Below are 72,089 nucleotides of genomic sequence, written 5' to 3'. Positions count from 1 at the left end.
TGGTCTTCCCTAAGATACAATGATCCACTATCCCTCCAACCATGCACTTTGATGAGGAAGTCCACATATTGTGCGTGGTAGTTGCCCTAGGAAGTAGAAAGATGATGCTATATTGTGTGAAAAGCCTTCTCTAATAATCTGACAACAGGGAGAGTTGATAAATATAAAACCAACAATAATGTCCCAATACTCACTCCCCATTGGATCAAGAGGTCAGTACGGCATGTTAGACTAAGTGTAAAAATCTCCATGGGATAAACGACTGGGTCAAGATAAGTCAACATAATAAAAAAGAAATTTTAAAACACTAAAACTTGCTTAAAAAGAAATGAATGAAATTATAAAACATTGTATATTGAAGAAAATGGTGATTGAGTGAGTTCTTGGTGAAGCAAAATGGCGGATAGATTTTTGAAAGTGCAAGGTGTTGCTTCACAACTTTTGACAAAGTCACTAATTTTGCAGCCCATATTTCACATGACATATAGGCCTTTCTGATCAGTTTGTAGTACCCCGCAAACCATCAGTTAGATGATTTCAAGCCATATAAAATATCCATTAGATGGTATAGTCTTTCACTTTGAACTTCACATGACATATAAGTTTACTGATAACTTTGTAGTACCTTGCACAACCATCAGTTAGATAATTTTAACCCATATAAAATATGAATCAGATGGTACAGTTTTTCACTTTGAACTCATAGCTTCTAATTTGGTGCCTTAGACAAACACATCCCTGTAACAAGCATTGTTGTCTTTACTCTCAATCTACATGATTTCCAAGTCAAGGGGCTGTTCAGAGGGTAGGTCTACCTACCAAGTGGCCTTCTAGGTTCCATGGAAAAATCTATTGCACGAGCTTAATCTCAAACAATTTGAGTCGTTTGAGCCACCAAGTGCCTTTGAGGTTCCATGGCAAACCCCTTCTCTGGGGAACTTGGTACAATCAACGCCAGATGCCAACTCCAACACCAGTCTCCTCACTGGAGCCTTTATCCACATGTTGTCCCAAATTACTTGTGTCATAATTGTGTCCAACAATTAGGAGGTAATTGTACTGCCCCATGGTAATCAAGGGATTTTAGTCAGTTTCATTCAGTTATTTTCATCAATATCTTCCTTATCAATGGTAAGGACATGACAGCATCTTCACACTAAACTTTTCATACAGTAATACTTTACAGTGCTTGTGTTGGTTTATGTCTAGAATGCATTTTAAATTAAGAAAAAGACTCAGATGTCATAGAAAAACAAAAATCTATTGAGTATGGATTTCAGTCAGAGGATAAGAAAAGTTCCAAAATGTGCAAGATTGAGTATGAATCTATCCAGTTAGCCTGACGTTGTTGCTATCGGTCATTCAATTGACAAGATTTTTTCAATGCAAACAAGCGCGTAAAAATGAGCAAGAATAGTTATCCGACAAACAATTCCAGCATCAATAGTGGATGAGAGAGAAAGGAGACAGATATAAAGGAAACAGAGAGAAGGAAACCGAGAGGAGGATTGCTTGGGAACTGTCGGAGGTCTCCGAATATTGCTCTCATCCACGCATCATCACCACCGCGTTGGGTTTCAAAGATTCATTAAAACTTATTTATATAATCAGATTCTTGCTTATAGAGGCGCAAAATTTGACATATAAAGATTCAATAACCCCGCAAAGAAGATAATGCATTCAAAGAAATAGATAAATCAAGAAACTTCATTTGACTCGGATTAAAGAAGAAGAAGAAGAAGGGCTTGCACCTCCAACTGATGCTGCGGAGCTCGATAGTGTCGCTTTCCGATGCGACGCGCTCGGCCAGCTCCCTCATCTCCTCGCAATAGAAGAGGATAACGTTCTTCAGCGACCTCTTCCGAGGCAACGCAACGGAGGAAGCCACCGCCGCCGAGGCCGCCATTAGAGATGAAGGAGAGCTCCGGGAGACATGGACGGTCCCTCCGCTTCTCCCAGGCGAGATATCGGGGCTCGTGAGTTCCGATCGGAACCCGCTACTGCTCCGCTTCGGAAGGGCCAAGGATCGAGCGCCGACGAATTTGGGCTTGTGGAATGTAGGGTTAGGGCTAGCATTAGGTTTTGGGTTCCCCCAAGAGGGAGCTGGAGCCGCCGCCGCCATCCGTCTCCGCCTACGACGGCGAAATAGTCTTCCTTTTTGGAAAGGAGACAGCGAAATGGTATTCTACAAAACGAGGAGCCTTTAACACCTAACGCAGTTTCAATCTCAAAAACTTAGCAAAGCGCGTATTGGACAATTTTATCTAAATAATATTAATTTAAAAAATTATAAAAATAATATTTTTTTATAAAATATTTATATTAATATTATCTAAAATAAAATTATGTTATCATAGGATGATTTTATGTACTGATTTATTACAACTGAGTCAGCAGCGTAGAATCGTCCTATAAAAAAGCGACTCTATAAGTCATCTTATGCCTTGACGATTCTATGATAAAGCAACTTTAACTCCAGACTTGTATCGAGAAATCACTAGACTCTCCAACCACTAAGAGAGAGATTGAGGGGCATGAAGAGGGGCGGTGGGGGCTGAGAGGGAGAGGGGCAGGGTGTTTAGTTTTTTTTTCCTAATAAGTGACGGAAAGATGGGAGAGAGAAGCTTAATCTCCCCTCTCTCCCGACTAAATCCCTCACTCCCATCTCTTCGTCATTTAAGGCAAAAAAAAAAAAACACCCCACCCTTCTCGGCCTTCTCGATCCCCGCCGCTCCATGCCCCCTCAACCTCCCTCTCGGTAGTTAGAGAGTCTAGTGATCTCTCAGTACAGGACCAGTGGTTACTCAAAATTGCCCTATCATAGGGCGACTTATAGAGTTATAGGGCGACTCTACGTTGCTGACTTCACCATCCACATGGTGAGTCAGCACATAAAGCCGCCATATGACAGAGCCATTTTATTTTTGATAGTATTTTAGTAAATATTTTATAAAAAATATTATTTTTCTTAATTTTTTTTAAAATAGTATTATTTAGATAAAATTATATATATATATATATATATATATATATATATATATATATAATATTGTTTTGATAAGGAAAATATTGATCCTGGTATAAGTGGGACTAGAGCCATGGGGGAGAAATAGGAGAAGAATACCTAAATAAATTTTAAGTAAAGACTACTATTTTAAGTGATCCTGCATGACCTTAAGTCGCATAGCCGTTATGCTAGTGTATATCGTTGCAAAGGCTGTTTTGACTTAGGCATAAATCGTTGACAGTCCAGAGATCATCTAAAATAGCTGTCAAAATAAATTTTTTATCTAGGACTTCTTCAACTAGTTCTTTCTCTACAGATGATGTTATTGGCTCAGAAGGGGACATTGCTGAATTATCAGGAAAACAAATAGAAAAATAGATAGTTCCAAAGATTCCAAGAAGCTCGGTTTATAGGACTAATTAGATTATTTCAGACAATATAGAATCAAAATAGTTGAAAAGATAATATTAATCTCAAATGATCATGAAATAATCCCAATTATAACTCAAGAAATTCTAAAAAGCCACAAGTCAAAATATGAATTCCTACATATAGGGTTAATCCAAGTAGCAGTAAAACCCCTCATTAGGAGAGTTTTAAATTCAGCTATTCTGTTATATTTAAAAGATGAAAGATTCACAGATTATCAAGATGCGTTATTAGGAATGGTTGAGTCAAGTTTATTTGAAGATCTAATTTATTTTAATTATAATATTGATCTAACTATAAAAGCAAAAGATAAAAATATTTTAAAAGCCCTTGAATTAGAAATTAAGCTTCATAATTTAAAAATGCTCTGAGGATTTTATCCTGCTGCTATTTTAATTAGAATGTATTACAAGATATTAAATACATAGGATTATACAGGGGCAATTAATAGACGAACATTCAGACAAACCAAATACTTCCAAACAGATCCCAGCAAAGATAATGTGTTTGTTCTCAAAACATTGATTTAGGACCAAATTACACTTCCAGATGATTGGGTCTTCAAAAGATCTGTTCCCACAATCAGACAAGAACAAAGCCATGTAGAGACTATGACTACCTATCCGAAAGGAGATGTCTCTATTAGGTTCAATAGGTCAAAATTAACCAAATGCCATAGTTTTAGACATGAGTCTACAACTGTACAATCTAGTTTACAGTAAAAATAAAGCTGCTCAGCAACAACAAGTCCTAAATTAAACCAAGTAAATTTTGAACTCAAAGTCCCCCAGCTAGTTATAAGGAAGGAACTTCCTCACCAAGAATGTCTCCAATCTATTCTCAAATTGCAGACCTAGAAATCTGCACTATTACCCAAGAGTTTGAAATAAATAAAAAATCATTAAAAGAGGAATTTTATTTAGAAAAAAATAAAAAAAAAAGATAAAGATTCTTTAAAAGCTACAGAAAGGATCAAAGGGATAAATTACAAGAAAAATATTACTCTTTTTTAAACACAATAAAATCTCAAATTTATTTCTTTGATTGGTCTAAAATATAAGAAAACCAAAATAAAAAAAATAATATGATCAAAAATAAAATAATAGTTTTATGGCAAGATGAAAAAAGAAGAGTCATAAAAGAAATCTATCTCCTATTAAAAGAAATAAAATTGACAGTTAGAGATACTCAAATAACAGTATCACCATTTAAAATTAAGACAGATCCTCCTAAGTCAGTAAATCTAAGAGATATTAAAAATATTCTAGAATAAAATAATTTGATAAATCAAAATTTAAAAACTATTGGAGATCAATTGATCTAGATAGAAGAAAGAGTAAGAGAAGATAAGCTAGAGACAAAACCCAACAAATAATCGATTCCATTATTTAAGCCTCATAAGATTCCAAAACCCCAAAGCAAGTCTCTACAGGAGAAAGATTTACTCAGTAAAATCAATAAGAGATTAAATACATTAGAATTAATGCATTCTGTTTTAGATACTCCAGAGCAATCAGATAAAAGAAGATCAATTACAATCCTAGCTTAAGAACTTTTAGATAGCAAAAGTGAAATCTTGACTGAGTTATCAAATGACCAGTCAATCCAATGTCCTTCTAGCCCAACAATGCTTAGCCCCAACCAATACCTTGAAATAAATAAAATCCAAGGATGGGCCAATCCAACAAGACCCTATTATCCTTGTTATAGCCCAAAAAAAAACCTAGCCCAAACAAAGCCCAGCCCAGCAGACCTAGCTCAAAAAAAAAAAAAAAAAAAAAAAAAAAAAAAAAAAAAAAACAGAGGAATTCAAAATCGGGAAGAAGACTCCCGATAGGAGTCTTCTTCTCCGGCGAGATCCGGGCTAGATCAGGACTCCTAGGACCCCTCGGAGTCCTAGGGCCCCCTATAAGAATACCCTTCTCCCTTGAGACCGGACATCGGCCTCTTCCCTCTCTCCTTCTCTCCGATTTTCCTGAAATAGAGCCGTGGACACCACCTTGTCTTCACCGTGACTGCTCTCCGACGAGGTCACCGGAGGTCAAGGTAAGCTTCCCTCTTTTTCCTCTCTTCCTTCCCCTTCTTTCCGTGCTCTTGTGCGCGGCTGCCGGCGACGAGAGTCGCTGATTTCCGGTCGGGGAAAGAGACCTCTGTTTTGGCCTCTTTTCCGTGGATTTTTCCGGCACCGACGATCGAAATCGATCGCCGGCCACGCTCCTCCGTGACCGGGGGAGTGGCCCCCGTCGGCCGCCGGCCTCCGCTGCGGCGGCCGTGGCCTGAACGGCCGGTCAAGGCCGGAGGATGCCGGTCCCCTGTTCCGGCACGGGAAGAACCAAGAAAAAGAAAAGAAAAAGAAAAGAAAAGAAGAAAAAGAAGAAAAAGAAAAGAAAAGAAAAAGAAAAGAAAAGAAAAAGAAGAAAAAGAAAAAAAAAAAGAAGAGAAAAAGAAAAGAAAAGAAAAGAAAAGAAAAAAAAAAATAATAATAATAATAATAATAATAATAATATATATATATATATATATTTATATATATATATATATGAACAAATAAATAAATAAATAAGAAAAAAAATGATGAGAGAGTTTCTCTCTCTTCTCTCTCTTCTTTCAGTCTGAACCTTGACTTTCTCTCTTTGGAATTGGACTTTCTCTCTCTACTTTCTCTCTCTAGAATTTTCTCTCTCTAGGTTGTTTCTCTCTCTTGATGGATTTTCTCTCTCTCTAAAGTTATTCCTCTAGGATTAGCGAAGTGGAAGGCTTCATCTGATGATTTTGATCGAGTTTAGGAAGGAGTCGATTTTAAGTGAGGTTTTGAATTGGGATTTGTTTAGATTTAATTTTGAATTAAAATTAATATAAAAATATAATTTTGGATAATAGGCACAGAAGAATCTCCTAGAAGTTAGTCGATCTGTTCATTCAGTGCTCCGTGAAAGGTAAGTAATGAATCATCTTCTCGAGATATTCCATATTTATTCTGAAAATAAATAATTATTCTCTGAAATTATGCATGATTTATGAAATTATGTTTTGAAAGAAAAGTGTGTTTGAAATATTATGGTACGTAGATTATGTACACGTTCAGTGAGAAAAATTATGATATATTATGATACAAAGTATTTTGATACAGATCGGATTTATGCTCTCAGCCTAACTATATTTCAGTGGGCCCCGCCAATGGGGATTATACGTTGGTACTCAGTGGACCCTGCCAGTGGGGGTTGTGCGCTGGTGTTTGTGGACCCTGCCAGTGGGGGTTGTGCGCTGGTGTTTGTAGACCCTGCCAGTGGGGGTTGTGCGCTGGTATTCTGTGGACCCCGCCAATGGGGGTTAAACGTTGGTCATAGTCAAGGCTGTTGAGTTACGAGTGTTTTGAATCGAATCGGATTTATGATTATATTATATGTGAATATTTGAAAATATTTGATTTGTATTAAATCAGCATGAAATATACTCTTATGTTTATTTGCAGCATTATTCTTGAAAATTATATAATATCTGAATTATCTAGTTGAGATATTTGTTATTTACTGAGTTGTCTAGCTCATTACCTTTCTTTCTATTTTTCAGATTCAGATAATTAATATCGAGCGTGGGACGAAATATTGGGACAGAGCTTTTAGAAGCGAGATTAGCATTGTCAACTTCATTGAACTTAGATCTATTGTTTTTATTTTTTTAGCAAAAATTTTATTGGATGTAAGACATTTGATTTAATTACTTGAATTACAGTTGAATAATAATTATTTGAATTTATTCCGCTGTGATGCATTGATATCGTGATGAGATGCCTTGCATGCTTATGGAGAGAGTTCTTCATGAGTATGCGGCGGTTGCCGCGACCCTCGATTCACGATCTCGGGTCGGAGGCGTGACAATCCTAGACCAAGTTTACTAAATATGGGCCTAGAGGAAAAGCCTTTTATTCATCAAAATCAGTACTCGACTATTGCCATCTATGAGTGGAACGTAGATGGGCTTACTGAGTATAACATACTGAATATACTCCAAGACATGACCATGGTCTCCATGGTCTACAAAATCAAAAATAATATCCCAGACCATGCTATAGCCCAAGCCTTAGTAGCAGGCTTTACAAGTCAACTCAAAAGATGGTGGGATTATTATCTTGATAACTTGGATCGCCATCAAATACTATCTGCAGTCAAAAAATCTGCAGATGGCCAACCCATTAAAGACAATGATGGCTCTTATATTCAGGATGCCATCTCTACTCTAATATTTGTAATAGCCAAACACTTTATAGGGGATCCATCCAAATTTAGAGATAGGACATCAGAAATTCTAACAAATTTAAGATATAAAAAATTTCAAGATTTCAAATGGTATAAAGATATTTTTCTGTCAAAAGTAATGACTAAAGATGACTGCAACCAATCATTTTGGAAAAAAAAATTCCTAACCGGCTTACTAACCGTATTTTTAGAAAAAATTAAAACAAAACTAAGAAACCAGAATAATGGAAGAATATCATATGATAAATTAACATATGGAGCTTTGGTAAATATAATCAATGAAGAAGGACTATCTATTTGTGATGAACTTAAGTTGAAACAATATCTAAAAAGAGAACAACCAACCAGCAAAAAAGAACTGGGATCATTCTGTGAATAATTTGGTCTTCAACCTATCAAGCAAAATAAAAAATCTAAGAAATAATTTAAATCTTACACAATGTGTAAGACTTGTCAAAAGAAGAAACCAAAACCAAGTCGGTTCTCACAAATTAAAAAGAAAAAATAATATATATATATAATAAATCAGAAAAAAGAAAGTCTAACACACTACAAAAAAAAAAAGATTATTAGTGATGGCAATATCACTACAAAAAAAAAAAAGACTATTAGCGATAACTAATTGCCGTTGCTAATAATCATTTTACCGTCGCTAATGCTAGTAGCGACAGCATACCGTCGCTAAAAATTCGATGAAAATAACTTCATCACTAATTATCATTATTAATGATGGCAAATTCATCATTGCTAATAATGATAATTGACGATGGTATTAATGATAAAAAATCATCGATAATAATTTTAATTTTTTATTAAAATATTAAAAAATTATTAACGATGGTCATTATTGTCGCTACTACCATCACTAATAATTTTTTAATTTTTTAATAAAAAATTAAAAAAATTATTAGTAAATATAGATGTCGTTGCTAATGCCATCATTAATAGTTTTTAATTTTTTTTAAAGAATTATAATTAAATATTTTAAAATCTATTTTAATCACATTAACAAGCAATAATATTTTTTAAAATCTATTATAAATAAAATAATTATTATTTAATATAATCATAAATATAAAATTAATTATATTATATTAAAAATATAAATTATATAAATTTATAAATTTATACTGCTTTACAACTATCAAAATTACATACATATTTAGAAAAAAAAATCATGTAAGATCCTCCTTATTATCCTCCTCATCCTCCTCCTGTACGTCTTCTCTAGCAGCTAGTAGATAAGAGCCGGATATCTCAGTATTCCGTAACAAAAAAAATAAAATATTATTAATAAATTTCGATATGAAAATATATATATCGATACAAAAATATATATTTTGATATACTACTTCGATTCTCAAACAGATTGCTCTTACACATTCTATTCGATGATATTGAGCTATAAACACCTCCGATCTCTTGTTTGGATGGTTAGATTAAATTTTGCCCTCTATATCTCCTTTTCGGACTCTAGCCTAAACATGTGAAGTTTCTAAATATAAAAATTTAAAATAAATAAAAAAAATTATTAATAGACTTATCTGTTATGATGGCTGTAACAACGAGCCCAGCTGATCATGCGATGCGGATTTTAGAGAATCTTAACGACCGTATTATGGATGGCATCTCAGAAGCTCTAAGGTTGCTGGCCCCAAAGCCTCTACACGACCTCCTCCACATGTGTATCAGCACACGTCTGGATCATCGAGCCCTGAAAGAAGTATCGAGCTGCTGGAGGATCAAAGCCATGGCCGAATCCTATGACTCGGCTCCTACTCCCCCCTCCGATGGTCCTGAGCCATCCCTCGAGGTCAAGGAGGGGCTGAGAGGATGGATCTTCACCATGCCGCGATATGAGATACTCCATATAATCCACTTATATAGTTTAGAAATTTATTAGTGCATATATATCAGTATATATAAAACTTAATAAATAATATTTTAACTTGTTATCGTGATCTGTCAAGATCGAGGATCTAAATAATCACTAGTCCTCTTAGACTGGTATGTGGCCTCCCATATCTACAGCTGTCCTAGTGCACGATCCAGCTGCTGTGTCTATAATTAATAAATAATAAAATTAAATTAATTAAAATATATATATGATTAATTTAAAATAAAATTAATTTAAGTATAAAATTTTTATCAATCTATTGGCCACAATACGTGTGCCAATAGAGCCACCAATGTGCTTGATCGGATGCTATTGGATGGATCGATTCTATCAAGCCCTCTACCGCCTACTAGAGTACTCCTCAGTACTCCACTGATCGCAAAGGGCCTCCCATATATCTACTCGCATCCAATGATCTATGTAAGACTTCTAATCTGATGATGACTCGAAATTGGAGTGCTCTATGGCAGACTGCTGAAGGCTGTGCAGCCCATCCCAAAATCTCCGTGTGGCCACCTCCTCGAAGGTCTGACAGCTATCCTCCTCATCCTGAGGAGTCTTGAATCGATAGTACCTCTACAAGTAAAAGCAATCATGCATTAATAAATAGAATACAAATCTATCGTGAATTTAAAAATTAAACATCTTTGACTTACCAGGAACATCTTTCAGACTGCATCATGAGCCCTCGATGGCCAACTAGAGAACTCATTCACTGGCCCCGGCATCAATCGTCGAATGACCCAATAACCACACAAGGCACTCTAGACTTTGTAAATATGCTGTAAAATTAATTTTGAATAATAAATATTAGTATCTAAAATAATTAAATTTTAAAAATATTCAGTAAAAATATAGTACTTACGAGTGGTTTTGAATGTGGATGAACTCTCTATCCTCTGATCGAGTCAGATGTATCATGAGCTGGGCAGATCCTTTATCACACCGCTGACTCTGAGAACTGAATGCTACTTCGTGTGAGTGTGGTGTCATCGGTGACCCCACGTCATCCGAATCTGAGAGTATCAAGATATCATAAAGAATGTTATATTAGATAATAAAAGATAAAATAATATAAAAATATATATATAAAGTATTAAAGTTTGCCGCATGGAATGTCTGATGCAGAACTATGCGAGCTGGCTGTATGAGAGCTCTCTCTTTGGCTGGACAGCTCTGACCTCTGAAAGATATGATCTATAATCTTTGAAAATAAAAATAAATAGATTCACAAATTAATTATACAATTATGAATGCCAATAATCCAATGATATGTAACTAAGTTAATTAAAACTGAAAAACTATTGTAATTGATATGTCTCAAGCCTAAACAAACACAGAAGGATATATTTTAATGTACTATTTTGATTCTCGAATGGATTGTTCCTATATGTTTTATTTGATAATACGGAGCTATAGATACTGTTGGAATTCGAGGTTCGGAGCATGCATGTGTGTTTTAAAACTTTATTTTCTAAACACCATAGTGAAATATAAGATTAAAATACTTTTAAGTTGAATCATGCATGTATAAAAATATAAAATCACAAGGATTTAGTTCATATGCTGAAATTGATATATGCTAAAATTCAGATTGTGATCAATTTACATACCTATTTCGTAATCCTTTTCTTCGAATCTGGATCTGAAAGAAAAAAAAATTTCTTTTAGCTGCACAAATATCCGATTTCTATGGGTATCCACTCGAGATCAGTTTAGAACAGCTCTTTAGAATTTGAATTTTCTTCTCTAAGAAAATTCAGCTTGCTGAATCTGAACGAAGCCTGGATTACGATCAGCACTTGATCTTTTTCTTTGATTCTCTTCTACTCCTCTTCTCTAGACTTTCTTTTTTTTTATTAGCTGCGACCAACAAATGGAAACCAGCAAACAAGAGGGCCCACAACAGCCCTTGGCATGATGAAGAGGGGAGCCCAAGGTGGGGCATGTGGGACGCCCAAGGGAGGAGAAGAGAGAGAGAGGAAGAGAGGGCGTGGGGAGGTCTCTTAGGCATGAGGAGCTGCTAGTTTGGATGCTATAGGGATCTTAGGGGAGGTCCCTTTAAATAAGTATGAGGATTGAATCCCATTCAATCTCATAATACAAGTTCTACTTGCATTAGGTTTCCTAATAACTTAAGTTATTTAATTTACATTAGGAATCCTATTAGGCGCCAACTCTTGGAGCCCTTACACCTATTATTTCACACCTTCTTTTGCACCCAAGGGACACTCCATATCAGATTAATAAGCCCTCTAATCAAAGGACATGCCTAACTTGATCAAATCAAGGTAGCGCCCTATAATAACTATCAAAAAAAAATAATTAGGAACTTGCACCCTAATTTAATTGATCCATAACCTTAGACACCTAACAATTAGAGTCTCATAAATCTAATTCATGTAGGTTATTAGCAGGTAATTAAGTTTGAATTATCTTATCAAATAAAAAATTTCAACAGAAAGAGGAATTGGGTCCAACCATGTGCTAGTAAGGTTATCTTGAACCTAATCGAATTTTTCTAAACCCAATTGACACTTAATAAGCTCAATTGCTAATTTCAAACCTAATCTCTTTGTTGTGTGATCCCATAGGTTCAATTCTATCTGATAGTGAGATATACAATGATCTCTATTAAAGTATCATTGAAACTCTTTTCAATAGGTCGGAACAATTCCATTCTAACTCATTAAGGATTGTCGATCCAGAATAATCCTAGTGAGCTCTCACAATTCACCAGTGACACCTAGCAGTATATAGTGACAATCCAGTAGAATTAAAATGAACCTCTAGATGTAGTTAACGTGTGATTCAGTCTCTCTATTGTGAGTCCCGACTAGATGACAGATCATGGATAAATCGTCAAACTTCAATATCAGTCATATGATAGATTCGATTAGCTCCAGCCCAGTTGTGATTTCTATAAAAAATTTTTTCTATCAATCACACTACTGTGGTCACAGATTCTCGAACTTAGCTTCTCAAATCCTATAGAACTACTCTTTTCTACTAAGATTGATAGATCTCATCTTGATATGCACCCTACCCCTATAGTGGACCAACTGTCATCAATATTCACTATAAGGGCTCATTGAGACCTATATTTATATGTCAGTCAAACTCCAGCAGTCTCATTGCAAGCAATAGTACAATCTCAGATCAAAAGATCATTCATACAACTACAGCATCAAGATGATCACTAACGATCGAGTAGAAATCCAAGTGATCTCTCGTATGGTCACGCTCAGTACTAGTTGTTCTCTAACAACTACTCGCACTCGTCGTCCAGTGTTTCTACACTGTAGCTCAGAGACTCATCTATCCCGAAGGAAGCGATCTGTACACTAGTCTATCCGGATTGATCATCATTCTCATGATGATCCTATGACTAGGAGCATTTAGAAATTAAATACATGTCTCTAATTCTCAACACCTTAAGAATATGTATCAAAACTAATTTCATGGACGATTCAAGGATACATCACACTTGAATGAAAAATAAATTTATCTTTTTATTGATTAAATCAATGTATTAAGTATAAAATTATGTCATAGGGTTATTACAATGTATCAGCCATATTGGCTTCTAGGACATACATCTAACAATCTTTCATTTGGACTAAAGTCAATTGACCACAAATCTAAGCCCCATCTTCTCAAGGTGGACTTCTATTTTTAGTTGGCTCAATTGCTTAGTCAACGAGTCTGCCACGTTGTCCGTGGAGTCTACTATTCGCACCTCAATATGTTTCTTTTCGAGGTAGTCACGGATGATGTGATATTACCGCTCGATGTGCTTCGATTTCTAATAAGACCTCGACTCTTTAGCAAGTGCTATAGCTCCATTATTGTCGTAGTAAAGCGATATGGCATCCGATGTCATAATCCCAAATTTCATGATAAATATTTTAAACCAGAAGTCTTCTTTTATAACATCCGAAGCAGCGATATACTCAACCTCCGTGGTTGAATCGTTATGATGGGTTGCTTGAAACTCTTCCAGCTAACTGTGCTACCATTGCAAACGAATACATATCCTGACGTAAACTTTCTATCATCAGGATCAGATATGAAGTCTGAGTCAGTATACCCCTCAATTCGTAACTCAGATCTTCTCCAAAGATCAAGAACAGATCCTTAGTCCTTCTTAAGTACTTAAGGATGTTCTTTACAGCTATCCAGTGCTCCTCATCTGGATTCGACTGATATCTGCTCGTGACACTCACAGCAAGAGCAATATCAGGTTGAGTACATAACATGACATACATGAGGCTCCCTATGGCTAAGGTGTCAGGAATCCTACTCATGCGCTACACCTCTTCAGATGTAGTCGGACACATCATCTTGGAGAGATTAATACCATACCTAAGAGATAAAAGTCTTCTTTTGAAGTTGTCCATGATGAACCTCTTCAGCACTTTCTCTATGTACAGCTTTTGTGATAGGCCTAGCATTCGTTCAGGTCTATTCCTATAGACTTTTATTCCGAGAATATAGGATGCTTCTCCTAGGTCTTTCATGGAGAATTTCTTGGACAACCATCTTTTGACTGTGGTCAATATGGGAATATCATTCTTAATGAGGAGAATATCATCTACGACAATACAAAGAATGTTATCGCACTCTCACTGACCCTTTTATATACATATGATTTCTCTTCATTTTTGATGAAATCAAACGATTTGATTGCCTCATCAAAATGATGGTTCCAACTCCAAGAAGCTTGCTTTAATCCGTATATGGACCTTTGCAGTTTACAGACTCTATGATCATCATCACCAGAATTGAAATCTATAGGCTGCTCCATATAGATATCTTCCTCAAGATATCCATTCAGAAAAGTAGTTTTCACATCTATCTGTCAGATTTTATAATCATAGTAAGCTGTAACAGCAAGTAAAGTATGAATGGATTTCATCATTACTACGGATGAAAAAATTTTCTGATAGTCAATGCCCTTGCACTGACTATAACCTTTAGTTACAAGCCTAGCTTTATAGGTCTCTACCTTACCATCAGCACCTATCTTCTTTTTGTAGATTCATTTACACCCCAATGGGTATAATATCCTTAGGTGGATCCACTAAGGTCCAGACTTGGTTCAAGTGTATCGAGTCAATTTCTGACTTTATAGTATCTAATTATTTTTCAAAATCAATGTCAGACATTATCTCGTCAAAAGTATTAGGATCATCACTATGACCCCTATCTCCAATAAGGAATATTTTCTTTACTTTCTCCGTAAGCATACCCATGTACCTTTTAGGAGGTCGGAAGATCCTGCTAGATCTACGAGGTGGTTGAGGAACATCTACTACTGGCTCATGGATAATGAGTTTCTGAGGATTTATAGCTCTTGACTCTTCAGAGACCTTTTCGAGCTCAACTAGCTTCTCACTGCCATAATCCTGGATAAACTATTTTTCTAGGAATACAGCGTTTCAACTCACAATCACATTGTGGTCTTGTGAAAAGTAGAAGTAGTATCTCATGGATTCTTTAGGATACCCTATAAAGTGAGCTATAATAGATCTATCTTTCAACTTATCCGCCATCTATCGCTTGACATAGATCGGACATCCTCAAGTCTTAAGATAATCTAGACTCGACTTCTTACCGAACCATATCTCATACGGTGTGGTAGGAACAGACTTTGATGGAACCCTATTCAACAGGTGAATTACGGTTAATAAAGTATGTCCCCAAAGATATAAGGGTAGGTCAGTGAAGCTCATCATGGATCTGATCATATTCAATAGGATCCTATTCCTCCTTTCAAATATCCCATTGAGCTGAGGTGTTTCAGGAGGCATCCATTGAGAGACTATACTGTTATCCTTAAGATATCCTAGAAATTTTTGACTAAGATATTCACCTCTTCGATCAGATCGAAGAACCTTAATAGGTTTGCCTATTTATTTTTTTACTTCATGTCTGAATTTCTTGAATCTTTCAAAGACCTCAAACTTGTGTTTCATAAGATATATATATATCCGTACCTAGACAGATCATCGATAAAGATAATGAAGTAGGTATAACCTCTCTAGCCTGCACATTAAATGACCCACACACATCAGTATGTACCAGGGTAAGTAACTTAGTGGCGCTCTCCCCATGTCCTACAAAGAGTAACTTAGCCATTTTTTCTCGAAGGTAAGATTTGCAGGCTGGATACGACTCTGGGTTAAGAAAGCCAAGGATCCCATCTTTTTTCAATCTATTTATCCTGTCCTCTCCAATATGGTCCAGTCTATGGTGCCACAAGTACTTCTGGTTAATTTTATCTCTAGATCTCTTTTGACCTACGGCACTCACTATTTGCTCGTTTCAGTTCACATTCGTATCAACATGCAAATGATAAAGACTGTCAATTAAAAGACCTCGTGCAATCGATTTAGCTCGTAAATAAATGGAACAAAAGTTTTTATTGAAATAAATTTCAAAACCTTTCTATACTAGCACAGATACGGAAATCAAATTTTGACTAGCTACAGGAACATAATAACAGTCCTTTAAATCTATCTAACACTAGATGGTAATCGAAGAGGGTAAGTGCCAATGACCTCTACAGCAACCTTTGCTTCATTATCGATCCGAAGGATCATATCACCTTTCCTCAATCTTTTACTTTTTATCAAACCCTGCATTGAGGTACATATGAGCACTCAAGTCAGAGTCTAATACCCAACTAGAAGTAGAAGAAACTATAAGGTTAGATTCAATTACGAGCATACCTTCAGAAGGTTTATCACTCTTTTTGATCTTTAGGCTCTCCAGATATTTTGGACAGTTCCTCCTCCAGTGGCCTTTAGCATAACAATGAAAATATATTTTTTTTACTTTGACATTTCTAGGAACTTCTTTCTTTGGCCTATTCTTCTTTTTCTGCTTCTTAACATATTTTGCCTTTTTTTTCCCAGTAGACTTTTTCTTGAAAGAAATCTGCTCCACAGCTAGAACAGTACCCCTTGAACTCTTCAAGCTTCCCTCCGTAGTGACCAATATGTTAACTAGTTCGGGTATAGTGCAATTGAGCTTGTTCATCTAAAAATTTATAATAAATTGACTATATAAACTTGTAAGGGATTGAAGGATCAAATTCATCTGCAATTCCTTTTATATTTCTAGCCTGAGCTTTTCAAGCTTCTCAATATCTTTGATCACTATCATACAGTGCTTATGGATTGATTGCCCTTCGTGCATCTTTAGATTGAAGAGTCTTTTAGATATCTCGAAGCATGCTGTACGGCTTTGCTCACCATACAACTCTTGTAGGTGAGTGATCATAGCCCTGGTAGTAGGCATATGCTCATGCTGGCTTTGCAACTCATTTGACATAGACGTCACTACATTACACTTAACCCAACTGTCTTCATTCGTCTACTTCTCAAAAGCAACTCTTTGCTCAGCAGTAGAATGGTTTGATAACACTATGGATTTCTGGTTGAGTACATTATCTAGTTTTTCGAAGGTTAGGATAATCCTGAGATTTCTGAGCCAGTTTTTGTAATTGGTACCGGTTAAACAATTGGTTTCAAGGATACAGGCTAGAGGGTTTGAGCCTGAAATTGTTTAACTGCGAGAGTAGAGATTCAAGTTAAATTTTTGTACTTAATGATTATATTTGCTTCTAGAGATTTTAAGATGCAAACAATGACTCCTACTAATTTATCGGATCCCTTCACTTTTTGAAAAGAAAATGAAAATCCTAATGCGATAAAGGATTCCTAGTGGGTATTGCGATCCCACCGATGACATGTACCTCATCTAACAATTATTGATAACATGCACACCGATGCGTAAGCAACTCTTAGCTCAGATACTTCTCTAAGCCTGTTACAGTAACCTGGTCTCTAAGTCATATAGGCTCACCTAACAGTCATTGCCTACACTTCTTAGTTAAGCCCGACCCATCGTTCACAAGCAGGTATAAGGTCATCATTGGGTCCCTCACCTAATAGTTATTGGGCCCAACCCCATCCTTACCCTAGAGCAACTCTTTGCTAATAGAGTGGTTGCGTGTTTTCGATGCAACTGAACCACTGTGACCAGTCAAGAACAATCAACATCGGTAGCACGCCCGTACATCTATAACGATGGAAGACCTATGGACTTAATATTTATGGAGAGGTTTAGGTTTAGGTCTCATCTAATCAGTCATCATATGATCGATCTAATTGGCATGGGCTAAACCATACCGCTAAGCAACCTAATTTAAGACCCAATCTTCTAAATTAGCCAGGTAAGTGAAGATCAGTGGGGGTCCCCCCATTGCTTTTCTTAGACACTAATAAATTGATCAGATAAGCAAACAGAATCAATTAAATAACCACATTTTATTAACTTGCCTTAGACACCAATAGGTCAATTGGTCCAAACAGATTAACTCTAGGGAGTCAGGCTCAAACCATCGAGTCAAATTAGATCCTTAGATTAATCGATTCTACATATAGGACTCAAACGATTTAATCAACAATGATTGCATGATCATATAACTTAATTGATCTGATCCTAATCAATACTTGACTCGGTTTGATCAATTACTTAATCAAATTAGATCCATATGACTCAAATAAAAAATTTTAGATGCAATCTTATCATATGACTTAATTTTTGATTTTCCTATAACCAAAACCTCATGCACAAACACAAATTTTAGATCTAAATTTTAGATCTAAATTTTTTGCATGAAAGTAAGTTTTAAATCATGAAAATAATTTTCAGATTTAATATACAAATATATATCACATATAGGCATGTAAAATTTAGATTTAAATAAAATTCAGATCTACTACATGATATCATATATCTCATATACTAATCATGGATCATATTAAAAGTAAATTTATGATCTAAATATGCAATCATGTATCATATATATGAATCAAAATTTAGATCATATAAAATTTCAGATTTTATGCTTGCATCTATGTATCATATAAATATGAACTAGAACTCTTTCTAGATCCAAATTCAGATCTATGTATGCTTTCACATATCAAATATATATTCTAAAATCAAATTTAAAATTAAATTTTAATTTTAAAATTTACCTATACATCTTATGTATCAAAGAAAAATCAGATTTTAAAATCTTTTTCAAAACATGTATGACAATTTCAACAATATGAAATTCGTAAATCTGATATCACTGTTGGAATTCAAGGTTCGAGACATGCATGTATTTCAAAATTTTATTTTCTAAATATCGTAGCAGAATATAAGATTAAAATATTTTTAATCTAAATCATATATGCATAAAAATATAAAACCACAAGGATCTAGTTCATATGCTGAAATTGACATATGCTGAAATTCAGATGGTGATCAATTCACATATCTGTTTCGCAATCTTTTTCTTTGAATCTGGATCTAAAAGAGAAGAAATTTTTTTTAGTCACATATGTGTCTGACCTCTACAGATATCCACTTAGGATCAGTCTGGATTAGCCTTCTAGAATTTGAGTTTTCTTCTCTAAAAAAATTCAGCCTGCTAAATCTGAATGAAGCCTGAATCACGATCAATACTTGATCTCTTTTCTTGATCTTCTTCTTCTCTTTTTTTTAGACTTTCTCCTTTATTATTTTCTGCTACCAACAGATGAAAACCAGCAAACAAGAGGGCCCACAATAGCCCTTGGCATGATGAAGAGGGACACCCAAGGTGGGGCGTGTGGGATGCCCAAGGGAGGAGAAGAGAGGGAGAGGAAGAGAGGGCGTGGGGAGTTCTCTTAGGCATGAGGGGCTGCTTGTTTGGATGCTCTAGGAGCCTCAAGAGAGGTCCCTTCAAATAGACATGAGGATTGAACCCTATTCAATCTCATAATACAAGTCCTACTTGCATTAGGTTTCCTAATAACTTAAGTTATTTAACTTACATTAGGAATCCTATTAGGTACCAACTCTTGGAGCCCTTACACCCATTATTTCACACCCTATTTTACATCCAAGGGACACCCCATATCAGATTAATAAGTCCTCTAATCATGGGACATGCCCAACTTGATCAAATCAAGGTGGCACCCCATAATAACTATCAAGAAAAATTAATTAGGAACTTGTACCCTAATTTAATTGATCCATAATCTTAGACATCCAACAATTGGAGTCTCATAAATCTAATTCATGTAGGTTATTAGTAGGTAATTAAATTTAAATTATCTTATCAAATAAGAAATCTCAACAGAAAGAGGAATTGGGTCCAACCATGTGCTAGCAAGGTTACCTTGAACCTAATCGGATTTCTCTAAACTCAATTGACACTTCATAAGCTCAATTGTTAATTTCAGACCTAATCCCTTTGTTGTGTGACTTCATAGATTTAATTCTATCTGGTAGTGAGATATACAATGATCTTTATCAAAGTATCATTCAAACTCTTTTCAATGGGTCAGAATAATTTCACTCTAACTCATCAAAGATTGTCGATCCAGAATAATCCTAGTGAGCTCTCACAATCTACCAGTGATACTTAGTAGTATGAAATGATAATCCAGTAGAATTGAAATGAACCTCTAAATGTAGTTAACATGTGATTCAATCCTTCTATTGTAAGTCTCGATTAGATGGCAGGTCATGAATAAATCGTCAAACCTCAATATCAGTCATATGATATATTCGATTAGCTCAAGTCTAATTATGATTTTTATGAAAATTTTTTTCATCAATCACACTACTATGGCCACAGATTCTCGGACTTAGCTTTTCAAATCCCATAGAACTACTCTTTTCTACTAAGGTTGATAGATCCCATCCTGATGTGTACCATATCCCTACAGTGGATCAACTGTCGCTAATATCCATTATAAGGGCTCATTGAGACTCATGTTATGTATTAGTCAAACTTCAGCAGCTTCACTGCGGGCAGTAGTACAATCTCAAGTCAAAGGATCATTCACACAACTACAGCATCGAGATGATCACTGACGATCGAGTAGAAATCCAAATGATCTCTCATATGGTCATGCTCAGTACTAGTTATTCTCTAACAACTATCCGCACTCATCGTTCAGTATCCCTACACTATAGACCAAAGACTCATCTATCTCGAAAGAAGCGATCTGTGCATTAGTCTATCCGGATCGATCACCGTCCTCATGATGATCTTATGATCGAGAGCATTTAAAAATTAAATACATATTTCTAATTCTCAACACCTTGAAAATATGTATCAAAACTAATTTCATGGATGATTCAATGACACATCACACTTAAATGAAAAATAAATTTATCATTTTATTGATCAAATCAATGTATTAAGTACAAAATTATATTTTAGAGTTATTACAATGTGTCAGCCATATTGGCTTCTAGGATATACATCTAACAGATACTTCCAACCCATCCATCGAATAGTTAAATTAAATTTTAACCTCTTTGTATCCATTCCTTTTGCCTCAAGTCTAAACTGACACAAAAGAGTATATTTCGATATACTCCTTCGATTCTTGAACGAATTATTCCTACATGTTCTATTCGATGATACGGAGCTATAGATACCTTTGGTCCATCCATCGGATAATGTTAAAGAAGTTATGTTCATAAAATCTAATCCAGTATATATGAATAAATTAAGTCAAACATATATTCTAAATTAGTTTGTGGGGTCTAGCTTCTTAGCTACAGATAAGTCTTGATTTTCTTCTCCCCTTATAAATCCAGCCATCAAGAGCCAATGAGGTAATAAGAGAGTGCCATTTTTACTTTCGATTATAAAGAACTCCACTGCTATAAGCTAAAAGTAAAATCCAACGGCACCCAATAGCTTTAACACATTATTTGGGATTAAAAAAAAAAGCCCATAGCAATGTGTGGAGCCGGTCTCTTCAATATCCATTTAGTTTGGATTATCATCAAAAAAAATAAGAAGGTAACTATAAGAATATAGCAATCAAAATCGATCGACATCCATCAGATTTTAGACATTATATGGGAACAAAAAAAAGAGCCCATAGCAATCTGTGGAGCCATTCCCTTCAATATCCATTAATTAAGTTTGAATCATCATTAGAGAAAATAAAAAGATGGCAACCATAAGAATACAGCAAGCAAAATCCATCGACATCCACCAGGTTTTAGACATCATATAAGAACAAGAAAAAGAACCCATAGCAATTTATGGAGCTAATTTCTTTTAATATTTATTAATTAAATTTGAATAATTATCAAAAAAAATACAATCATAAGAATATAGCAGGCAAAATCCACCAGCATCGATCAGGTTTAAAACATCATATGGATAGAAGAAAAAGAAGCCATAGCAATCTGTGGAGCCAGTCCTTTCAATATCCATTTAGTTTGGATCATCATTAGAAAAAATAAGAAGATAACCATAAGAATATAGCAACCAAAATCTATTGGCACCCATCAGCTTTAAGACATCATATGGAAAGAAGAAAAAGAGGCCATAACATACCTTGTGCCAAATGTATCAGTTGTTTAGCATACCTCGTGCCAAATGTATCATAATCATGGGCTACCTAAATTTTTTATTAAGCAGCTTAGCCAATGAACCTTCCAAAATATTACCTACAAAAATAAGTGACACCAACGTAATATATAAAGTCAATGAGGTAATAAGAGAGTATCATTTTGGTGACCGATTATAAAGAACTCTGCTGTCAGCTAAAAATAAATCAAAAAGCTAAAAGATAATAATAGAGTCACGCCCAATTATCCCAACCATATCCTTTCCTTACCTAAACTACCCTTATTACTTTCCCTTTATTCTTTCGGACTGGGTCTAGAGCCTAGAATCTAATTGTCGAGCTACTCTGATTACCACTGGAGTAGATGAGTGGGCCAGAGCTGGTCCGATGGTGGCCGGCCTCGAACCCTTGTCGTTGAAGGTAGTAGGGCTATGTTGCTGGAGAGTTTTTCGGAGTAGTTCTACCTCTCTAGAATAATATTAATTTAAATAATATTATTAATAATATTATTAAAATTAATAATATTATTAAATTAAATTTAAATATTATTAATTTATGATAATCAGATAAATCTAATTTTAAATATTTAAAATTTAAAAATTGGAAATCGGGTGTGGCGAACGGTGATGGAGATGTCACCGTCACTGTCGCTAATATTTATAGTGCGACGGCAATGCAGATTCGATAGTGCGACATTCTGACGGCTTGGTGCTCCGATGGTTGGGCGCTCTAAAGGAGGGAGGTAGGGCCGTAGGTCTGGTTCGACAAGGGGAGGGACGAGGGGAGAAGGGGGAGATGGTGGGGGGTCTGATGCGGCAAGGGGAGGGGCAGGGGGAGAAGGGGGAGGCCATCGTGGGTTCGATCCGATAAGGGGAGGGGTGAGGGGAGAAAGAGGAGGCAGCGGGGGGTCTGATCAGGTAAGAGGAGGGGTGGGGGGAGAATGGAGAGGTGGCTGGGGGTCCGATTTGGCAAGGAGAGGGGCAGGGAATGAAAAGGGAGGCTAGACGATGAGACGCCAGCTTTGGAAGGCAGACAAGAAGGAGGGAGCTTGGGGAAGCGGGGGGACACTGGATCGAGATGGCACTGACTGCGTAGGGGCTGGAAGGAGGAGTTCAGGGGCTCTGATGGTTGAGCGGGGCTGGGGGAGGTGATTGGGGGCTGGGGGAGGCAGTCGATGGCCGGGGCAGTGAGATCCGATGGTGGGGGAAAGAGGAGGATTGGAGTTAGGAGAAAGAGTGGGTCGGCGGTGGGATGAGCGAAAATGAAAAGTGAAGAACCCACGGGGTATTTTTAAGATTAGTATTAGTGACGACAAAATACCATCGCTAATAAGAACTTTTTGTTGCTAATAATCCTACAATCAAATTAAAAAAGAATAAAATACTTTCTATTAGCGATGCTACTTGCCATCGCTAAAAGCCAAAAATATCATCGCTAATAAATTTCTTTTTGTGATGGCAAATATGTAGGTCATCATTTTTTGTTGGTAAAAAAATATTATTAGTGACAGCAAATTTGCCGTCACTAGTAGCCGTCGGTAAAAACTATTTTTCTTGTAGTAAACCAAAATCAAATTCTTTTATTAAAAATGAAAACCAACCTCTAGTATGCTTCAAATGTGGCCGAACCGGTCATTATAGTAATAAATGTTGCTTAAACAACAAAATTAATGAAATAAAATTAGATGAATCAAATCTTATAAATTCTATAAAATAAAATCTCCAAAGCCTACTTTTAACAACTGAATCAAAACCTTTTGACTCAGAAGAAGAACAAGAATCATCGCAAAGTGAATCCTTACAAAGAGAAATATGTGTGATTACAAAGGAGCAAGATATGCTATTAGAATTTATTGACAAAATCAATGACCCAAAAATTAAAAAAAAATATTTAGTAAAATTAGAAAACTCATTAAGTCAAGAAAAGAAGGCAAAAAATGAACAAACATATAATCTGGACAATATTTTAAAAAGATTTGAGAAAGAAGAAACAAAATCTATAGATATTAAAGGCTTACAAAAAGAAATAAACTGCATAAAAGAAGAAATAAGACTAATAAAGGCACAATTTAAACAATTAAGTCAAGTCTCCTAGCAAGAACTAACGAAAGAGGATCAGAGTTTCATTGATACATTAATTAGGGTAACCATCCAAAAATGGTACGTTAAAATTAACCTAGTGATTGAAGATTTTAATCTAGAAACCATTGCTCTAATACATTTAGGAGCAGATTACAATTGTGTTCAAGAAGGATTAATCCCAACAAAATTCTTTGAAAAAACAAAAGAAAAGCTTAATACACCAAATGGTTCTGAATTAAAAATCAAATGCAAATGGACAAACTCATTTGTTTGCAATAAAGGAGTTTGTCTAAAGACTCCCTTTATACTAATAGAAAATCTAAACCAACCCATAATATTAGGAACACCATTTTTATCATTAATAAAGCCATTTCAAGTAGATGATCAAGGATTGAAAACACAATTGTTGGGAAAAGAATTGGTATTTAGATTCATACAACACCCATATAATAAAACTTTAGATTTTCTTAAGAATCAAATGATTAACCAAATATCAAGAAAACAAAACCAAATAAAATACTCATGGCCGGCCTGGGGCGGGTCAAAGCGGGCGACCGCCTCAGGCTCCTATTTTTTTTTTTTTGTCTGGGTAAATCAAACGCCTTCTTCCTCTCCCGAGTCTCAGCACCCCAACGACTTTTTTGGATAAACCAAACGTCTTCTCCCTCTCACAATCTGTAGCTCCTCTCCCCCGCCTCCTCCTCCATCTTCGATCTTTTCATCCTATTCTGCTGTCCATCGGTGATTCTTCCTTATTTTGGACGTCAAAAATTAGATCAAAATCTGTCAAAAAGTCAAGTAAATCTCTTCAATCCTCCTCTTTCAATCTGCTATGAATAATTAATATTTAAAATATATCAATTTTTAATAATTTTTTTTTATTTGGCTCCAGGCCTAAAAATTATCAGGACCGGCCCTGAAAATACTTAAAGGAAGAAGTATGCTATAAAAGAACTGAGGAACAATTGAAAAATCCAAAGATAATAAAAAAGATCCAAGAAATAAAAGATAAGCTTATAGAGGTTACCACTTTAGACTTACCAAATGCATTTGGAGAAAGAAAACACCATTCGATTTCATTACCATACGAAAAGTCTTTTAATAAAGAAAAAATTTCTACTAAGGATCAATCTAAATAAATACAAAAATGTTAGAATACTGTAAAAAGAAAATAGAATTTCTCTTAGCAAGAAAACTTATCAACCCTAGCAAATCTCCTTGGAGCTGTGCAGCCTTCTATGTAGAAAAAAGAGCTGAATTAGAAAAAAGAGTCCCAAAGTTAGTAATTAATTATAAATCCTTAAATGATGTCTTACAATGAATTAGATATTTGATCCCATTAAAAAGAGATCTATTAAATAGAATCATAGATTCTAAAGTCTTTTCAAAGTTCAATCTAAAGTCAGGATTTTGGCAAATCCAAATAGATAAAAAAGATAGATATAAACTGCTTTCACAATTCTATTTGGATAATATAAGAACGTGATCCCATTTGGCTTAAAAAATGCACCTTCAAAATTTTAAAAAATAATTAATGATATTTTTAATTCTTTCATAAAATTCATCATTCTCTACATAGACGATATTGTTATCTTCTACAATTTAATAGAACAACATATAAAATATTTTCAAGTGTTTGAAAGAGAGATAGTTAATGTAAAAATAGTTTAGTACTATCAAAAAATAAAAATAGAATTATTCAAAATAAAAATAAGATTTTTGGGATGTGAGATTAAAATGGGAACCATTAAGCCAATTCAAAAATTTATAGATTTTGTAGATAAATTTTCAAAGAAGATAACAAATAAGACTCAATTACAGAGATTCCTAGAAAGTGTAAATTATATTTCAGATTACTATAAAAATTTAAAACCTATTACGAAACCTTTATATGATAGACTAAAAAAGAATCCACCTCCATGGACTAATCAACATACAAAAATTATCAAAATCATAAAAATTCAAATAAAAACTTTACCATATTTACATATAGCAGGCCCAAAATAGTTGAAATAGATATCTCTGAAATAGGTTATGGAGAAATTTTAAAACAAAGGAGAAATGATAAAGAAGAATTAGTTCTCAATACAATTCAAAAATATGGAACCAAATACAAAAGAATTATTCAACCATAAAAAAAAAATTTTTTTCTATAGTTTTGTGTATCTTAAAATTTCAAAGTGATTTATTAAACCAAATTTTTTTTTATGAGTGGATTGCATGTCTGCCAAATTTATTTTGCAAAAAGATGCAAAAAATTTAGGTTCTAAATAAATTTTTGCCAGGTGGCAAATAATTTTGTCCATTTTTTATTTTGAAATAGAATTTTAAAAAAATAATTCTCTGTCTGATTTTTTATCTCAAAAATTTTTATAGGGATCAACAAATGGCTCCACGTAAGAGAACCAGTTCTTCTGCCTAAAAACAAACTAAAGAAACCTATGTTCAACTATTTAGACTTAGTCCAAATTCTAGCCAAATTTCTGCACCCAAACCATCAAAACCAAAATATGATATGAGGCAGTGCTTCAAGAAGAACAAGAAGCAAAAGAAGCAAAAAAATCTATCCAAATGCCTACTCAATTGTCATGAGAAGAATTAGCCAATTTGGCCAAGGCCAATTCAAGCCTTTTATAAAAAGTCATTGCAGAGGTTTCTTCAAAAATGGTATCAGAACTATAGAAAGAATTTTCTTTTTTATGGTTGTAATTCTTTTGTATTTGGTTCTATATTCCTGAATTGTATTGAACTAATTCTTCTTTATCATTTCTTCTTTATTTTAGAATTTCTTTATAACCTATTTTAGAGGTATCTATTTCAACTATTTTAAATAATTTTGAGTCTGCTAAATGTAAACATGGTAAAATTTTTATTTGGATTTTCATGATTTTAAAAATTTCTGTATGTTGATTAGTCCATAGAGGTGGATTCTTTTTAGTCTATCATATAAAAGTTTTGTAATAGATTTTAAATTTTTATAGTAATCTGAAATGTAATTTAAGCTTCTTAGGAATCTCTATAATTGAGTCTTATTTGTTATCTAGTCTAATAATTTATTTGCAAAATCTATAGATTTTTGAATTGGCTTAATGGTTCTTATTTTAATCTCACATCTAAAAAATCTTATTTCCATTTTGAATAATTTCATTTTTATTTTTGATAGTACTAAAGCATTTTTAACTATCTTTCTCTCAAACACTTGAAGATAATTTACATATTGTTCTATTGAATTGGAGAAGATAAGAATATCATCTATATAGACAATTATGAATTTTATGAAAGGATTAATAATATATATATATATATATGTATATATGTATGTATGTATGTATATATGTGTATATATATATAATCATATTTTTTAAAAAAAATAGATGACTATTAATAATCTGAATCAATGGACGTAATTTATTATCTGTAAATTATATTTATTTAAACTATCAAAATCTTTGATCACTTGATGTATAAACTAAAAATTTCTAACTTATATGATTTTTCATATGTAACCAATTTAAAGTTAGATCATATTCAATGGCTTAAATTGTTATTATAAGATTCTTATCATTCACTTCAAAAAAAAAAAAAAAACTTCATAAAAACTATACTAGGTATATGTATATTTTGATTCATGCAGTAAGCTTGAAGGTATAAGTCTTATAGCTACGTTTTATTTTATTTTATTTTATTTGAATTGAATGATAAACATTCCACATCAATGGATCAAGCTACTAAATGTAGTCTATAATTTTTAAAATACTATATATATAAATCATATGATTTGAATATCTTTACCTATATATTTAATTGTCTAAAATATATCTTTTTATATTCATTTCCAATCCATATGCATGGTAGGTGGATTATTTTTCCATTGGTATAGCTTATCATCCATATGCATTCTAGCATATGCTTGAATACAAAGCCAATATTAGCTACAACAACTTTATGTTGGTTAAATTGCATGCTTGCATTGAGATTCCTTTTTGTTGCTAAATATCTAAAGGCCATCACACCATCTATTGTTAGCAAAATATGCACTCCAAGCTTGATTGAAAATTTTAAATGAAAAAAAATTTCACTGTTAATTATGATTAGGCAATTGCAACTTTTACTATTTTGAATGGAAAAAAATATACTTTCTTAGATGATGTGGTGATTTGTTATTGGATGATCCAAAGTACATAATGATAGAATGTTTTTAACAAATAATTTCTTCCTAATCAGAGTCTATTAATAGACTCAACCACTAGGAATTTGTTAAGCTCTTCTTCGAGGACCTCATGTAAGTGGGAGGAGGCATAGCTAGCATTTTTTTTAATAGATAAGGGGAGGCTAAACCACTAAATTTATTATTCAATTCTATCGATGTTATTGATAAACAGTAAACACACATAACACACCTACAAAATCCTATTCTGTCGTAAGCCTGAGATTTTGCATATGGTGACTACTAGTTTTGGCTTTTATGACCGCACCTCCCCCTCCTCTCTCTCGGGTCTAGATCGGGAGTTCTTCTGAGTTCTTGTGTATGTTGAGAATGGGACCCAAATCCTAGAGTCGGTCGAAATCACCTGTGGGGATCTCTCTTACTTTATTGGTATAAAGGTCGAAGACATCCAACCTACTCATCCACCTCCTTCAAATATCAACTTTTATTAAGATCATGAAGACTTCTGTATCCTTCGTGAGGACCTCCTCGCGTGGGATCCCCCACCCCCTAGGCCCCTGCTCCTAGCCACCATTCTACATCCTCAGGTGCTCTGTCCCATTTTGGCAGGTCTGAGGGGGCTCCTGGCAGTCCAAGCTCTTCTACCCCTTCTCTGTTTGGCTGAGCCCTATCGTGGCACTTTGGGTGATCTATCGTGCGATCCTTCTCAATGCTATGGGATTGACGAGCACCCTTACCATTCTTCTGAGTTCGGACTAAATTTAGTTGACTAGTCTGTTGAGTCCAACGACTCCCATGTCTTGGCCATCTGTCTAGATTCGATTAATCTAGCTTGCACAGATTTTTTAAATGATGATGGAGATGTGTCGGCTCTTTTGAGGCCTAAGGAAGTGCCCCACCCACTGCCCCCCCGGTCTTTCTCTCCCATTGATCAACATTATCTCTCCTGCCGGGCACCTACCCTGCAATTCAAATTTCAACTCCCACCTTTGCACAATGGCACCATCCTGCCATAGTAATCAGCAACGTGACTTATGTTCGACAACTGCTGACTTTGGCTTGGCCCACTTTCTTCATCTTGTGGGCCACCACCCCTTGACTTGCACCTTTCAGCCCCTCGACTGAGTTTACCTTTATTATGCTTTGGGCAAAAATCAGATCGACTTCCATGCTGGTCCATGCGGATGTCTCGATTCAGGACATATTGATTGGACCCTCTCGGGTCTTGAGCAGATCCATTTTAGCCCCACCTGCTTGCCACACTCCCCTAGTCATTAACCCCTCTACTGGACTTCATGGTTACCTATTGGTAGACTTTGACCCTCTACCATCCAATCTCGAGGGCCCTTCGGATCCTGTCTTAGCTAACGTGGCATACCTTACTTCTTGCTCTATAGAGAATGCCACTCCTTCATGCCCTACTTCTCCCTCCAATGCCGATGCAAGTTGCAGGCCTAGAAGGAAGAAAGCCCTAACCTATGTGGAGCTCACAATCTCGAAGCTCATTCTTGCTCGTAGAAAGAAGTCGGTATCTCAAGTTCTAGTTTCTGTCAACTCGGCTGGTTATGATCTCACTCTCCCTTGCCTTGGAATCAAGCCCCTCCCCTAGACTAACTCCACTGGCCTCATCTTCCACTCCATCTCAGTGGATTCATTGGCTAACCTTGAAAGGAAGTGTGGGGTCAAAATCTTTGAGGATGGAGCTAGAAGATTCTCTAAGCTTCTCATCTCCATGGAACGAGAGAATGCAACTTTGAAATGACAAACATCAAAGGCCTGTTTGTGTGTATCAAATGTTGGTCCTTGGGACAACATGCCTTTGCTTTTGTTAGATATTGTGTCTTGGATGTTTTATCTTATGGACGTTTATCCTATGCCTCCTCTTCTTCTGGTTGGATAGTACTTCAGTGTTAGACACTGCTTCTTCACTCTTGACTCTCTCCTTGTTGCTTCTCTACTCATGGTTGGGTTGGCTCCCCTCTTTCCTGGTGCCACCTTCCCCTACTTGTCTGCTGACGACTCCCTCCTTTGATGTCATTGATCTCATAGAATTTTAGGGGTCTTGGCGACTTGGTTAGGAGAAGGATCGTCAGGGACGTCATTGTGGCCAACGACTGCCATGTTATCGATATTCAAGAGTCAAAACTTGAGATTGCCTCCCCTACCACTCTTTGGTCCCTCTCAAGGGGAAAAATCTCTACATGGATTGTTCGCTATGCATCCGGCTCGATAGGGGGATTTCTCCTCAGATAGAACGACTAAAGATTTGACCTGCTTAGGAAATAGATTGGTGATCACTCCATTATCGCCCTCTGGCATGACCAACTCCTAAATATTTCCTAGACCTTCACTACTGTCTATGGTCCCACTGATCATGGCCTCAAAAGACTCTTTTGGAGGGTATTATAGCTCATCAGATCTAGCTTTGCTGGGCCATGGGTCATATATGGTGATTTCAACGCGACGCTCAATTTGTCTAATAGGAATGAGACTCCTCAAGCTGGCAAGATCTCAAAAGCTTTCATCTCCTTCATCCACTCTTCTTCTCTCTTGGACCCTCCCCTCAAGGGCCAAGACTACCCTTGGAGCAACCATCGAGAGACACCAGTTCTAGCAAAATTAGACTACTTCCTCTTCACCATTGATTGGGATGACCTCTTCTCTCACTTTTTTCAGGTTGCCTTAGCCAACCCCTGCTCAAACCATGCTCCAGTGAAACTCTCTTTGACTGCTCAATCAAAGGTGGCGCATCTATTCAGATTCAATCAATGTTGGTTAACTCATGAGAGCCTACACGATGTGGTACAGTGAGCCTGAAGCTCTTTTGGCTCCTCTTTGGATGCTGTTGCAAACTTAGTTCACAAGCTCAAAACCACTCATGACGCTCTGAAATCCTAGTCTTCCCACCTCAAACTTTCCACAAGGGATGCAAAGGTGTCCTTGTTAAGCCAAATTCAAACTCTGGATAAGATGGAAGAAAGGTGTCCCCTCAGTAACTCTGATAGAGAACTTAGGGATTCACTAAAGCAGGATCTCTTCAACATCTTCAAAAATGAGGAAATATACTGGTCTCAGTATGCTAAGATCAAGTGGCTCAAAGAGGGAGATGGCAACATTGCTTTCTTTTACAAATCCATGAATGATCATAAGAAATTCAACCAGATCTCTAGCATTATATGGAAGAACTTTGAGGTCTCTAATTACCCTAGCATTTAGCTCACCTTCAAAGAATACTTTAATGACATCTTTGACACTCCCTGCTCTTCTATGGTCGACCTTGACTAGTCCAGCATCTACCCCCATGCAGATCTTGACCTAAGCTCTCTCTGTAAACTTTTTTCTCTCGATGAGGTTAAACAAGCTATTTTTGCTCTACTGAGGATAAAAGTTCTGGACCAGAGAGCTTCACCTTAATCTTCTTTCAGCACTTATAATTACCTAGAGTAAGCACTATAGCTTGTTTCCAATACTCAACAGCTTGATCGGACCAAGCCTCCATAATTTTGGAATCACCCTATAGAATGGCCTGTTCTCTATGATCAGAATAAATTCTGAGCCATCAGTGAGATACTACTCTAGAAGAGATAGAATTCTAATCTTATGTGAGGACCTACGGGCCAAGGGATAGTCTTAGGTAGACAGTTTCTCTGGGGCATAGGCCTCCCAAAATGTAACTGAGGTGTGCAAAGATTTTCTCATATTGGATAGAGATTAGCCCTCAAGTGTAAAGGTAGAAGGGAGCTTGATTACAAAACCCACCCGTCGAGCTTTAAATAAGGATCTTGTGCTCTTCTTTAATCAAATGTTCTCTTTGAATCCAGACCTAGCCAGAATCAACTTTGCTGCCCTCACCTTTATCCCGAAGAAAGAAGTGGCCAATGCACCTTTTGATTACGGGCCGATAAGCCTTGTTCACTTTTGTATCAAAATTTTCACCAAGGTGCTCACCAACATGTTGCAACCTTTTATGAATAACCTAATAGACCCTGCTTAAATTGCTTATATTAAGGGGCATTCTATCCTTGACAACTATCTCTATGCTAGTGAGATTATTCATCACACCAAGTGATCTTTTGGAAGTGGTCTCATATGCAAATTAGATTTTTCAAAAGTCTTTGATCGGCTTATCCCTGCTTACATTATAAAAGTTCTGTCTTCACGTGGTTTCCTTGAGAAATTGGTTGGTTGGTTTCGTAATGTCCTTTGCTCTTCTAAAGTGGCTGCGTGCATGAATGACCAACTAGGAGATTGGATCTTCTATCCTCGTGATCTCAAGTAGGGCGATTCTTTGTCCCCTTTTTTGTTTATTTTAGCTATTAACCCCCTATGTCGGATGCTTAATAAGGCCTCCTTGGAAGGGGTCTTTGAAGGGCTCAGAAATCTTTAACTTTTTGATGGCACAAAAATCCTTCAATATACCGACGACACTTTGATCTTCGCCCATCCTATCAAGAAAAATATTGTCACTCTAAAACTCATTATGTATTACTTTGAATGGGTCTCAGGCTTATCCATTAACTATCAGAAGAGTTATATCTCTCAAATTAGATCTGATTCCTTGAATGAGTGTGCTACTTGGCTCAACTGCTCCACCTCCCCCCCTTCCTTTTAATTATCTTGGGGCTTCCATTAGGTGGTCGGAGGTTATCAAGAACAAACTGGAAGGCTCTCCTCTCAAGAGTTGAATCTCATCTTGCCACTTAAAAATCCAAACTCCTTTCCTTCGCAGGTAGACTCATCTTGGTTAACTCTGTACTTACCTCGCTACCTCTATATTTTACGTCTTTGTTTAGGCTATCTACTTGGATGGCAAAGAAGGTCCACTCTTATAGGCAGTCATTCCTTTGGGTTGGATCATCCTCTACCAGCGGCTTATCCCGTAGAGTCAGTTGGAGCACTATCTACTTGAAGAAAGAGGATGGCCTTGGGGTCAAGGACATCCACCAACTCAATGCCTCTCTTCTTGCTAAGTGGGGGTGGAGACTACTCTCAAATGACCTCAGTCTGTGGAAGTAGCAAATCCAGTGGACATTCCACAAGAAAGTCAGGCTTGGTAATATTTAAAGACCACCTAAGCGGTGCTCCTCCTTATGACAAGATGTAATCTGCAATTTACCTGCTTGTTGGCATTGCACTCACATCTATTGTAGTAATGATCTTCGCACCCTCTTCTGGAAGGATAATTGGATCCCCGATGCCCCACTCCAAACTCTATTTCCTGATCTTTTCAAACTCTGTAGGAACAAGAATGGCACAGGGGCAAGTTACTTCAAACACACATCAAGATCTTGGCATCTCAAATTGCCTTCAAATGTTTCCTCTAAGGAATGCACCCAATTTGATCACATCTCCAGTCTTTTGAACTCTGTCATGCTCTGCAGCGAGGAAGATCGGCTTGTATGGAAGGCTTCTTGCAATGGCGAGTTATCCACCATCTCTTTCTATCAATTCCTCAACTCCTCGTGGATAGTCTGTAGGTTTGTGTCCACCATGTGAAGTCTACCCATTCCTCTGAAAATCTGATGTTCCTTATGGCTATATTGGACACATAAATTGAATATAAGGGATGCTATGGGAAAGAAGCTAGGCAAAACCTTGGGTGGTTGTGCCATATGTGGCACTTCATTAGAAATGGTAGATCACCTCTTCTTCCACTGCCCCCTATTCTCCACAGTTTGGAACTCTATGTGCGTGGCTTTGGGTGTTCTTTCCCCTTAGTCGACATTCAGGTATTTGTATATGGATTGGACCCTGTCGAAGTTTTTGAAGTCTGCACAATCTATGATACCATCGCTTAGAGATGCCGGAAGGAATGTAACTCCAGACTCTTCCTAAAAGAACCTTCTCGATGCAGGGGGTTGTATGGGATGCTTTCTCTCTTTAAAGATTGGTTAGCCCTCAATAACTTCAATCAACTCAAAAATTTTGGTGCCATCTGTTCAAAGATAAAGCAAGTAGCCTTCTCCTCGTTTGACACCTACTTCCACTGTTTTGCTCCCGCTCTGCTCTGCTCTTCTCTTGCTGTGTTGTACCCTTTTTATCTCCCCGTAGTCTTCTCTACCACTCTGTTGAGAGATGTACCTATCTAAGTCTGCAACCTCTGCTTTGTTTTACTTTTATTAATCTCACTTTTTATTAATCTCTCTGGTGGCCTTAACGGCCTCCATCTTTCATCCAAAAAAAAAAAATCCTCGCGAGTTCTCATAAAGCTTTGGTGCATTTGTTCTTTCTGTTTAACTTCCTAAATAATTCTCGTGACTTCTACCAAAAAAAAAAAAAAAAATCTCATGACGGAGATCGCTGATGGTTTGAGTTCTTCTTATTGTAGGTGGAGGATGAGTGGAGCTGAGCAATGGAGCCGAGAATGGCAAGTGGGGCTAGAAGGAGGATCAAGAGGACGGCAGAGAGGATATGAGGTACTTGAAGAGGAAGGAGATGCCGTGGATGCTGCAATTTATTGCTGCCAAAATCCAATCTGAAACCCTGAAGGACACACATAAGAAAAATAGAGCGGAGGTCATAAGAATTACCCGGTGGAAGGATTCTCCGCTGCACAAGTATGAGAATAAGATGTAACGTATGAGGGAGAAAGATCTGGTGACGTAACAAGTATGTCGAAAGCGATGGGTCGCCCAATGGAGATCTGTCCAACTTTTTTTTTTTTCATTAGAAAAAAACTGTTTCCCTTTTTTTTTTTAGTACCATATATCAACATGCGATTGGAGGTCGGATTTGGAACACATCACCACGGTTGTCGACCAGGGGGAGGCAGCGATCCCCGGCAAGCGGGTGGTCGACGCGCTGGGAGACCTTAAGCATGCTGATGTAGCTGTGCCGGGACTTGAATTTGGCGTTGTTGGCTGGGATGCCATCGTCGTCGTCCTCGGCACGGGGATTCTTGGGGCATCAGATAGATTGCGTTGTCGGATTTTTGACGGCTTGTCGGGTCGTGCTAGGTTTTGCTAATCGAGAGAGGTTGGAGGGATGGTGTGTTTTTCTTTTATTTTTTTCAATTGTTATTATGTTTTAGAATCCTTAGAGGGCAAGACTCATGGAGTAGCCAATGAAGAAGCGAAAAGTCCGGATCCCGGTCCAAGGTAACATATTAACCTTCGATGCTTATTTATGGATTAGAAACGCAGCTTGCATGTCTTATGTCTTCTTTTTTCGTGAGCAAATCGTGGCAGAGAAGACTTGTATCTTATTCACCAAATGATGCCCGTAAATATTGTGCAGACCACTTTCTTGCTACATGTATGTTGATGTGCTGTTCATGGCCTTCCTGATTCTTCATGGTATGGGTTCTTCATTGGGTGTTATATTTTTTGGATGTGTCGGAAGTTCATTAGTTCTCACTGTGCTCGATCTTCTTGGTAACTGGGAAAGAGATTCTCTCTTTCATGACCCTGCCCGTTCAGCTGTGGGACAATAGTTCCAAAGTCTGCCTTTCTCAGTGATCCGAGTTCATTTATGAAAGGATGAGAAATTTTATTTTTGTTTTTAGTAGAACTGCTTTTTTAGTTTAAGTTTTTCATTGAAATGGTTTGAGTTCATCAAGACTTATGAGGTAGATGGTACGGAAACATTTTGAAAGGAAGATAGGAGGAGGGAGAGATTTATCATATTTAGGACTTAATCAAATGAACCTTTATGTATAGTTTCTAGTTTGCTCGTTATTTTGTATTGCTGATCCTTGCAAACTGGTTCGATTACCATTTCTGAGATCATATATGATTTAGTGAATTAGGTAATGTGGGGCAAAATCGAGTCCTGTACACCCAATTTTTTTGAAGCTGCCCTAACTGGCAAGCAAGTTTCATAAGTGCTTGTTTCCCATAAATTACTGGCTGTCTGTGTACTGAGGTATCAAGTAGTGGGCCATTTGTTGACCATGATTGATTTTGTCAGATTATGGTGTAAAGGACCTTTATGCTTTCTTGGCAGCTTGACAGCATTCTGGTTGGTTTTCCATGCCTGTAATGGATCTGGTACCTAATCTCTTCAGTAGCTAACTGAGTTTGCATCCTTGCATTGTGTGTTTATAGTTTGTACCATCCTAAGTGATGCCAGTATCAGCATGTTATTACCCAGCTGGTATTGCATTGAAGTGAGTTGAGCTAGAGTAACCTTAGAGGAAAACAGTAATAGAGCTGTATCAGTCAGAGTGTGAGCCTTGGTGCAACAGTAAGATTTCTCCAATGTGACCCGCGTGTCCTAGGTTGAAAACATGGAAATAGCCTTTCTGCATGCAGGGATAAGGCTGTGTATATCTAAACCTCCCATACCCTGTAGCTGTAGGATTCTCATGCATGGGGCCACTTTTTTTTTATCTAGCAGTCTGCGCAGTCATAATAGGCAATTCTTTAAGCCATGTTTAGGCTGTATAATCCCAGTTAAAGGGATGTGTAGGCTTAATTTGATTCTGTGCTATTCACTTCCCAAAAGATTCTGATGATCCTCTTGATGATTTTGAATTTGACCTGCATACTTAATGGTTACTTCTTAGGGATAATTGCAGGAGGAGTTGGAATTTGTTCTAATGCAAAAAGAAGTGGAAATTTATGCAACATGCTAGCAAACTGATCATATTCAAACGGTTTGACAATAGCAACAAATAACATAGTATACATATTCACACACCTCCAAGTGACACACTAGACTCCATCTCTACATGATCCATAATAAAAGATTGCCAGTCGCTAACTGTTCCGCCTAGGCCCATTCTTTTTCCTTTCTACAGTGAAAGGCCACACAACTTAAACTAGTGCACATCAGGGCTCAATGGATGGTGGAGATCATACAATTCCACTTCCTTGCTGAAGTTACAACAGAAGCTTGCTAAAAGGAAAACCAGCATAATATAGAGCATATGCTCATAATTTGTTTCCCTACAACCTTTATTATCTTGGTGACACTGTCCTTGAGCATGGATATTTACCTGTGATGGCCTTCTTCACTTTCGCAATTGAATCTTTGACCTTTGATCCAACACCTGATAAAATAGTGTGAGATTTCTTGGGTGCTAGATTCAAATCTGCCGCCTTAGCTTCCACAACTACTGCCGCATCATGGCCAGATTCCTCAGATTTATGTTCATTTTCCTCTTCCTTTTCATCTTTCTCTTCATCAGTTCCCTCCTCCACATGGACATCTGCTCTCTCTTTAGTTTGCTATTCATCTACACTGACTGTTGGGCTTCTTTCTGCCAAGAACCTTTCCCCTTCCTGAGCGGTTTCATTGGCAGGTTTGACTGTGGACTCTGATTGCTGGATCTTATCTGAGTCAGATACTTCTAGTTCTTCATTGAGGACCTGAGGTTATTTTTCACATCTTCTATTTGGCCTTCTGTAGTTCTGTCTTGATTCTCTTTTCCAATCTGAAGTTTTATACCTCTTGACTGAGTTTGTAAAGCTTCTCCAAGTGCTTTGTCTTCAACACAAGAAGATAGAGATGACTTGCTAGTTTGTTGATTGCCTTGGAGAATTAATACATTTTCTTCATCCTGAAATTCACCGTTTGCATTTTGAACTGGTTCAAAGATTGAAAGAGTTTGCTCCTGGAATGTTGCATATGAATCTATGTGAATCTCTGCAATATCCTTAGGAACATCCTGACTTTCTGTTCCACCCACTATCTTGAAGCTATCTTCTTCAAAAGCCTTAATAACAGTTGAAATCACGCTGTTTCTCTTCAGGCTTTCATTATCCTTTTCAATTTTACTTCCTGTCATCTTTTCATGAGCAGCTATTGGGATCATAGTATCTGATGTTTTCAATTCATCAACATCCAGTTTACTTTCTGGACTGCCTTCTTCTTCTAATGCCAGTTCCTTACTATTGTCTGAAATGATATTAGTTGATTCTTTAGCCAATATATGTGAAACTTCATCATTCACATCTTTACCCACTGTGATTGCTAGAGATGTGTCATAAAGATTTCTCTTTGGGCTTTCATCATCCTTTAGTATTGCAATTTCTTTGTTATTCTTTAAATCATGCCTCTGTTCTTGCACCAAATTAAAACTACCTTTGACGTTTATTACATCTACTTTGCCTTCAGATATGCTTGTGTCATCTTTTGCCTGTTCAGCAGACAATGAGGCTGAATTTGTTTCTTGTTTTTAAGATGTTGATACCATTTTGCTCATCATGAATGTTTTCTTGTAGCTTATCTTCATGCTTGACATCACAGGCTTGCGCCACCTTGTCACGTTCTTCCTGCAAGATTCTGTCCATCAAAAAATGTGATACAGGCAAATCATCTTGTTTAGTCCGTTGGTTTTCCTTATTTCCTGAATTATCAAAATCTCTAACTTCATGAACTGCCCCTTTGGCCTGCCACTCTGTTTCCTTCTCTTCTGCTGGTGAGCTTGCTTCTGTTGCTTGTGTGATAGGTGAATTTTGTGAGTTTTCTGTATCCTCTATGAATGTGGCTGAAGAATCATTCTCCTCATCAACCTTTTCATTCGGCTCTGGAGCTTCTTCTAAACTCTCTGTCTTCTTGGTCCGTGGTCTCTTCACCTTTCTCAGTAGTATTAAAGGTCATACTGGTTGCATTAAATGTCCTGTCAACTGATAATGAATCAGTGGAAATGTGCTCAAACTTCTCTGTTGCAGTTTGGTCTTCTGCATCAAATATAAAATTATCTTTAAATTCAACACCCATAAGGCCATAACTTTCATCTTAGTGTCTATCTGAGTGGATCCTTTGGGTGAACATTCTTTATCCACTGGTAATGTGGTTTCTGTCTTCTCAGACAATCCCATCTTCACAAGGTCTTGTTCTGCTGCCATAAGACCTGATCCTTAACCTGTACAGAAAATAACAGGTTCTAGTTAGTTGTAAACAATAAATTGAGAAGAGAAGGAAAGAGAATGTAAAATAGATTGAGGTTATGGATGGTTCGGACTGATCTTATCATTTGGGATTTCGTTCACAATGGTACCAGTTTTCTCAGGCTCCCTTTTCATTTCAGGTTTCTCTTCCTTGGCTTCATTCTCATCTCATTGAATCTGTTTGTGTGAAGGTCGATCTCTTACATGGGTGACATCAGGAGCATCAACATCTTCCTCAGCTGTGATCTTCTTTTCAATTTTCTCATTCAAGCCAGCTGCTAGCAGTCTGCCGAAGACCATGAGTGAGGGTACTTCTAGCTGCATCACTTCATTTGTATCAGTCTGTGAACTCACAGCTAACTTTTCATTTTTCTCTAGTTCTTCCTCTTCTAAGCCAATGCTCTTGAATTTCTTCTCAGTTTTATCAACGGCCTCAGATTCCACACTCTCCATTTGTAGGTGAGATCCTGATGGTTCTACATCTTTGATTTCTTCTACAAAATAACTGTTGATGGATGAATCGTCAACCATCTGTTTTTGGTCCTCCTCTTTTGTTGCACCCAAATTTACTACTTTTAAGATCTGCTCTTCAGAAATTAGGTTAGTAAAGTCTTTGATGCAAGTCATGGGCATAAAATGACAATGTCCTAAATGTCCAGTAAATCTATAGGTAGTAGTTATAAGGAAAATGGTTACAGAAGCTACAAATGTGCCTTTTCTTGTGGAATTACACCTTCAGTAGCATCAAAATCAAAAACTTGCTCATTCCTGTGATTGATACAATACAGTTCAACTACTGTATCTTCAAGTGTGTTGTCTTCCTTTTTATGAAAGCTTTCTTCAAGGCTATCATGATCAACTTTTTCTTCTCTTTCACTATTGATGTTTTCAGTTCCATATGCTATTTCAATCTTCTGGCGAACCACATTCAGAAGATCTTCAACTTCCACATAATTTGTTTTATGTTTCTCTGCACCCTTCTCCGAAGTTTCCTTCTCTTCTGAACTCTCCTTGTTGCATTTGTTGGTATTAGTTGCTTCCGAGATTTTCTCCACTGGTTGTATTTCATTCTCTTGCTCTTGTTTCTCATCTTCCATTTCCTTGACCTGTAAACTTCTTTCAACTTCTGGCTCTTTTTTTTTGGTTTTCTGGTACAACCCTGTCAGTAAAATCACTCTCTTCCATAACATTAAGTACACCGAGGGGTTTTCATGCTCTGTATCCTCTAATGTCCTTCGCTGAACCTTTATCTGAAGTGCCCTTTGCTTCTGAACTCTCCTTGCTGCACTTGTTGGTTTAAATTGCTTCAGGAATTTCCAAGTCTGCTTGCATTTCTTTTCTTTCCTCTTGGTTTTGCAGTTTCATTGGCTGGAAGGTTTCTCTGTCTTCCTTCCCTTCTTTGTTTTTGTTCTCTAGTGCAACCATTTCTGTTATTTCACTAGCCTCCATGGCATTATAGATATGATCTTCTGAGCCCATCTGACAGCCATCCTCTTGTACTTATCTTCAGCTGAGGCCCTTTTTACCATTAAACCATCATCCTTCAGCTCAGTTTCGATGGATTTTGCTTCAGTTGTTGTCTCAGAGTTTTCATGAGATGTCAATACAGATTATTTAACCTGCATAGCAGATAAAGCAACAACTTGGCTGTTAATGATGGAAGAAACATCATTAACAAAAGAATAGGAAAATGCAAAGAAAAAACTTTCTGTTACATGTCATAAACTGACCTCTTTGTCCATTACTTTGACTGCTTTTGCTTCTGTGGTTAGATCTGTCATGTTCTCAGCTCTAGCAGCTAATGCATGTTTTACAGAGACCAGTTGGAGGGTGTTCCAATGCATGCATCTGAAGCTCTCTCTCTTCTTGGTATATCTTCTTCTTGATTTATCTCCGGGGCAAGGCTTTCAAGTCCTCTGTTGGAGACAAATGTATGAGCCTGATTTAGTTCATCACTCTCTCCACCTTGAGATTGCATGCTTGTTCCAGATGTTGCTCCATCAACACCTTTGGCTTCCTTAAAAGTGTATGGGTCACACTTCTGCTTATGTCCTTTGCTTCATGGCTATGCTCATTACCATCCGATAAAAAAGCTATGTTGCTAGTTTTTTCTTCCCCAAAGGTTTGGGAAGCAGAAAATGGACCCTCTGCTAAGTCACTCTTAATAATTCCTGTTCCAGTGGTATCATCATGGCTCTGTTCTTTGGACACTCCTACAGAAGCTCTTCCAAACTCTTAAATACTCTCGTCATCTTCAAGGATATTATTACCCATGCATTTGTAGTAATGCTTTCACGAATCCGTTCTTCCCATTTAGGGCGCTTCTCATGTTTTTCTTCTATTTCCTGTCTGATATCTTTGGCTGGTACAGGCATGACAGGTAAGTTATCATCAATCTTGCTTACGCACTCTTCATCCTTTGAATTCATAACCTCAGACTCTTCCCATGCAACTGACTTGGCTTTCTCAGACAAAATGCTGCTTTCGTTTGTAGCTGTGGCAGCTCTATAAGGTGTGGATTGCCCAGTCATCTGTGGGCTCCACAAATCAACTGAATGAGTTTCACCTCCCTTGTTCTTCAACTTATATGAATGTTCCTTCCAATCTTCCAGTGGCTTATTTGTGCACTCTGGTGGATTGTGAACTTGAACAGATCTCAGATCTCCAATTTCATCTTATGCCTTCTGCAGTAAACATGGCTATATAGGAAGTTACGAGAACAGGTAATATAGGCACTAGGGACTAGTATTTCACTCAAATAATCAGACTACCATATTTTTTCCCCTAAGGAGATTGTCTATCTGAGATGATAGAGATAGCACCATTAAAGGTTAAAATACCATGGAAGACACGTATCTTATATTTTTTTCTTAAAGAGGAGAAAACTCTACAAATCATACTGGAAGTGGACCTTAATCTGATTCTCAAATGTGTTTGAAACATGTTCATGCCTACCATTTTATGTAACATCTGTTATATGTTTTTAGTAGAGAAAACCTTGTTTTTCTTGGTGAGATGGAAGGTGGAAGGCGGCACTTGCATGAAATAGAAAATATTAGATCCACTCATTTATAAAGAGGGGACTGGTAACCTAGTAATGAGAGAGAGAACAGTTTAGAATTCTTCAGCAAGAGACACCCCGGTATTATGCAAGAAAGAAAAGAGAAGAGTTTACTGTGTTTACCTGGGTATTACAAGTGAACACTTAATGTGTGTATCACCTTTGAAGCTATGTCCATGGGCTAATGCAACAGGTTGACTCAGTTGCTGATCATGGATTTCCTTTTTGAGTATATCTTTTGGCAAAAGAGTTTGTTATCCTCCTTGTTTGAATTCGTGGGACCCCAACGCCAGGAAAGGTATCTTGTTCAATGAAAGTTCTCTACTCTCTGAGGGTAAGTTATAGAATATACCAGCTGTTTTCTACCATGGCTACCTTAATTAGTACTCATTTTGCCATTGCTGTTCACTTTTTATATCCAGATCGAACAATGGTACAGATGTATGATACATCCTTACCAATCATGGTTCTCCAAGGTATTTCTGTAGTAGAGCCCTTACTCAGCAACTTCCAATGGTATATATCCTTCAGTCCATGATATCACTGTCTTTCATGTAATTTCTATATGTTCATATGTAGCGTACCTGATTTCATTTACATAAAAGATTTTGTATATGAATGCCTTATTGAGTACAGATGAGGTGCGACCAATATGCCTTGTGTAATCATAAACAGGTAAAAAGTAGGTATTACCTAAATTGAGCTGATTAGTATAAAAAAAAAAACGGAACTTTTGGGTCTGCTTGTGAAAAAAACAATTGTTGCATGCAGAGTAACATTTGGGCCGTAAGAACAGGCACCACTTCTATACTTTTTCTTTCCTGTACGTTTTAAAAAGTTAGGTGCTGAACGAATGAAAAGCACTTGTGCTGTTATGTTACTATTGTTGGCATGAAATATGGTAGCGAGATAGCTAGGAAACAACTTGCTAATGTAACCATATTGCACATTTAATCGATGTATAAGAAAAAATACAACTAAGCAAAGATGTGAGGTATAAAATTCATGTCATGCCAAAAAAGAAGGGCATTGAGATGGAACTATATCAATTCCTTCGTACTACATACTATGATAGAATATGGTAAGGTCAATCATTAGTTGCAAACATTTATGGATGTTAAAGCATTAAAAGAAATTGTCACATGAAAAAAAAATGTCTAAGTCATGCTCTGATTTTGAAAATTTCTGGTGATAAATTAAAGTAGCTAAACTAGATAAAGTAAAACTGAAAATTGTAAGCATTTTATGGCTAGCTGGCTTTATCTTTAAACTACTGCAAACCTGAATTTGTCTCTGGATTTTCATGTTCAAGAATCGCATTTCTGAAGAACCAAAAACTAAAATTAACTGTCTGCCTGCCTCTTTTGACATTCGATCAAGAGTTTACCATATTCTGTATTTGCTTTCATTTTTCTGAGAAAATTTGCTTCTGAAACATTTTTAACCTACAAAAATTATGAGAAGCTGTTCTTTTCCTAGAGAAACGCTTCTTTTGTGGGTGAGGTAACATCTCTCCCCTACGAGGATTTGAACAAAAACTACCTCCTTAACCGAACTCTTTATGCGTGCGTATATGAGCTGGACTGATATTTTTTATTCTTTTATTTTTTTTGAGATTTGAAGGGCTAACCCCCATCTTTCTACCTTATACCAACCCCACCCTTGAGGTCTGACTCTAATAAGAATCGAACCCCTATCCCTTTGCCATTGCAAGGGGTGGTACCACTCTAAGCAAATGCTCCGTGGTGACCTCAACTGCAAATTCAATTTGCATTTAAACTTCTGTAATGGAGTTCAATAACTCGTTAGTGGATGATGTGCATCCACAGGCGCCCACAAGATGGTATGCTTGTACAGTGATGGAAACATAGGTCATGCACCAGCCAAAAACTCATTAACTCCACCAATGGAAGATTTAACGAGAAATCCACTGTCCAACTGCATTCCCATGTGCAGGTATGCGTATATCTATGATTGCATTTTTTTCCTTTTTTTCTTTTCTTTTTTGTTTTTTCCCGTGGCGGGCAGGGTGGCGTGTTGTGGGGAAGGTTGCGCAGATAATAATTTTCCCACAAGATATTCTTATTTCATGGAACCAAAATATTTAATGTTTATTTGGTAAGACACTATAAAGCATCCAACTACACATGTATCCATATATGTGTGCACATTAGGAATGTTTGTGGGCAACAAAAATGTGTAGAAGATCATATATGTAATTCTGCACTTTTCTTGTGCATGTATTTTAGGTAAGTGCTTTTTAAATGATTGGGTAACTCTTTTTCAACCTTTGACTTGCCGCATCAACGTCAATGTAAGCACGAGTCTAATATAGCTATACCTCCAATTTTATAGCAACAAGAATTTATTCAGTTTAAGTTGAAGCTCTGTATTATATTTTCTTCCTCCCCTGTTATTTAGTTTCGTAGCTTTAGAAATTTAATTTTGCACTCTGTCCAAGCAATAGTTGGTTGTTTCCAATTGTGACAGTCTAAAGGGCCTATTAGAAGCTAAGCAACTTAAACATCCATATTCAAATGATCCTATAAGATGATTCAGCATCTTCCTTAATCAAGTCATGACTGTGTCTGCTAGTGACTGCATATCATGGTCCCAGATGACTGGTTGAGGATCTGAAACTTGCTTTAATTGTTAATAGTTTGATGTTAAATATGTGATGACGGTAGGAACTAAAAAGAGCAAGAACTTTAGTTTCTTGAATCCCCTGTTCTTCCAGCAAGAACATTGCTAAACTCTTTCCAATTAGGAACAAGTAGTAATACGCATTGATAATATTGGACAGGATGCAAGTATGCTGTATCTTGTCAGATAAAACAAGCAATCCATAGAAAATCTCGAGAAGTATGCTGCACCACAGAGTTAGAAGATTTTCTTCAGATTCATTTTTTTTACACCAATATCATGAAATCTGATTGAGCCATGGGATTTAATCTACTTCACGAAAGAGTGAAGCTTATTCATAAATTTGACAATTCAATAATATTATTTACAGAAAGTCTTAAATGATCCCATCTACCAAGGAGTTTTAATTCTGTAGTGCTTGGACAATCTTATTTTGTGAATATTGAAAACTCAAATAAGTATTACTGGCTTGCTGCAATGTTTGGTTGAGGTCATGTAATTTCATCGTATCAGTACAAAGAAAGTATCAAATGAAGTTGTGATTAGTTTCTCTTACCTTTTCTGAGATGGATTCCAGTGCACCACCTTCAATTGCCATTGCTTCAGATGAGGATGAAGAGGCTAGAGAAGCTTTCTTTTGGAAAAAAATTATAAATGAATCTCCAAAAGTAGGTACCATCCATACCCTTAATTTTTCCCCTAATTTTCTTATAAGTAATTAAAAGTCATGTGGACACACAACCTTGATGAAAATTAATGCAGCTATAGTTGATGAAACTTTTTTTCTTTCAATTTTAAATGTGTGAATTAGGTAGAAGTAATTATCTTCTGATCAGTAGATTACTTCTGTGGAAGCATAAGATGACAGAATGCCACCTATTCTTTTAATTATTTTGTGGCTGGCCAGATCAATGTGTTTTGGCAGATTTGCATGCTAGCCCTGGTGGATTTGCAACTTTTAATGTAAAATTACAAATATGCCTATGCTTTATCTGTTATTGATGTGGACTACAGCTTCTATCCTTCCACTTTTGTGTAGAATTATGCAGATTATTTTGCTTTTGTCAGAAGGCACCGCATATCCTGCAGATAAAGACTGGATTGGTGGGGCCATTTGTTTACCTTAAAAGTCAGATGCTTTTTCCTCATCTTATGTTTATTACTGACCGTACAGTTTATGCAGTTTAGCTTAGTGATGAAATGTGGTTGGGTGCTCACTTCTGGCCCTTAACAAATGCCTCTAGTAGTTCTTTAAAGCAAATCCATTAGGTACCTCTTAAGTTTCTGAATGACTTAAAACCGCCTTGCTTGTGATTTGTGGGTTGTGGTTTGTGTTTGTTTTACTGGAATTTCCGAAGAGGGTGTTTTCACCATGTAGATGTATTGGGCATTGTAGATAGATTAGTTGCCCAGTGCGGGATGTTGCAAGATTGGACTAACAAAAGTTTATTTCTTCTAAGACTTGCTTTTAGAAGGCTAGAAAAACCGCTAGGGCACCTCAGGTGATTGTGTCCATGACAACGATATTCTTATACTAATAAAACCAAATGGCTGTAAAAGTCAGTTGAAGCATCTTAAATTAGTCTGTTTCACATGGCTGAATATAGCCACTAGAACAAACCTGGCCCCATGGACCCTTTTTATGATGTCCAATCCAACTTTGGAATATATATGAGTTCTATTATTCACCCTTTTTTTTCTCTTTCTTTCTTTCTGTAGCCATTTGAGTTATTAGACAAAGAAACGTTGTTGAATTGATTTTATATAACACATCGAGTAATGCATTTTCTTTAAAGATTCCGTGAACATTTGCGTGACTGACTTATGCATGACAGACCATACAGAAGCAGCAGTAACAAAAAGAACATAGTTCCTGACGTTCCATGATTGAGGAAAAATAAAGAACATATATTATGGATATAAAAGAGAATCAATTAAGTCGAAGCTCAGCATGGAAGCCGATGCGGAGTTGCAATCATCAAGTGGTTTTCATGGTCTCCAATGGCTATAATCTTTGGACTGATCACCTTCAGGTTTGGCTGCCTATATCGTGCCATCAGACGTGATCCTTAACTGGCGGCTTCTCTCATCGTTCAGTAGGCCGCTTTTGTGAGAAGGGGAGTCATTCAATTAATCAGGAACAATGAAGACAGGCCACTGTGACATCATTTTTGCTGCTAATTTTAAGATGATGACTGATTTCAAAAACAATGTTCTTACATTTGTTTTTTTTTTTTTTCCTCAGGAATCCGATTTTCTAGTCCAAGTTGCTTCCTAAACGATTTTCTATTCTAAGTTGCCATTTCAAAAACAATCTTCCAACCGTTTATTTTCATCTTCTACGGTACTGATGAAAAGGTATTTGTCTTGAGAAAACCAAATATGTTACTTGCCATCAGCTTGAGCTTCATTGACAAGGCAAAGAATAAAAATGAAAATATGAACTTTACCAACAAAGAAAAAAAAAAAAAAAAAATATGACGGAATATGCGCCACTCATCATAAAAAACAAGACAAACCAGTATGTAACGATATGATCCAAAACAAATAAATAAATGATGCCTTCTGTTTTTTTTCCTTTGGTACCCAAATACGTGATAGCTTACCTGACCTTTATATTCACCCATGCATGCTAACCGGTTCCATTTTTTTAAGGTGACCGCATTTGGTGATAAAAGAGGGCGGGGAAAAGAGTCAAAGAGGGCTTTGCGTACGTGACCTGTCTCTGTTTAGGGATCCATTCGAAATCCGAGAGGTCTCTGCTGCCACATCTCCTAATTCCCAAGGATCACCGGCCTTCTTCCTCTCTTCCCCAACCCATCATCTTGCTTATCACACGGCAAGGTTCTCAGTTCGTCATCCAAACTTTATTTTCGTCATTATCCGAACAAAGGAAAAGGTAACCTAGGGATGGAAAAGATAACGCCCGTAGCTTGTATTATTTATAATAATAATAATAATAATAATAATAATAATAATAATAATAATAATAATAATAATAATAATAATAATAATAATAATAATAATAAACATATCCCGTCAATTGCTACAAAAAAAAGAAAACAAGTATCATTCAGCCAATAGAAAATGTCATGCATCAAGAATATGAAATCTAGAAGCCATCATGGCCGTGGACAAGGCTGGTCAAGAATTGTCGAAAGCATGCAGTATTTTAGCATGTGGCCCTAGCCTTCTTTTGTTGAGCCAGACCTCATCGATGACGTAGGTGTCCGATAATTTCTGGTCTTATTTATCCATTTTTGGGTCAGGTTACGTCTTAGATCGCTGGGCGTGCTCTAACATGAAGCAAGCCTAATCCACCAAGACTGTCATCATGATTTAAAATTCTAGCTAGGGAGGCTATCAGGATGGTTTTCTTGTCCGGTTCCTATTACTGGGGGATAGGGTGCCATCCTATGAGCCCAAAATTGACACGTGACCCGTATCTCCGAAGCATGTTGTTTCAATAGCATGTTAGATAGGCTGCCTTTATGTCACAGATCTAATTCGTAAGCCATGATTTATTACATTAGTTATTAAAAAAATATATTTTTTTATTTTTTAATTTTTAAAAAAAATTAAAAAATAATATTTGATAATATCATGAAAAAAATAAAAATTAAAAAAAATTAAAATAATTACTTTATATGTAAAATAAAATTTTTTTATTTTTCAAAATTTATTTTTCTATTTTTTTACTTTCACGTATCTAAAACGCTAAACCAAAAAAAAAGAGCCTAAATCTCTCTATCGTCGAGCACTTCACCTCTCAATCCCTTTCTCTCTCTCTTCTTGAATCCTTCTCTCATGTCGAACTCTTCATCTGCCATCTTCGAACATTATTTTTTGCTTTATAGCAGCATAGTTACTAAATATATATATATTTTTTTACTTAATAATAAAAATTAAAAAAATAAAAAATATTTTTTAAAAATTAAAAATAAAAAAAATGTAATCAAACACACCTAAGTCAATGATTTATTGCATTCTTATTGGTCTTTTCAGGAAACAAGATTCAGTACGTCCTTGTTAGATCACTAATTCGTGGGAACTCAGACCGGTCATTTGATTGGCCCCGCCAAAACTGAGTTCCACTACGTGAGGAACTCGCCCAAAAATGCGGGTAGAAAGATTTGAATTTCTTATGCCCAAAGCCCACGGCGCCTCTGGATCATGCTATGTTCCTCCGCATCTTTCAACAAGGAGCAAAACTGAGAAAAAGTAGTAATCGCTGTTTTGTGCTTTTGGCTCAGGAAAGATCTAGTACGTCCGGTGTAAGCTAGAATATTCTAGATTATATTTGTCCGTATTTATAAATATTTGACCCAAATATATAAAGTAAAAATTTAAATATGTTTGCATTTGCCTGTAGAAACAAACGATCGATACGTGTTGGTGTTTAATTATATGTTAATCATCTTTCCTTCAAAAAATGACCGCTTGTGATGCCCCAAATCTTTCAGCTTCGCCCGTTTCTCGCTACCCATTATCCAGTATATCGATCTGCCCATTTCTGTTAATGGGCCAAGGTGAAACTAGGAGGCTACCAAACTGCATTCCCAGCGTCGTCCTCATGCTCTTCGTTTGTAGGTTTTGATAGGAACTGAAAAAAACACGCCCCCATCCCTCGGCCAAGCATGCACCTGTCGAGGATTGTCCTGCAAGAACATTTGTTGATTTCTCGATTGATGAGATTATGCCACGGTGATAGCCTGGATCAACAACTACCCCAAGTCCTGCCTGATACTAAATATTATCAATAGAATGGTAATATTCTATGCTAAGGGAAAAACTTTGAAAAGTTGAATTCGTATGTCCACTGTTTGTGGTTGGACCAACAAGCTGCCGTATTAAATATTAATTACGTTTAGTTGTGCCACTTTCAAAACATTGTTGAAGAGATATAAATTAGTAAAATTTCGCCAGATAAATGAAACAGTTATACTTGGCATAGATTATAAGATTATCAAGAAGCTAAGCGATCGGAGAAGTTTGAGAAATTAAAACAACTAAATGGTAAGCCCTAAAATTGTCATGACTTCGACCTATCGATTGAATAGGTGAGATCAAATGATCCAACATTTAGCAGACATCCAAAGGAAACCTATAGCTGCCTAACTCCGAGGAGACCTTCGGCTCGATGCCAAGGAAGTGCGTCTTGCTCTGAGTGAGAATTGAACTTGCAAAAATAAGTTCTCTTATCAAAAATTATGTGGTGAGAAGTCCTTCGATGCTTAAGTCAGCCAGAGTTAAAGGAACATTAGGAAGAAATCACATAAATGAGAGCTTAATAAGTTCAAAAAAAAACTTACCCCGATCCCTCTTTTACCTTCCTTTATATGAACGTTGAGTTGCCTTGTAACTTCCATCCCCTGGAATACAGGAATGTAAGAGTTACTGAAATTAATGTGGGTTTAGTAGGTAGTTATTTTAGCCCATAATTCTTTAGTTATGAACAATTAATGCTCCCATCATGCATTGTAATCATTCTGACCCCTGATCTTCCAAGTCATAAGTTAGAGTTCTACCGCATATACTTGGCGAACATCCGAGTAATACCATTGACTAAATACCAATAAAATTATCAGTCTATAAGTAGTTATATTATTTGACAGATCTTTGAGCATTGTAGGTGTAGTATCGTCGGTAATTGTTCAGATTTAGCAATATAAGTAATTGTCGGTCTTCAACCGGCCAAAATTATTGGATTTCCACCAAGATCATGCTTTCGAATAAATATTCAAACACGTCTCCTACTCTCGAGTCTGAGATAGTTTGAGAATATTGAGCGAAGAGAATATGTCAGTCTTTGAGTTTCGGGCTTGATTTTCAATGCACATTTGACACGCCGCTTTGTGCACCATCCACATTTACTGCTATCTTGAAAAGGTACATCGGGCCATTTTGTCATTTCACGAACCATGCAGTAGTTATGATTGCAAGCTATACGAAGCAACTTTTCATAATAATTGTAGAAGATTTGAGTGATCCGACCAATTGTTCTCAAGCTGCATAAAAGTGGCCATGTGTCAATAAATCATTAGTTTGGAAGGTTTTCTCGTCTTATATGGCAAAATCACAATGATGGTGTGTTGAGCGATCGCAAGAATCATTGCTGAGGATCACCATCATGTGTCGACATCATCGAGTAGAATGGGATCCAAAGTGTTGATCACAATCATTCAGACTATCTATATATAGTAGCCTCTTTCGCCTTTAAGATTTTCTTCTTTTTATTGTCTTCTTCTGCTTTATAGTCACTCGGTTTCATTCTGTTTTGCAATCGAAAAAAAGGGGGGGGGGATCTTCCATCGTGTTCTTCCCCAGTTGTTCGAGTTTCCATTGAGGTCATTTTCTCTTCCTTTTTGTTTCTTTCTTGATTTGAGTTGCGCATAGACCCCCTTAAGGCTCATTGTTTCAAGCCTTTTTTGGTCTTTTCTTGAAATGTCTTCCTCTAAGCATGAGTCTGGAGGCAGGAACCTCTTGAGGGATCAAGATTCTTAAGCCCTTCCTTCTCGGGATAGGGCTGAGGAAGTTCCTCTGACTACTCTTGAGGAAGTGATCTCATCTTTCATGGATTAGTCGAGTTCTCGAGGGTTGGATAGTCTGTCGATCTCGAAAATTATTTGGGTCCATTGCACGAGTATTCGGCACCTGAAGGACCGATACTAGATCCCGAAATAATATCAATTCTCGGCTTCAGGCTGAGATGGTCAGATGATCTATCTGCCTAATGGTCATATCGCCATCTACGAAGAGTTTCTTCGATCTAGACTCCAGATCTCTTTCCATCCTTTTATTTATAATGTTTTAGATCTTTACCAAATAGTTTGCCCCAAATTCCATTTGGATTTTATGTCTTTCATCATACTTTGTAACATCCTTTATATTCATCAAAGAATTTCTCTTTTCTGAGCATTTTTTAGCCTCAAAAAACATCCTTGGGACCAAGGATGGTGATTTTTCGATCCCCGATACCAACATTAATTTATTACCAGACTTCCATCCTCGACTCACGAATGGAAGAATAAATTCTTCTTCATTTTTGTTGATCATCCTTGGGGCTTTAGTTGGATTTGGAGTGCTCCCAACCTTGCCCCAAACAAGAACGATGTGGTCCTTGAAGAGGATAAAGAGCACTACCATTTGTTGCTTGGTACCGAGATCCCAAAGCAGCAAGAACTACTGTCAAAGCAGTACTTGCCTTTACTCAAATAGGTTCCAGTAGGCCAATTATCGAGTGCCAGCCAAGGAAAGGCACCACAGTTATCTGCTCCACTGGCTGATCAACCTCCTCTTGAGTCATTCGAGGAGAACTACGTCATCTTAGAGATGCATGTTCGAGTGAATGATGCGACACTTTGAGATCATCAGCTTGCTCAGTAGCTAATGACAATGATTATGCTTACGACTGACTGGGAGGCAAGGAAATCTCGCCCATTAGAGGAGATCATCACCGATTGCTATGCATCGCTTCTTTCAGTAACTCTAACTTACTTTCTGAGTCAGTTGTTTCACTATTGTTTCATTCTCGATGTTAGTATTTAGAAATATTTTCTCTCTACAGCTTACACATGACACTCTTGTTCTGTATGAAGGGCTAACCGATTTTGGTCGACTTAGTCACCCTTTAGAAGATAAGGTCCAAACTACTAAAGCTCAAGAAGAAGTGGCTGAAGAGCTTCTTCGCATTGCTGAGGAGTGAAAAAAGAAGTACCAAGAAGATTTGCTTGATTGGATGCCGAGTTATCTTATTCTCGAGACAAGATCACTTCATTGGAGTCCCAGCTGAAGAAAAAGGATATGGAGGTTGGTAACTGTAAGGAACTGATCATCGACCACAAGAAGGAAGTTGATCTGGTCAAGGTTGCTTTGAGGAAGGCCAGAGAAAAATAAGAAACTACAGAAGGAGTTGCTCAGGTTGCTGAAGAAAAAGTCTTAGCAGCTAAAGCTCGAGCACAAGAATAAGCTTCTTGGGCAATTTTGGAGTACAAATCTTCTCAAAAGTTTGAAGATGAGGTTGACGAGGGGTCGACCATTGCTTACAGAGTCGATTTTGTAGATTGCAAGGCTGCCATCAATGATGTTCATCCTAGGATGGACTTGAGCGGGGTGGAATCTAAAGAAGCTAGAGAAGAAGACACTGCTCCCGAAGCCGCCAAAGCCATCGAGGAAGAAATTGCTCCAGCTCCCGACATAGTCCTTTAGGTGCTTTCCTTTCTTTTTGTTAGGCTGTTTTGTATTTTGGTTTTTGATCTCGATCATGAACCGAGTTTGTAAGAACAACTTCATCAATGAAATTTCTTTTTATATATTGCTTCTTTGTCTTGCTTTGTTGGTGAAATATTTAAGGATGATTGTCGATATGTAGTCTAAATTAGATTTGATTGTCAAAATATTTCTAAGTAGACTCATCGATATAACAAAGTTGGATGTTGAAATATTGCAAGTCACACTTCTTTTCTTTTGGTCTTGATTGATTCACAATCATTTCATTATTAGCTACATTGAGCCCTTTTGTTGATTGGGTGCAAGCCGATTGTTGTTTTTGTCGGGTGTCAGCCGATAATATTTTTGTATGATCAGGTGTCAATCAGTCATGTTATTCGATCAATTATCAAATAATCAGATTTTTCATTGGTCAACATTCATTGTCTATAACCTGTTGACACAATGTAGTAGAAGACAAAGTACTTTGCATAATATGATTCATTACAATGAGTTACTGATCATACATACGTACATTTGAAGTCTGAGGAATTTCAGTATTGTCCAAGTTTTTGATCATGTAGGCTCCTGATCGGAGTACTTTGGAGATTTTATACCAGCCTTCCCAAGTCTAAGTTGGCACATCATCGATCTGAATTACTCGATTCTTCATAGTACTCAACCTTTGTCGTCGGTAGTCCGATTTCTAGTGGAATCACAACTTTCGTTCCAAGTGCTAAGTTGAAAGGACTTTCTCCAGTTAGGACCTGAAGAGTTGTTTGGGAAGATTACAGAACACTATACAATTTGTTAGTTCATAACCCTTTGACTTGATTTAATCTTGTCTTTAGGCCTTATAGTTTTGTTGGTTACCTCGACTTCTGTATTTGATTACGGATGTCCAACTAAGATAAGCTTATGAATGATGTGGAGTTCTACATAAAATTTTTTAAACTTAACATTATCAAATTATCAATCATAATCTATAATAATGACTCCTGGTAGATCAAAGCGGTAAATGATTGACTTCCATAGGAAGTCTATCATCTTCTTCTCGATTATTTATGTTAGAGGTTCTATTTTTATCTACTTTATAAAGTAGTCGATTGTGACAATAATGAATCTCCATTGTCCACTTGTTGGAGAAAATGGATCGAGAACATCAACTCCCTATTGGGCAAAAGGCCATGGTGCCTAATGGATCCTAAGTGACTCGCTGGTTGTCGCTGTATGTTGGTGAATCTTTGACATTGATTGCATACCAATTTAACTGTATCTTTTTGTATAGTCAGCCAGTAATATCTTTATCGAAGTATTTTGAAAGCCAATAATCTGCCTCCTAGATGATTGCCACAAATTCTTTTATGAACTTCTTAGAGGGCGTAGTCGGCTTCAGTGAGCTGAAGGCATTTAAGTAAAGGCAATGAGAAAGACGTTTTGTAAAGACATCCTACAATGAGCACGTACCGAGGTGCTAGTCACTTTATTTGTTGTGCTACTGTAGGATTTACTACAAGAGTTCCATCAGTTAGATATCCGATAAATGAATCACTCCAACTCGGTTCATGATCGACTTGATGGACTTCTTCAAGAGTATCGAGTTGGGCTATATAGTTTTGCCTAACCCACTATATGCCAAAGTTGCGAGTTGGGACAAAGTATCTATCCGAGCATTTTTTGATCGTGGATTGTGAAAGATTTTAAAGTAATCAAAATCTGACTTCAAGGCTTAGAGTTTTTGGAGATACCTTATGAGAGTTGGATCTCGATCCTTATATTTTCCTCGAGTTTGTTCAGTCATCGATTACAAATCGATGAAATTTTTTATCTTTTCACTCCAAGCTTTTTGACAATTTTCAAGCCGACCATCAAGGCTTCATATTCAGCTTGATTATTACAAGCCTCGAAGGCGAAATCCATGATAACTCCTTCTAAGTTAGTCAGGATGAAACTTGCTCCATAGCCTTGTGAGTTAAAAGCTCCATTCATATGTAGAATCCATAGTTGATTCTTCAAATATTTTTGGAGTCAACTTATCTTCTAAGATTATGCGTTTGATAATAGAGTTGGCCAATATCTAAGCTTTAGTTGAAGACTGAGGATAATAAGAGACATCAAACTCACTAAGTTTGATTGTCTAGTTTGCCATTCTTTTCAAGGTGTCTGGCCTTTGTAACAATGCTTTTAAGGGCGGATCGATCAGAACTACCATCAAAACTACCGTGGGCTTGAAAATATGGGCAAAATTATTGTACCGAGATGATGAGTGTATAAACTACCTTCTCTATCTTAAAGTGCCTTGTCTTCGCATCATGTAGAACTCTACTCATGTAGTAGACAGATTTTGTATTCTATTTTCATCTTCTTGGACTAATATCAAGTTTATAGCTTCCAAAGAGGTAGCTAAATACATGAACAGTGCTTTGCTCATATTCAGCTTCAACAATAAAGGGAGAAAGCTTACATAACTCTTCAGATCTTGAAAAGCTTCTCGACACTCATCCGACCAAGTAAAGTCTTTCATGTGCCATAAGATCTTGAAGAAAGGAAGGCATCATTCCACTGATCTAAAAATAAATCGACTCAGAGCTATAACACATTTGACCAGCTTTTGAACATCTCTTTTTGAAGTCGAAGGTTTCATGTTGAGAATTACTTCAATCTTTTCCAGATTAGCCTTTATTCCTCACCTTGTTATCATAAAATCAAAAAACTTTTTTGAGTTTATCCCAAATACACACTTACTCAGGTTTAGCCTCATTTGGTGCTTTCTTAGTATGCCGAATGCTTTTTTCAAGTTGCATATATGTCGAGAGGCCTTCTCATTTTTTACAAGCACATCGTCGATATAAACCTCACCTTCATGTTCTGGCTGATTTGGTCTTTAAAGACTGTACTGACAAGTCATTGATAAGTTACTCCGATTTTTTTTAGGTCGAAAGGCATGACTTTATAGTAGTACAAAACTTTTTCAGTAATGAATGCTGTCTTTTTCTCATATTCGAGAGTCATTAGAATTTAATTATAATCAGAGAAAGCATCCATGAAACTCAGTAATTAATTATCCAATGTCGCTCGACTGGTTGATTGATTCTCAACAGTGAAAAGCTATCCTTTGGATAAACTTTGTTGAGATCGGTATAATCAATATATATCCATCACTTGCCATTGACTTTTTTGATCATGACCATATTTGCTAGCCACTTTGGATAATATATCTCTTAGATGAAGTCCATGGCTAGCAACTTGTTGACTTCTTCATCCATTGCCATCTGTCTTATAGGGGCAAAGTTTCTTTTCTTTTTATCATACCAGCCTATACTTTGGATTAATATTTAATTTATGGACAATTATGTCAAGGGGTATACCTAGTATGTCCAAGACCAACCAAGCAAAGATATCCTATTCTTCCACAAAAAAGCCATGAGATCTTCTCGAAGGCATTCATCTAGTAGCGATCCAAGTTGCACAATCTTGGTCAGATCCTTCTCCTTGAGCGAAATTGAAACAAGTTGTTTAGTGGGTTCTCCTCGACTTTCTTCTTCTCATTGATCTAACCTTGCATCAATTATAAAGATTTCTATTAACCTCAGGAATTGACTTTGATAGATAACAAATTATTTGAGTACATAATGAAAACTAAAAGTTTGATAAAGTTAATATTTTAGAAAAATTTCAACTTATAAAAAGAATACATTTAAAGGATTAAATAAATCTCAAATAAAATTTTTTGAAATCTTTCTTGGTGTGAAAAGTCATAAAAATCAAAGTGGAAGAGGCTCTCAAAAGTTGAAGTCAAAAAACCATTCATGTAGAAAAATATTCAAAAATTTTTCGTTAGCTATCATTCGAGTCGATTTAAATTTTATCCGAGTCGGCTCTAATTGAAAAATAGAAGAAAAGAAGGTTCTGGCATGCTACAGTTTCAGTCGGTATGTTTTCGAATCAACTCGAGTACTATCCGAGTCAACTCCAATACAGAATAGTAAAAAAATAATTTTTTAAAATAGAAAATTCAAGATATTAAGCGGCACCTCAAGTCGACTCGAGTTACTCAAGTAAAGTTGCAGGAAAAGATAGAGAGAAGTATTTTGGGGAAGGTAGACTCAAAGGTCATTTTGTTGGGAATAGTGTCCCAAAGCCAATCGTCAGTCTGTTGACGGTTGTGCTCATTTTTGTATTAGTATATAAATTATATATAAATAAAAGTTATTTTGATATTTTTCATCATAAATTATTTCATCTTCTAATGAACTCCTGTGTTGTGGTGAAGTCCTTAGGACTATTTAGACTCGATAAAGAAGGATTTATCGTTTAGTCCTTAAATCTGTTCGCGATCAAATGATACGTTGTTACCAAGGACAACAACGTTTATCAAGTATAGGTCATTGTGTGCCATATGGGTTGGTTGTCCTCTTAACCAAGGAGTGTGAAGACACTGGTATGGCATACAGGTGAGATGTAAGGGTACATCTGCACTAAACATGACCGACTTCGGAGCTTTTTCTGCTGTCAAGATTTGCTCCGATGGGATATGGGTATAACTGTTCCTCCGACCTGAGACCGCCATAGTGACTTGCAAGCAACTCACTGCACTTAGGCACTGGACTACCTAAATTTCTAATTCAGTGACAGAAGACTCTGGGTGTAGTCAAGTATTTGACTTGTCGGTGCGTGTGTCAAGATGGGATTGACCACTCCAGTTCAGGAGCTGTGTACAGTCGTATTTTAATTTAGCAAAATCTTGATCAGGGTAGTCCTAGTGAGGAGTCACAGGACTGTTTGAGTTGAGCACGATTCGGATGATCTAATCAGGGTTGACAATTTAACCCTGAATCGTCCTAAACACAGGGATCAAAAGGATGAATTATACAATAACCATATTCACATAGGTTCTGAGTGTTGCGATTGTGACTATTCGACCTATCCAGATGTCGAGTACCATTGCTAGATGGTCACTTCAATTAGTACAGGAATTGGTTCCTGTGCTACCGGCTTAGGTTCGAATCTGCGGGGTCACACACATTATAGGTTCCTATCTGATCTGATGGCTGGTGAAGAGTCTTAATGCTCGTGGACTTTGAGTCCTACGTGTCTGAAACTCTGTGATCGAGAATCAAAATTCTCTAATCATGAGTTCCACACATTTTGGGTACCGGGATCAAGAGTCCCACTGGTTTGGGACTTTTTGATCAGAGTTTCATATCGATGGACTCTGATGCCTGATTGCCCATCGGATTTGGACTCAATATTTATGAGAGATTTAATTAATAATTTGATTACTAATTAACTCAATTTGATTGAGTAATTATTTTTTGATCAAATCCAATTGAATTGGATTCAGTTGGGTTTGACCCGATTAGGTTAAGTGTTGACCTAATCGCCAAGGTGGTTTGGTCCCTGATCTGATCAGGGATTGGGCTTAGTCAATTTTTGATTTGATTAATATTTTATTGAGCCTAATTAAGCCTAATTAAGTTAGATTTAACTTGGTCTAATTGTGCCTAACCTATTTTGATTAGGTTGGCTCAATTAGGTTGAAACCACTTTGACCTCATCTCCCTGCGCCACCTCACTTATCTACGCCCATTTGAATTCATGAGAAATAACTTCTCATGAATTTTCTCCCACGCAGAAGCCTTCCCACGCCCTCCCTTGTGCGCCATTTATCTGGATAAAGATTGGTTTGTTGGCCATTCAAATTCAAAGGATGTTTGAATTTGAATGGGCAACTAATCCATGCGCCACCCATCTTATCTTGTGCGCCATTTAATCTACACGAGAAAGAGTTTCTCGTATAATTCTCCATGCACAAAGAACCCACATCTCCTCTCTTCTCTCGCCCTGAGTGGATAAGGATGGGTTGGTTTGCATTTGAATTCAAATTTGATTTGAATTCAAGTGAGCAACCACCTATCTTTATCCTCTCACGCGGATAAGACGCGTCTTGCACTGTTTTAAAAGAGAAGAGAAGGTGGGGCATGTGTAGAATTTTTCTGAGAGAGAATAGTGGGTGTGAGGAAGCCTTGTGCATGAGTTGGAAGTTCAAAAACTTTCGAGAGAAAAGAAAAGAAAAGAAACAAAAGTGGACGCAAGGTTTTCAGTGAGTACCCTAGGATTTCTGCCTGGGGTTCGGGAAGTGAGAAGGTGAGCTACGAGTGTTGTGAACCCACCAAACTTTAGGAAGAGCTTCATCAACCTCTCAAGCACCTTTGCTGATGATTTAGAGCATCCAAGGAGTCGACAGACATCGATCGAAGGAGTTCGATCAGCATCGACCGTCGAAAGGGTTCTGCGACGAACTAGTATTCGTGATGAGCCGATCAGATCGAAAGCTTCGTGTGGATGATCCGTAGAGGTTAGACACACTGTGTGGCTGCGTTGCAATGATCAGACTTTTTCGACGGTGATCAGACTGCAGCGATCGACTACCTGCACGAAAGTAATGTGTTCTGAACACATAACAGTAAAATATTTACTGTAGAGAATTCAAAATTTTAAATTTAAATGTATGCTATATATATCATATTTAGATCCATGTGTAGGATTAATATATATTAATTAATTAAATTAATTAATATTTTTCACTGTAAAATTATAATTTTGAAAAAATTTTAAAAATTATCGTTTTACCCCTGCACTGAAATTTGCCACACATTCAAGTCGACTCAAGCCCAATCTGAGTCGATTTGAGTTTCCACAGTTAGTTATGCAGAATTTTTAAAAGTATACAAAATTATTTTTAACGATTAGTTTTTGGATCTAATGGCTATTTCAAGTGATCCAACGATCAAAATTCATTCTTCAACAACTTTCAAATATATTAAAGGCATAGTCAAGTGGATTAAAAAGAAAAAATTATCAAATTAAGTGAGTCATTGAATATCATTGAAAAAAAGAAAAGAAAAAAATTTATGCACTAATTTCAGAGAGCCTTCAAGAGCACTCATCTCTAACGTCTTCCACATCTTCTCAAGCATCAATTGAAAAGAAGTTAAGCTTCAAAAGAGAAAATTTTTAGTAACTTCTTCGTGCCTAAAAGAGTTCATTTTTTAGTTTTTATTTTATTCTAAAATTTTATATCTTGTATTTTATTTTTTTTATAATTTTTTTTAGAAGAAAAAAAACTTAGAGATTAAGCTTGTCCAAGCCTAAAATTAGATATTGTAGATTTTGATTGGTGAGCCTATAAAACTAATTGGATTGATTATAAGTCTGAAAAATAATCGGTATAAGATTTTGATTGATGATCTTAAAAAATCAATTAGATTTATTTGTGAGCTCAGATAAAAAAATATACTGTAATCAAGAAGATTATAGTAGAATTTTCAAAGACTCTTGGAAAGTGGACATAGGTGCATGATTGTACCGAACCACTATAAATTATCTTATGTTTGTATTATGATTTATTTAACTTGCTTTATATTCTTGTTTTGCTTTCATTAATTTATATCCACTACTGCACATATAAATTCTACACAATCACTTAAGTTAAGCTTAAACAAGAGCACATATTTGTTTAGATTTTGATTTAGTTAAAATTTTTAAAGAATCTAATTTATTCCTTCCCTTGGATTGCTACATTTCTAAGCAACAAGTGGTATCAGAGTAGATGTTCTATTATTTATTGTTAACCTAGCAGTCTAAAGCCAAAGATCATGACAATCTAAATGGAGTTTTTTTTTAATGAAAGATATTCTATAAATCATCTCCTACTATTTAATGGATCAAATTATACTTATTGAAAAGCTATGATGAAAATCTTTATACAAGCACATGATTATAGTTTATGAAAGATTATAGTCAATGGCTCACACACACTCAATGCATTGATGAATGGCAAAAAAATGGTCTAGCTGAATACTAAGACCATGAATATATATATTTTATTATTCATTAGATTTAAATAAATTTAACTTAATTTTCTCTTGCACTTTAGCTAAACAAATATCGGATAAATTGGAAGCAACTTATGAAGGAGCAAATCGAGAAGAAAAATCAAGCTTCCAAGAAGATAGGGAAGCTCACCCCAACATATATCTCATGGCTCATAAGGATGAAAAGAAGAAGAAACAAAAAAGAAAAAAAAGTATTGATTAAGGGGAAGCAAGGCAAAGAAGAAAAACAATGAGAAAGAGGAAGAAAGTATTATAAATCCTTGCCTCATGGCTTGTAACAATGAGATAAATATTGAAAACTCTTTTGATTTTATATTTAATGAATTATTTGGAGTGTTTAATAAGTTAATGGACTAATACAAGAAGATAGGATTGAAAAATAAGGAGCTTAAAAGTTTAAATATATCTTTAGCTGAAGAAAAGAAGAACATTTTAATGAAAAAAGAAAAATTTTTAAAGAAAAAAAATGTCCTAGTTGAAAAAAAGAAAATCTTTTCAAATATAAAAAATCTCTAATAGAAGCAAATGCCAAACTTAAAAAAGATATTGAAACATTAAAATCTATGCTTGAAAGGTTCACAATTAGTTTACAAAAGCTTCAATTGATTGTAAATAATCAAAAAATTATTTTCGATAAAGCTAGAATTGGGTTCAATCCTTGAAGAAAATAAAAATTTATCAGCAACATGTTCAGTAAAGCTTTACTTAAAAATCATTCTATCACATATTTTAAATGCAACAAAGTAGATCATAAAATCTCTGAATGTAATATTAAAAGAATTGATCATACTTTGAGGAAACAAATTTGGGTTCCAGAAAGAATAATATGTTCTAACTCCAATGGATCTAAGAAGGCTTGGGCAAAGCTTAAAAAATAATTTTGCAAGTATGCCAAGCATCTAATGGTATGAAAGGAACAAATTCTTAAAGAATGGATGCTTGGGACTCGAAATAGATGGATGATGATATTTGATAAAAGCTAAACTTATTTTGACATCACACCATCAATGTTTGCTAAAATTATTTTATTGAATTGGTTGATTTTGATGATCCATTAACATTTATGCATGTATGCTTATTGTGATTCTTTGCTTTGAATATTTTTCATGTATTGCTAAAAATTAACGTAATTGATTGATTTTGATGACTTTTCAATATTTGCAATGATCTTACTTTATGACTTGAATGATTTAATTTCAAAATCAATATGCTCTCTTCTATATATCATTTTAATTGTTATAAGCATAAGTTTTACTCTAAATTCAGCATGCTTCCTTAAACCCTCATATCATGCTATCATTTAAGAAATCAAAATTAAAATAAATTTGGCGGCATAAAAAAATACTAATATGAAAATCATATGAAATTATGTGTGTATCTTACAAAGTAAATTTTGACATTCTCATAAGTTATCTACTAATTAAAATATCTAAAAAATTGCACGACCTAAGAACATCAAGATAAAATAATTATTCATAAAAGTCTTGTACTTGATATGCTTGTTTTACATGATTGCATATGAGTTTGATCCTTAAGGATTTGATAATCCCTTGGTGAACATCATCCTTACAGCTTTCATCTAGATTCTTCTTGATTTGATCTCATCTGATTTGATTGATAATTAATCTTCAATTGATTAATTCTTGATCTCCTAAGCTGATTCATTTATTCTGATTTAAACATCATTCTTGATCATTAATTTGATTCGCCATTGATCCTATTTTTTTGAGCTAATTTTTCTTGAATCCTTGAACTATTTTCTATTTTGAGGAGTCGACTTTTAGACTTGGAGAGCTGACTCATAGTTTCAAGAGGAAAAATAGTTCTATGAGAAGCCGACTCTCAGTTTTACTGGAGTTGACCCCTCTTTAGGAGCCGACTCATGTTTAGCAGAAGTTGACCCCCATGTCTGGGATCGATTTCTTAATTAAAATATCTCAAGACTTTGTTCGTCCTTTCTTATTTATTTCGAGCTGATATCTTTTTCAAACCTATCTTCCATCAAAATTGGTCCTTATTCTCCAATGGCACCTCAAAAGTAACTTGTCTAAAAGAAAAAGTCTCATGTAGAAATTTCAAAATTTAGGACTTCTCAAAGGAAGAAGGACCAACCTTCAAAATTTTAGAAGCAAGAAGGATTTGCATCTAGATAGAAAATCAAGAGATTGGGCTAAAAATTTTTATGTTTTTTACATCTCTTGACCTCTCCGAATTTTGTTCGAGAATTTTTTAGAAATATAAAGTTCAAGATTGAAAACTTGAAATCTAAAGTTTGATGGTCATTAGCTTCACAGAGGCATGGTACCAAGAGAGGTGAAGGATAGAATGAGGATACTGATGATGAGGCTCTAACATCTACTCCTATGGCAGATATCAGAACTGAGGAGCCACTGATAGCATAGGCAGAGGCAATTTTTGATCATCCAGAGAGTTTAGACATACCATCTTTCAGACTGGATGAGGATGCTTTGCTAGAGAAGGTCTCCACCAGGATCATCTCTTCGCTATGTGCAGAACTTCAATGATATACATCAGAGGCACAACAGGCAAGGAGAGATTTGTTGGAGGTTCCATCACTGATCCGAGAGAAGCCTGTGAGATTGACCCAAGTGATTTCTTCTGTCAAGATGGATGCTCAGGGGTGGTCATCTGGAGATGCTTGTCCACCTTCATCTTCTCAGTCTGGACCCTCTACCTAGAATATCACTGATCTAGCTTCTTAGGATGCTAGGACTGATCTTGTAGAGCTTTAGTTTCCCCAGCTATCCTTCATTTTGATAGATGTATATGACATATATTTTTTGACACTTAATGTTTGTTCTCTTTGTAATTACCTTTGTAATTACTTTCTAGAACTCAATGAAAGTGATCCCTTTATGAAAATTCAATATGTGACTATTTATTTGACATTTATTTTAAATATTTACTTTATTAAAAATATGCTTTATTTATGAATCTAAAGGGGAGAAAAATACAAAGATTTTTTCCTTAAAATTAATAGAATATGTATAAGTGGGAAGGTACACCACAAGGGAAGAGATTTTTAGTGACGAAATTATTTGCGATGGATAGAATTTTCATTACAAATAACAATGTCAACGACGATAAAAAATTTTCATCGATAATAAAAAAATATTTACGATGAATAAATTTTTTCATCACAAATAAAAGTAATTAGCGATGAAAAAATTGCTTGCATCGTAATAAATAGAATATTTACGACAAAAATTTTTATCATAAATAAAAAAATATTTTTTAAATAAAAAATATAGAGATATTATCGATAAAATTATTTTCATCAAAAATACTAAAATTTTTTTTGATGAAATCAGATTTTGCATCATCAATAACATTATTTATGATAATTTTTTTCATCACTAATAAGTCAAAAAAAATTAAAAATTAGATATTTTTAATTATTTATGATGTAAAATTTAGTCGTAAATAATTTAACTATTTGTGATCAATAAAGATTTTTTATCACAAATTAAAAATATTATTGATGGATAATTTTATCGTTAATGGTTTTAAAAGTTAGATAAATTAAAAATTTAAAACAGAATAATTAGTTGCAACGAAAATATAACATCGTAGATAACAAAATAATTGTGATAGAAAATAAAATTTTCATCAAAAAATATGGGACACTTACAATAAAATATTTCATCATTAATAATTAAAAAATTAAAAAATATAAAATTACAAAAAGTAAGTTATTTGTGACACTAATAAGCTTTTTTTCATGATAAATTTTTAGATGAAAATAATTTTTAAACAAAAAACTAGTCATTTTTTTAACAATAAAAATATTTTCATCACTAATATAAATATTAGCAATGAAAAAATATTTTCTATCATAAATATTCAAATTTTAAAAATTTAAAAATAAAAAATAATTTATAATAAAATATTTTCATCATAAATAATAAACTATTTATGATGATAAATCGTATTATCATTGTAAATCTTTGATTATTAATGATGAATTATTTTTATTATTAATATTTTAAAATATAATTTTAAATTTAAAAAATTAAACTATTAGCGATGCAATAAGCTTTTTTCATCATTGGAATGAGTTTTAACGATCGAATATTTCATCGCTAATGATTAAAAAATTTTAAAAATTTAAAAAAGCTTTCATATTGAAGGATATATATTATAATAAATATTACTATATTTATAAAAAATTATAAGATAATTTTAAAAAATAATATATATAAAATAAAGTTATGTAGAATATCAAGATATGTGTATATAAAAGGCATGTGAAAAGTCATGGCCTATGAAAATTATGTTGTCGCAAATATTGGGGTATGGGAGGGTCGAAGTGGATAGGGTTGATGATGGCATGCTCGAGATGATTACTTTTATTTGTATTCCTACTTTTTATCATGGTATTTTTTCTTGTGATTTTTATCATTCTAATATGCTTCTTGAGTCTCTAATTGTTTACATTCAAAAGTTATGTTTTCAACCTTTAGTTTTGATCCAAAAATAAGATAAATAAATATCAATTTATTTTGTGCAAGATATAAAATATTATTCTATTTATATTATATAAAGTAACATATAATTTTGTATATATAAATCAATATATAATATTGGTTTGAAGTAAAATGAGTATGTCGATTAAAATCTTTTCCAATATTTGTTTGATTAGTCCATTTTGTGTTTTGAGGTTGCCCTCTCTAAAATATCCCTAGACCCCCAAAAGCGGAGGTAAGATTTGATTTCATTTTAGTTGATCCAACAACCAAAGACTTTACCAATTTAATATGTGTATACACACACACACACACACACACACATTTATAGACACACACATATACATACACATATACATACATACATATATACATATATATATATATGTATATATATATATACATATATCACATATATCATTGCATTATCCAAATAAATTTTTTTTTTTGAATGATTATTAGCAATGGAATAAAATTTTCATCACTAATTATATAAATAGCGACGAAACAACTTATTTTCGTCGTAAATAATATTTTCTCGAGGCATGAATTTTTTCAGCGAAAAATTTTTTTGTGGCAAAAATTATTAGCGATGGAAAAATTTTTTCATCACTAATAACGTTATTAGAGATGAAAAAATATTTTTTATCGTAAATATTTTTTTTGTTCAATTTATTTATGATAAAAATTAATTATTGACGATGAAAAATTATGTCGCTAATACCCCGCATCCCTTCACATCCCATCAGAAATCTATTTTTCTTCCTCTTCCCCCCCACGGCATTCGGCCTCTCGCATTCTTCTCCCTGTCTCCCGCATTCTTCTCTCGGCCTCCTTGCCTCCCGCGTCCCCTCCGGCTTCCTCCACCATCCGGAGCTCTTCCGTCGCCGCCGCCGCCGCCGTCGAGGTGAGTCGTGTTGAGCTTTTTTTTTTGGGGTTGTGTTCGAGCCGGGGATGGGGATGGGGATGGGAAATGGTGCGGGGCCAGCGTGCTGCAGTTGGCATGTCGGGCACGGTGCCGGCGTGCCAGGGACGGCCGCCTGGGCCGGGACAGCGGTTCGTGGTCGCATGGGGCCTGCGGGCATGCGGGCCGCGGCCACACGGTGGCCGACGTGCCTCGACCGGCATGCCATTGACGGCCGCTTGGGTCGGGATAGCGGGCTTGCATCCCGGGGCCTGCGTCTAGGACCGACATGCTGGGCATAGTGTCGGCGTGCCGAGGACGGCATCCTGGGCTGGGATGGTAGCCGCGTAGGGCCTACGGGCTGCGGCCACATGGTGGCGGCATTTTGCGGTCGGTGTGCCCAGGGCAATCGCCTGGGTCGGGACGGCGGGCCTGTGTGCTTGCGTGCCAGGGCCTACATTCTAGGACCGACGTGCCGGGCATGGTGCTGGCGTGCCGTGGCCGGTGTGCCGCGGCCGGCGTGCGTGTCGGGGCATGGGGCTGGGGTGGGGTGGGTCGGGTTGGGCTGGATCGGGTCGGGTCTGTTGGAGCACGATCCCGGCTCCTCCCACGGACCTTGGGTGTAGCGGAACCAGCAACGAACAAATCTGGAGACTTCTGGACTCGATCTAAGGCCCTTGACGAAATCAGCCTGGTTGCTGTCTTTTTCGTTAGCCTTTCGTTCCAGATGAAGAACACCTCAAAAAATACCTCTAAAAAATTCAAGATCTGGTACCCAACCAGATCAGGCCTGGACTGAGATCTTTCAATTCGTAGATCTCAAATCGGGGTATTTTAGATAGGGAAGAAGGTAGATGGAGATAGACCTTGCAGATCTGTCCTGCTGCAGCCTTTCTTGTAGATCTGTTGATGAAGATCTCACCCGTGCCTCAAACGATCTTAGATCAACTCCAGATTTGAGAGGAACTTGTATCAACCTCTTCTCAAGAGATTTCAGTTCTTGGACCTGATGCTTGGGTGGCTGCAAGAGAGGGAGAAGAGAGAGAGTCAGCGGCTGCAAGGGGGAAGGGGCTAGTGCCTCCTTGCTTTTCTTTCCTTTAATGGACCTAGCGGCAAGAAACCCTAGGGTTTCTTGCTCCTGAGGCATGGAGAATGGCTGGAGAGAGAGGAAGAAGAGAGAGAGAGACTTGGAAGAAAGAGTTCTGTATTCTTTGGCTTCTTCAAACCTATATAAGTACATGTATATATAAACACAGGATCAAGTGACCTAAACGCAAAACTCCCTTGACCAACTTTATGGGAGATTAGGTTAACCCAAGCCCATGTACACCCATGACTCGATCTAATCTCACCTATCCTGGGCCCAGACCTGGCCCATAAAGAGTTGGTCCCTTGAGGCCCACATAACCTAGACCTCAAGAACCCGAAAGGCCCACAGCCTTTCAACCTAGGGCCCAACTAGCCCTAGAGCCTCCATGAAGCCCTCATGAATGATGGACCTTGGCCTTAGCCTTTGTCCCCTGGGCCTTGGGCACACCACCTGGATCACAACAATCTCCACCTTGGTGTCCCAAGGCCTCAACCAGCTCCACTCTGTCCATCAGCCGCATCAACTCAACACATCTCTGAAAGCTGTCCCGTGGAAGTACCTTCGTAAGTGCATCAGCTAGGTTCTCCTTGATGTGTACCTTTACCAGCTCCACCTCGCCATCCTCCACAAGCTCCCTGATTCGATGATACCGAATGTCGATGTGCTTTGTCCTTGCATGATAGACTGAGTTCTGTGCTAATAGAAGTGCACTCTGGCTATCACAGTGCACTCTAATGGCCTCCTGAGTAAGGCCCATCTCCGTCAACAAATTCGTCAGCCAAATTGCCTCCTTAGCTGTTTCTGTCAGTCCGATGTACTCTGCCTCTGTAGTGGATAGGGCCGTGATAGGCTGCAGACACGATCTTCAAGAAATAGGACCTCCATACAGGCTAAAGATGAAGCCTGTTGTAGACCTCTGGGTATCCACATCTCCATCGAAGTCTGCATCTACATAACCACCAATCAGCCCCTGAGCCTCCCTGAACATGTCAGAGTATCCCACTGCACCTCCTCGCTGTCTGTAGCAGATGCCAACTCCAACTGAACCCACCAGATATCTGAATATCCACTTCAGAGCTCTCCAGTGCTCCCTGCCAGGCTGCGCCATGAACCTGCTAATCTGACTCACTGCATGAGTGATGTCTGGCCTACAACAGACCATCACATACATCAAGCTCCCAACTTCTGAAGCACAAGGAACTTTCTCCATCTCCTGAGCCTCCACCTCAGTCTGTGGCGCCATGGTCTTCGAGAGTCTGAAGTGACCGGCAAGTGGCAGCTCCGCCGGCTTTGCTCCCTTCATCCCGAACCTCTCTAAGACCTTTTATATGTAGCCCCCCTGAGATAGATGCAGCACCCTCCTAGCTCGATCTCTGAAAATCTCCATGTCTAGGATCTTCCTTGCAGGGCTCAAATCCTTCATCTCAAACTCTCGAGATAAGGATGCCTTCAGATCCTGCACAACCTTCCTACTCTTGCATGCTATAAGTATGTCATCCACATACAAGAGTAGGAACACCCTAAAACCATCCTCAAGAGACTGAACATAAATACAGGGATCAAACTCACACCAGAAAAGTCCAATACTGTGCACATAGGAGTCGAACCACTTGTACCATTACCTCGGTGACTGCTTCAGCCCGTACAGCGACTTCTACAACAAACAAACTTTTTCCTCTGATCCTGGATCCCTGAAACTGGGTGGCTGCTCCATGTAAATCCTCTCCTCCAAATACCCATGGAGGAATGCCATCTTGACATCCATCTACTCCAGCTCTAAATCCTGAGCTGCTACAATGCTCAGCAACACTCTGATGGAAGTATGTCTGACGATGGGAGAGAAGACCTCGCTGAAGTCGATGCCTTCCTTCTGAGAGTATCCCTTGGCCACTAACCTCACCTTGAATCTGATACCTCCCTGCTTTGAAGGCCCTTCCTTGTGACTGTAGACCCATTTGCAGCCAATGGGCCTCTTCTCCTGTGGCAACTACACCAATCGCCACGTCTGGTTCTGGTGGAGAGACTGCATCTCCTCGGATATCGCCTGGATCCACCGCTCTCTATCCTGGCTCTCAATAGCCTCCTGATACGTATATAGGTCTCCATTCGCTATCACCAGGGCATATGACAGCATCTCCTCGAAGCCATATCGGTCCGGTTGCCTGATGGTCCTCTTGGGCTTGTGTAGGGCAACACCAATATCAGTCCTCGATCCAGCTCGCTCCTGCTGGACCTCTCCGCCTCGATCATCCGTCTGAGTCCTTTCCACCTGTGGAGATACCTTAGGTAGGTGTTCCACCTGAATGTCATATCCTCCAGTAGTACCTGCAAGAGGCAAAATCAAAGAGGTAAGCTGTCCAGCAGTGCCCTACTGGACCTCCTCCTGCTCCTGCTGCTCCTCCATGCCTGCTCGCCTCCGTAGGACTGACTCCTCATCAAAAGTCATATCCTGACTAATGATGACCTTCTTTTCCAAGGGATCCCACAGCCTGTATCCCTTAACTCCTCGCGGATAGACTAGAAACACCGTCTTGCATGATCTGGCGTCTAGCTTGCTCTGCTTACCAGCTCCAATGTGCACATAGGCCGTGCATCCAAATATCCGTAGATGGCCCAGCCCAACTGTCCTCCCAGACCATACCTCCCTTGGAAGCCTGCCATCCAACCTGGTGTGAGGTGACCGATTGACCAAGTAACTCGCTGCGTCAACTGTGTCAATCCAGAACTCCTTTGGAAGCCCTGCCTGCAGCCTCATGCATCATGCTTTTTTCAGAAGTGTTCTGTTCATCCTCTCGGCCACCCCATTTTGCTGTGGAGTCTCCTTAACTGAGAAGTATCTTCTGATCCCACACTCCTCACAGTAGTTCTGAAACTCTCTACTGGTGTACTCCCCACCATTGTCTGACCTCAGACACTTCACGCTCCTCCCCTGCTCCTTCTCCACCTCAGCTCTCCAGATCTTGAACTTGGTGAAGACCTCTGACTTCTCTCTCATGAAGTAAAATCCAGAGTTTTCTTGAGAAATCATCAATCAGGGTCATGAAGTATCTGGCCCCATTTCTAGCTGAAACTAGGGCTGGTCCCCACACATCCGTGTGTACTAACTCCAGAGGGGCTGCACTGCGGGCTGTACTGATGTTGAACTGAACTCTCCTCTGCTTTTCCATCTGGCAAGGCTCACAGATCTTCCCTGTAGCACCGTCCTCCAGATCAGAGATGAGTCCTCTCCTGCTCAACTTCCTCAGCCCCTTGTCACCCATGTGGCCTAAGCAATAGTGCCACATCCTGTATGCCCCCTGCTGGTCCTGTGCTACAGCTGCTGTATCAGACTCTCCAATCACCACAGATCCCTCCATGCGATAAAGATTATTGTCCAATCTCCTGCCTCTCATCACTACCATAGCTCCATTGGAGATGTTCAGTACTCCACTTCTAGCCTTACTGCTGAAGCTGTATCCACTGCGCTCCAAGTAGCCTAGTGACACCAGATTCTTTTCCAGCTCCGGGATGTGCTTTACATTTGTCAATGTCCTCACAATCTCATTAAACATCCTCACCCTGACTGTCCCTATCCCAGCCACCTTGCAAGGATGATTGTCGCCTAGAGTCACTGATCCCTCATCTGTCTTGGTGTATGTCGCAAACCAAGACCTGTGTGGTGTGTAGTGATGTGAGCACGCAGAGTCTAGTGTCCACTCCTCTGTGTAATGCCTGTGACCATCTGATACCACAAGTAGATCATCCTCCACCTACTACCCAGCAACTGCACTCACTGATTCTGAGCCACTTCTTTCTCCCTTCTTGCTCTTCCATAGTGGACATTCTCGCTTGAAGTGCCCGAACTCATTGCACTTGAAGCATTTCATCTCTTTCTTTTCCTTCCTAGACTTGGACCGCCCCCTGGACTTGCTTCTACCTCTGCCTCTACCTGTCCTCTCCCCTACTGCCAAACCCTCCTGGGGAGCCTGATCTCTGGTCAACTTTTTTTTTTGCTCATTAGACCTCAGCACCGAGACCATGCCCTCATATTCCAGAGTCCCCTTGCCGTAGAGCAGTGTAGTCACCAAAGAGTCATATGATCCTGGCAGCGGACACAAAAGCAACAGGGACTTATCCTCCTCATCCAGCTTCACCCCGATATTCATCAACTCCGTGCACAACTGGTCGAACCTCTGAATGTGGCCAATCACATCAGATCCCTCCTGCATCCGAAGACTATACAACCTCTTCTTCAGCATTAGCTTGTTGCACATATTCTTCCCCATATACATGGTGTGCAACTTCGACCAAAGGCCCTTCGGGGTCGTTTCTTCTAGCATCGAATACAACGCCGCATCTGCCAAACATCCTCTGATCACCGAGCATGCTTTCTTCTCCAACGATGCCCACTGTCTATCTGTCATTCCCTCAGGCTTCTTATCCAAAGCCTGATCCAGATCTGCTTGCACCAAAAGATCCTCCACCCAGATTTTTCACATGAAAAAAATTTTCTTGCCATCAAACTTCTCAACATCGACCTTCATATTGCTGCCCATGACTGGATCCAAGCCAAACAAGCAATATAAAATCAAGAAGTGTAGAATATACCTTGATGGTACCTTGCTGAAAATTTTCAGCACTTGGGATCTTCAACTTCTCGCACTTGGAACCGCTTCCTCACCACCGTGGCTCTGATACCAACTATTGGAGCATGATTC

General features: G+C 37.1%; 1 protein-coding gene and 1 pseudogene across 3 annotated transcripts in view; both read right to left on the bottom strand.

The window, feature by feature from the left end:
* Positions 1–2,212, bottom strand: part of LOC105056221 (ribose-phosphate pyrophosphokinase 4) — an 11,688-nt gene extending 9,476 nt beyond the window's left edge. For 2 of the 3 annotated variants that reach the window (XR_012136193.1, XR_012136194.1), the window contains exon 1: positions 1,752–2,211. Coding sequence is in view for 1 of the 3 variants with exons in the window: in XM_029267885.2 (XP_029123718.1) it covers positions 1,752–2,122 (371 nt within the window). In the remaining 2 variants the exon portion in view is untranslated. Of the gene's footprint in view, positions 1–1,751 lie in introns of all 3 variants that reach the window. The other variant, XM_029267885.2, reaches the window with a different exon arrangement.
* Positions 2,213–36,794: 34,582 nt separating this feature from the next.
* Positions 36,795–41,632, bottom strand: LOC105056247 (uncharacterized; annotated as a pseudogene).
* Between the last annotated feature and the right edge of the window lie 30,457 nt (positions 41,633–72,089).

Source organism: Elaeis guineensis, chromosome 13 (assembly GCF_000442705.2).
Source record: "Elaeis guineensis isolate ETL-2024a chromosome 13, EG11, whole genome shotgun sequence".
Taxonomy (NCBI): Eukaryota; Viridiplantae; Streptophyta; class Magnoliopsida; order Arecales; family Arecaceae; genus Elaeis; species Elaeis guineensis.
Note: the sequence above shows the minus strand (reverse complement) of the source record. Positions and strands in the feature narration are given on the sequence as shown.